The sequence below is a fragment of the Blennius ocellaris genome, assembly GCF_963422515.1.
Source record: "Blennius ocellaris genome assembly, contig: SUPER_5_unloc_1, whole genome shotgun sequence".
In the NCBI taxonomy this organism is placed as follows: Eukaryota; Metazoa; Chordata; class Actinopteri; order Blenniiformes; family Blenniidae; genus Blennius; species Blennius ocellaris.
The window spans coordinates 1,349,449-1,415,000 of NW_027662315.1; the positions used below are offsets into that span (position 1 = coordinate 1,349,449).

At 54.9% G+C, this 65,552-nt stretch overlaps 1 protein-coding gene across 1 annotated transcript; it reads left to right on the forward strand.

Moving 5' to 3' along the window:
• Positions 1–15,748: 15,748 nt before the first annotated feature.
• tbc1d25 (TBC1 domain family, member 25) lies at positions 15,749–59,522 on the forward strand. Its single transcript, XM_080521202.1, is given in 9 exon segments — positions 15,749–16,142; positions 30,567–30,676; positions 30,751–30,905; positions 32,152–32,279; positions 32,352–32,540; positions 32,622–32,897; positions 56,887–57,792; positions 57,794–57,805; positions 57,807–59,522. Coding segments are annotated over 9 exon segments (2,211 nt in total). The 5' UTR covers positions 15,749–16,097; the 3' UTR covers positions 58,197–59,522.
• The last annotated feature ends 6,030 nt before the right edge of the window (positions 59,523–65,552 follow it).

Consider the following 65,552-nt stretch of genomic DNA (forward strand, 5'->3'; position numbering starts at 1 on the left):
CTGACCACCAGTCACCTGTCCACCAGCCACCTGTCCACCAGTCACCTGTTCACCAGTCACCTGTCCACCAGCCACCTGCCCACCAGTCACCTGTCCACCAGTCACCTGTCCACCAGTCACCTGCCCACCAGTCACCTGTCCACCAGTCCACCAGTCACCTGCCCACCAGTCACCTGTCCACCAGTCACCTGTCCACCAGTCACCTGCCCACCAGTCACCTGTTCACCAGTCCACCAGTCACCTGCCCACCAGCCACCTGTCCACCAGTCACCTGACCACCAGTCACCTGTCCACCAGCCACCTGTCCACCAGTCACCTGTTCACCAGTCCACCAGTCACCTGTCCACCAGTCACCTGTCCACCAGTCACCTGCCCACCAGCCACCTGTCCACCAGTCACCTGTTCACCAGTCACCTGTCCACCAGCCACCTGTCCACCAGTCACCTGTCCACCAGTCACCTGTTCACCAGTCACCTGCCCACCAGTCACCTGTCCACCAGTCACCTGCCCACCAGCCACCTGTCCACCAGTCACCTGTTCACCAGTCCACCAGTCACCTGTCCACCAGTCACCTGACCACCAGTCACCTGACCACCAGTCACCTGACCACCAGTCACCTGCCCACCAGCCACCTGTCCACCAGTCACCTGACCACCAGTCACCTGTCCACCAGCCACCTGTCCACCAGTCACCTGTTCACCAGTCCACCAGTCACCTGCCCACCAGCCACCTGTCCACCAGTCACCTGACCACCAGTCACCTGTCCATCAGTCACCTGTTCACCAGTCCACCAGTCACCTGTCCACCAGTCACCTGTCCACCAGTCACCTGCCCACCAGTCACCTGTTCACCAGTCCACCAGTCACCTGTCCACCAGTCACCTGTCCACCAGTCACCTGACCACCAGTCACCTGTCCACCAGTCACCTGTTCACCAGTCACCTGTTCACCAGTCACCTGTCCACCAGTCACCTGTCCACCAGTCACCTGACCACCAGTCACCTGACCACCAGTCACCTGCCCACCAGTCACCTGTTCACCAGTCACCTGACCACCAGTCACCTGTCCACCAGCCACCTGTCCACCAGTCACCTGTTCACCAGTCCACCAGCCACCTGTCCACCAGTCACCTGTTCACCAGTCCACCTGTTCACCAGTCCACCAGTCACCTGTCCACCAGTCACCTGTCCACCAGTCACCTGTCCACCAGTCACCTGTTCACCAGTCACCTGTCCACCAGTCACCTGTCCACCAGTCACCTGTCCACCAGTCACCTGTTCACCAGCCACCTGTTCACCAGTCACCTGTCCACCAGTCACCTGCCCACCAGCCACCTGTCCACCAGTCACCTGCCCACCAGTCACCTGTCCACCAGTCACCTGCCCACCAGCCACCTGTCCACCAGTCACCTGCCCACCAGCCACCTGTCCACCAGTCACCTGTCCACCAGTCACCTGTTCACCAGTCACCTGTCCACCAGCCACCTGCCCACCAGTCACCTGTCCACCAGTCACCTGTCCACCAGTCACCTGCCCACCAGTCACCTGTCCACCAGTCACCTGTTCACCAGTCCACCAGTCACCTGTCCACCAGTCACCTGCCCACCAGCCACCTGTCCACCAGTCACCTGACCACCAGTCACCTGTCCACCAGTCACCTGTCCACCAGTCACCTGTTCACCAGTCCACCAGTCACCTGTCCACCAGTCACCTGTTCACCAGTCCACCAGTCACCTGTCCACCAGTCACCTGTCCACCAGTCACCTGACCACCAGTCACCTGTCCACCAGTCACCTGTTCACCAGTCACCTGTCCACCAGTCACCTGTCCACCAGTCACCTGACCACCAGTCACCTGACCACCAGTCACCTGTTCACCAGTCACCTGACCACCAGTCACCTGTCCACCAGCCACCTGTCCACCAGTCACCTGTCCACCAGCCACCTGTCCACCAGTCACCTGTTCACCAGTCCACCAGCCACCTGTCCACCAGTCACCTGTCCACCAGTCCACCAGTCACCTGTCCACCAGTCACCTGTCCACCAGTCACCTGTTCACCAGTCACCTGTCCACCAGTCACCTGTCCACCAGTCACCTGTCCACCAGTCACCTGTTCACCAGCCACCTGTTCACCAGTCACCTGTCCACCAGTCACCTGCCCACCAGCCACCTGTCCACCAGTCACCTGCCCACCAGTCACCTGTCCACCAGTCACCTGCCCACCAGCCACCTGTCCACCAGTCACCTGCCCACCAGCCACCTGTCCACCAGTCACCTGTCCACCAGTCACCTGTTCACCAGTCACCTGTCCACCAGCCACCTGCCCACCAGTCACCTGTCCACCAGTCACCTGTCCACCAGTCACCTGTTCACCAGTCCACCAGTCACCTGTCCACCAGTCACCTGCCCACCAGCCACCTGTCCACCAGTCACCTGACCACCAGTCACCTGTCCACCAGTCACCTGTCCACCAGTCACCTGTTCACCAGTCCACCAGTCACCTGTCCACCAGTCACCTGTCCACCAGTCACCTGTCCACCAGTCACCTGCCCACCAGTCACCTGTTCACCAGTCCACCAGTCACCTGTCCACCAGTCACCTGTCCACCAGTCACCTGACCACCAGTCACCTGTCCACCAGTCACCTGTTCACCAGTCACCTGTTCACCAGTCACCTGTCCACCAGTCACCTGTCCACCAGTCACCTGACCACCAGTCACCTGACCACCAGTCACCTGCCCACCAGTCACCTGTTCACCAGTCACCTGACCACCAGTCACCTGACCACCAGTCACCTGTCCACCAGCCACCTGTCCACCAGTCACCTGTTCACCAGTCCACCAGCCACCTGTCCACCAGTCACCTGTTCACCAGTCCACCAGTCACCTGTCCACCAGTCACCTGTCCACCAGTCACCTGTTCACCAGTCACCTGTCCACCAGTCACCTGTCCACCAGTCACCTGTTCACCAGTCACCTGTCCACCAGTCATCTGTCCACCAGTCACCTGTCCACCAGTCACCTGTTCACCAGCCACCTGTTCACCAGTCACCTGTCCACCAGTCACCTGCCCACCAGCCACCTGTCCACCAGTCACCTGCCCACCAGTCACCTGTCCACCAGTCACCTGCCCACCAGTCACCTGCCCACCAGCCACCTGTCCACCAGTCACCTGTCCACCAGTCACCTGTTCACCAGTCACCTGTCCACCAGCCACCTGCCCACCAGTCACCTGTCCACCAGTCACCTGCCCACCAGTCACCTGTCCACCAGTCACCTGTCCACCAGTCACCTGTCCACCAGTCACCTGTTCACCAGTCCACCAGTCACCTGTCCACCAGTCACCTGCCCACCAGCCACCTGTCCACCAGTCACCTGACCACCAGTCACCTGTCCACCAGTCACCTGTCCACCAGTCACCTGTTCACCAGTCCACCAGTCACCTGTCCACCAGTCACCTGTCCACCAGTCACCTGCCCACCAGTCCACCAGTCACCTGTCCACCAGTCACCTGTCCACCAGTCACCTGACCACCAGTCACCTGTCCACCAGTCACCTGTTCACCAGTCACCTGTTCACCAGTCACCTGTCCACCAGTCACCTGACCACCAGTCACCTGACCACCAGTCACCTGACCACCAGTCACCTGACCACCAGTCACCTGTCCACCAGCCACCTGTCCACCAGTCACCTGTTCACCAGTCCACCAGCCACCTGTCCACCAGTCACCTGTTCACCAGTCCACCAGTCACCTGTCCACCAGTCACCTGTCCACCAGTCACCTGTTCACCAGTCACCTGTCCACCAGTCACCTGTTCACCAGTCACCTGTCCACCAGTCACCTGTCCACCAGTCACCTGTCCACCAGTCACCTGTTCACCAGCCACCTGTTCACCAGTCACCTGTCCACCAGTCACCTGCCCACCAGCCACCTGTCCACCAGTCACCTGCCCACCAGTCACCTGTCCACCAGTCACCTGCCCACCAGCCACCTGTCCACCAGTCACCTGCCCACCAGCCACCTGTCCACCAGTCACCTGTCCACCAGTCACCTGTCCACCAGTCACCTGCCCACCAGTCACCTGTTCACCAGTCCACCAGTCACCTGTCCACCAGTCACCTGTCCACCAGTCACCTGACCACCAGTCACCTGTCCACCAGTCACCTGTTCACCAGTCACCTGTTCACCAGTCACCTGTCCACCAGTCACCTGACCACCAGTCACCTGACCACCAGTCACCTGACCACCAGTCACCTGCCCACCAGTCACCTGTTCACCAGTCACCTGACCACCAGTCACCTGACCACCAGTCACCTGTCCACCAGCCACCTGTCCACCAGTCACCTGTTCACCAGTCCACCAGCCACCTGTCCACCAGTCACCTGTTCACCAGTCCACCAGTCACCTGTCCACCAGTCACCTGTCCACCAGTCACCTGTTCACCAGTCACCTGTCCACCAGCCACCTGCCCACCAGTCACCTGTCCACCAGTCACCTGCCCACCAGTCACCTGTCCACCAGTCACCTGTCCACCAGTCACCTGTTCACCAGTCCACCAGTCACCTGTCCACCAGTCACCTGCCCACCAGCCACCTGTCCACCAGTCACCTGACCACCAGTCACCTGTCCACCAGTCACCTGTCCACCAGTCACCTGTTCACCAGTCCACCAGTCACCTGTCCACCAGTCACCTGTCCACCAGTCACCTGCCCACCAGTCACCTGTTCACCAGTCCACCAGTCACCTGTTCACCAGTCACCTGACCACCAGTCACCTGTCCACCAGTCACCTGTCCACCAGTCACCTGTTCACCAGTCACCTGTCCACCAGTCACCTGTCCACCAGTCACCTGACCACCAGTCACCTGACCACCAGTCACCTGCCCACCAGTCACCTGTTCACCAGTCACCTGACCACCAGTCACCTGACCACCAGTCACCTGTCCACCAGCCACCTGTCCACCAGTCACCTGTTCACCAGTCCACCAGCCACCTGTCCACCAGTCACCTGTTCACCAGTCCACCAGTCACCTGTCCACCAGTCACCTGTCCACCAGTCACCTGTCCACCAGTCACCTGTTCACCAGCCACCTGTTCACCAGTCACCTGTCCACCAGTCACCTGCCCACCAGCCACCTGTCCACCAGTCACCTGCCCACCAGTCACCTGTCCACCAGTCACCTGCCCACCAGCCACCTGTCCACCAGTCACCTGCCCACCAGCCACCTGTCCACCAGTCACCTGTCCACCAGTCACCTGTTCACCAGTCACCTGTCCACCAGCCACCTGCCCACCAGTCACCTGTCCACCAGTCACCTGTCCACCAGTCACCTGCCCACCAGTCACCTGTCCACCAGTCACCTGTCCACCAGTCACCTGCCCACCAGTCACCTGTCCACCAGTCACCTGTCCACCAGTCACCTGTCCACCAGTCACCTGTTCACCAGTCACCTGTCCACCAGCCACCTGTCCACCAGTCACCTGTCCACCAGTCACCTGTTCACCAGTCACCTGCCCACCAGTCACCTGTCCACCAGTCACCTGCCCACCAGCCACCTGTCCACCAGTCACCTGACCACCAGTCACCTGTCCACCAGCCACCTGACCACCAGTCACCTGTCCACCAGTCACCTGTTCACCAGTCCACCAGTCACCTGCCCACCAGTCACCTGTCCACCAGTCACCTGTCCACCAGTCACCTGTCCACCAGTCACCTGTCCACCAGTCCACCAGTCACCTGTCCACCAGTCACCTGCCCACCAGTCACCTGTCCACCAGTCACCTGTCCACCAGTCACCTGTCCACCAGCCACCTGTCCACCAGTCACCTGTTCACCAGTCACCTGCCCACCAGTCACCTGTCCACCAGTCACCTGTTCACCAGTCCACCAGTCACCTGCCCACCAGTCACCTGCCCACCAGTCACCTGTCCACCAGTCACCTGTCCACCAGTCACCTGTTCACCAGTCACCTGTCCACCAGCCACCTGTCCACCAGTCACCTGTCCACCAGTCACCTGTTCACCAGTCACCTGCCCACCAGTCACCTGTCCACCAGTCACCTGCCCACCAGCCACCTGTCCACCAGTCACCTGACCACCAGTCACCTGTCCACCAGCCACCTGTCCACCAGTCACCTGTTCACCAGTTCACCAGTCCACCAGTCACCTGTCCACCAGTCACCTGCCCACCAGTCACCTGTCCACCAGTCACCTGTCCACCAGTCACCTGCCCACCAGCCACCTGTCCACCAGTCACCTGACCACCAGTCACCTGTCCACCAGCCACCTGTCCACCAGTCACCTGTTCACCAGTCCACCAGTCACCTGCCCACCAGTCACCTGTTCACCAGTCCACCAGTCACCTGCCCACCAGCCACCTGTCCACCAGTCACCTGTTCACCAGTCCACCAGTCACCTGTCCACCAGTCACCTGTCCACCAGTCACCTGCCCACCAGCCACCTGTCCACCAGTCACCTGTTCACCAGTCACCTGTCCACCAGCCACCTGTCCACCAGTCACCTGTCCACCAGTCACCTGTTCACCAGTCACCTGCCCACCAGTCACCTGTCCACCAGTCACCTGCCCACCAGCCACCTGTCCACCAGTCACCTGTTCACCAGTCCACCAGTCACCTGTCCACCAGTCACCTGTCCACCAGTCACCTGACCACCAGTCACCTGACCACCAGTCACCTGCCCACCAGCCACCTGTCCACCAGTCACCTGACCACCAGTCACCTGTCCACCAGTCCACCAGTCACCTGTCCACCAGTCACCTGCCCACCAGCCACCTGTCCACCAGTCACCTGACCACCAGTCACCTGTCCACCAGTCACCTGTTCACCAGTCCACCAGTCACCTGTCCACCAGTCACCTGTCCACCAGTCACCTGCCCACCAGTCACCTGTTCACCAGTCCACCAGTCACCTGTCCACCAGTCACCTGACCACCAGTCACCTGTCCACCAGTCACCTGTTCACCAGTCACCTGTTCACCAGTCACCTGTCCACCAGTCACCTGACCACCAGTCACCTGACCACCAGTCACCTGCCCACCAGTCACCTGTTCACCAGTCACCTGACCACCAGTCACCTGTCCACCAGCCACCTGTCCACCAGTCACCTGTTCACCAGTCCACCAGTCACCTGTCCACCAGTCACCTGCCCACCAGCCACCTGTCCACCAGTCACCTGACCACCAGTCACCTGTCCACCAGTCACCTGTCCACCAGTCACCTGTTCACCAGTCCACCAGTCACCTGTCCACCAGTCACCTGCCCACCAGTCACCTGTTCACCAGTCCACCAGTCACCTGTCCACCAGTCACCTGTCCACCAGTCACCTGTTCACCAGTCACCTGTTCACCAGTCACCTGTCCACCAGTCACCTGTCCACCAGTCACCTGACCACCAGTCACCTGACCACCAGTCACCTGTCCACCAGTCACCTGTCCACCAGTCACCTGTTCACCAGTCACCTGTTCACCAGTCACCTGTTCACCAGTCACCTGTCCACCAGTCACCTGCCCACCAGTCACCTGTTCACCAGTCACCTGTTCACCAGTCACCTGTCCACCAGTCACCTGTTCACCAGTCACCTGTCCACCAGTCACCTGTCCACCAGTCACCTGACCACCAGTCACCTGCCCACCAGTCACCTGCCCACCAGTCACCTGTTCACCAGTCACCTGACCACCAGTCACCTGTCCACCAGTCACCTGTTCACCAGTCACCTGTCCACCAGTCACCTGTTCACCAGTCACCTGTCCACCAGTCACCTGCCCACCAGTCACCTGACCACCAGTCACCTGCCCACCAGTCACCTGTTCACCAGTCACCTGACCACCAGTCACCTGTCCACCAGTCACCTGTTCACCAGTCACCTGTTCACCAGTCACCTGTTCACCAGTCACCTGTTCACCAGTCACCTGTCCACCAGTCACCTGCCCACCAGTCACCTGTTCACCAGTCACCTGTTCACCAGTCACCTGTCCACCAGTCACCTGTTCACCAGTCACCTGTTCACCAGTCACCTGTCCACCAGTCACCTGTCCACCAGTCACCTGCCCACCAGTCACCTGTTCACCAGTCACCTGACCACCAGTCACCTGTCCACCAGTCACCTGTCCACCAGTCACCTGACCACCAGTCACCTGCCCACCAGTCACCTGCCCACCAGTCACCTGTCCACCAGCCACCTGTCCACCAGTCACCTGTTCACCAGTCACCTGCCCACCAGTCACCTGTCCACCAGTCACCTGTTCACCAGTCCACCAGTCACCTGCCCACCAGTCACCTGTTCACCAGTCCACCAGTCACCTGTCCACCAGTCACCTGTCCACCAGTCACCTGCCCACCAGTCACCTGTCCACCAGTCACCTGTCCACCAGTCACCTGTTCACCAGTCACCTGCCCACCAGTCACCTGTCCACCAGTCACCTGTTCACCAGTCACCTGCCCACCAGTCACCTGTCCACCAGTCACCTGTCCACCAGTCACCTGTCCACCAGTCACCTGTCCACCAGCCACCTGTCCACCAGTCACCTGTCCACCAGTCACCTGTTCACCAGTCACCTGCCCACCAGTCACCTGTCCACCAGTCACCTGCCCACCAGCCACCTGTCCACCAGTCACCTGACCACCAGTCACCTGTCCACCAGCCACCTGTCCACCAGTCACCTGTTCACCAGTCCACCAGTCACCTGTCCACCAGTCACCTGCCCACCAGTCACCTGTCCACCAGTCACCTGTCCACCAGCCACCTGTCCACCAGTCACCTGACCACCAGTCACCTGTCCACCAGCCACCTGTCCACCAGTCACCTGTTCACCAGTCCACCAGTCACCTGTCCACCAGTCACCTGCCCACCAGTCACCTGTTCACCAGTCCACCAGTCACCTGCCCACCAGCCACCTGTCCACCAGTCACCTGACCACCAGTCACCTGTCCACCAGCCACCTGTCCACCAGTCACCTGTTCACCAGTCCACCAGTCACCTGTCCACCAGTCACCTGCCCACCAGCCACCTGTCCACCAGTCACCTGTCCACCAGTCACCTGTTCACCAGTCACCTGCCCACCAGTCACCTGCCCACCAGCCACCTGTCCACCAGTCCACCAGTCACCTGTCCACCAGTCACCTGTCCACCAGTCACCTGTTCACCAGTCCACCAGTCACCTGTCCACCAGTCACCTGTCCACCAGTCACCTGACCACCAGTCACCTGTCCACCAGTCACCTGTTCACCAGTCACCTGTCCACCAGTCACCTGACCACCAGTCACCTGCCCACCAGTCACCTGTTCACCAGTCACCTGTTCACCAGTCACCTGACCACCAGTCACCTGACCACCAGCCACCTGTCCACCAGTCACCTGTTCACCAGTCACCTGTCCACCAGCCACCTGTCCACCAGTCACCTGTCCACCAGTCACCTGTTCACCAGTCACCTGTCCACCAGCCACCTGCCCACCAGTCACCTGTCCACCAGTCACCTGCCCACCAGTCACCTGTCCACCAGTCACCTGTCCACCAGTCACCTGTTCACCAGTCCACCAGTCACCTGTCCACCAGTCACCTGCCCACCAGCCACCTGTCCACCAGTCACCTGACCACCAGTCACCTGTCCACCAGTCACCTGTCCACCAGTCACCTGTTCACCAGTCCACCAGTCACCTGTCCACCAGTCACCTGTCCACCAGTCACCTGCCCACCAGTCACCTGTTCACCAGTCCACCAGTCACCTGTTCACCAGTCACCTGACCACCAGTCACCTGTCCACCAGTCACCTGTCCACCAGTCACCTGTTCACCAGTCACCTGTCCACCAGTCACCTGTCCACCAGTCACCTGACCACCAGTCACCTGACCACCAGTCACCTGCCCACCAGTCACCTGTTCACCAGTCACCTGACCACCAGTCACCTGACCACCAGTCACCTGTCCACCAGCCACCTGTCCACCAGTCACCTGTTCACCAGTCCACCAGCCACCTGTCCACCAGTCACCTGTTCACCAGTCCACCAGTCACCTGTCCACCAGTCACCTGTCCACCAGTCACCTGTCCACCAGTCACCTGTCCACCAGCCACCTGTTCACCAGCCACCTGTTCACCAGTCACCTGTCCACCAGTCACCTGCCCACCAGCCACCTGTCCACCAGTCACCTGCCCACCAGTCACCTGTCCACCAGTCACCTGCCCACCAGCCACCTGTCCACCAGTCACCTGCCCACCAGCCACCTGTCCACCAGTCACCTGTTCACCAGTCACCTGTCCACCAGCCACCTGCCCACCAGTCACCTGTCCACCAGTCACCTGTCCACCAGTCACCTGCCCACCAGTCACCTGTCCACCAGTCACCTGTCCACCAGTCCACCAGTCACCTGTCCACCAGTCACCTGCCCACCAGTCACCTGTCCACCAGTCACCTGTCCACCAGTCACCTGTCCACCAGTCACCTGTTCACCAGTCACCTGTCCACCAGCCACCTGTCCACCAGTCACCTGTCCACCAGTCACCTGTTCACCAGTCACCTGCCCACCAGTCACCTGTCCACCAGCCACCTGTCCACCAGTCACCTGACCACCAGTCACCTGTCCACCAGCCACCTGACCACCAGTCACCTGTCCACCAGTCACCTGTTCACCAGTCCACCAGTCACCTGCCCACCAGTCACCTGTCCACCAGTCACCTGTCCACCAGTCACCTGTCCACCAGTCACCTGTCCACCAGTCACCTGTCCACCAGTCACCTGCCCACCAGTCACCTGTCCACCAGTCACCTGTCCACCAGTCACCTGTCCACCAGCCACCTGTCCACCAGTCACCTGTTCACCAGTCACCTGCCCACCAGTCACCTGTCCACCAGTCACCTGTTCACCAGTCCACCAGTCACCTGCCCACCAGTCACCTGCCCACCAGTCACCTGTCCACCAGTCACCTGTCCACCAGTCACCTGTCCACCAGTCACCTGTCCACCAGTCACCTGTTCACCAGTCACCTGTCCACCAGCCACCTGTCCACCAGTCACCTGTCCACCAGTCACCTGTTCACCAGTCACCTGCCCACCAGTCACCTGTCCACCAGTCACCTGCCCACCAGCCACCTGTCCACCAGTCACCTGTTCACCAGTCCACCAGTCACCTGTCCACCAGTCACCTGTCCACCAGTCACCTGACCACCAGTCACCTGACCACCAGTCACCTGACCACCAGTCACCTGCCCACCAGCCACCTGTCCACCAGTCACCTGACCACCAGTCACCTGTCCACCAGTCACCTGTTCACCAGTCCACCAGTCACCTGTCCACCAGTCACCTGCCCACCAGCCACCTGTCCACCAGTCACCTGACCACCAGTCACCTGTCCACCAGTCACCTGTTCACCAGTCCACCAGTCACCTGTCCACCAGTCACCTGTCCACCAGTCACCTGCCCACCAGTCACCTGTTCACCAGTCCACCAGTCACCTGTCCACCAGTCACCTGACCACCAGTCACCTGTCCACCAGTCACCTGTTCACCAGTCACCTGTTCACCAGTCACCTGTCCACCAGTCACCTGACCACCAGTCACCTGACCACCAGTCACCTGCCCACCAGTCACCTGTTCACCAGTCACCTGACCACCAGTCACCTGTCCACCAGCCACCTGTCCACCAGTCACCTGTTCACCAGTCCACCAGTCACCTGTCCACCAGTCACCTGCCCACCAGCCACCTGTCCACCAGTCACCTGACCACCAGTCACCTGTCCACCAGTCACCTGTCCACCAGTCACCTGTTCACCAGTCCACCAGTCACCTGTCCACCAGTCACCTGCCCACCAGTCACCTGTTCACCAGTCCACCAGTCACCTGTCCACCAGTCACCTGTCCACCAGTCACCTGTTCACCAGTCACCTGTCCACCAGTCACCTGTCCACCAGTCACCTGACCACCAGTCACCTGCCCACCAGTCACCTGTTCACCAGTCACCTGACCACCAGTCACCTGTCCACCAGTCACCTGTCCACCAGTCACCTGTCCACCAGTCACCTGTTCACCAGTCACCTGTTCACCAGTCACCTGTTCACCAGTCACCTGTCCACCAGTCACCTGCCCACCAGTCACCTGTTCACCAGTCACCTGTTCACCAGTCACCTGTCCACCAGTCACCTGTTCACCAGTCACCTGTTCACCAGTCACCTGTCCACCAGTCACCTGTCCACCAGTCACCTGACCACCAGTCACCTGCCCACCAGTCACCTGCCCACCAGTCACCTGTTCACCAGTCACCTGACCACCAGTCACCTGTCCACCAGTCACCTGTTCACCAGTCACCTGTCCACCAGTCACCTGTTCACCAGTCACCTGTCCACCAGTCACCTGCCCACCAGTCACCTGACCACCAGTCACCTGCCCACCAGTCACCTGTTCACCAGTCACCTGACCACCAGTCACCTGTCCACCAGTCACCTGTTCACCAGTCACCTGTTCACCAGTCACCTGTTCACCAGTCACCTGTTCACCAGTCACCTGTCCACCAGTCACCTGCCCACCAGTCACCTGTTCACCAGTCACCTGTTCACCAGTCACCTGTCCACCAGTCACCTGTTCACCAGTCACCTGTTCACCAGTCACCTGTCCACCAGTCACCTGTCCACCAGTCACCTGCCCACCAGTCACCTGTTCACCAGTCACCTGACCACCAGTCACCTGTCCACCAGTCACCTGCCCACCAGTCACCTGCCCACCAGTCACCTGTCCACCAGCCACCTGTCCACCAGTCACCTGTTCACCAGTCACCTGCCCACCAGTCACCTGTCCACCAGTCACCTGTTCACCAGTCCACCAGTCACCTGCCCACCAGTCACCTGTTCACCAGTCCACCAGTCACCTGTCCACCAGTCACCTGTCCACCAGTCACCTGCCCACCAGTCACCTGTCCACCAGTCACCTGTCCACCAGTCACCTGTTCACCAGTCACCTGCCCACCAGTCACCTGTCCACCAGTCACCTGTTCACCAGTCACCTGCCCACCAGTCACCTGTCCACCAGTCACCTGTCCACCAGTCACCTGTCCACCAGTCACCTGTCCACCAGCCACCTGTCCACCAGTCACCTGTCCACCAGTCACCTGTTCACCAGTCACCTGCCCACCAGTCACCTGTCCACCAGTCACCTGCCCACCAGCCACCTGTCCACCAGTCACCTGTCCACCAGTCACCTGTTCACCAGTCACCTGCCCACCAGTCACCTGTCCACCAGTCACCTGTCCACCAGTCACCTGTCCACCAGTCACCTGACCACCAGTCACCTGTCCACCAGTCACCTGTCCACCAGTCACCTGTCCACCAGTCACCTGTCCACCAGCCACCTGTCCACCAGTCACCTGTCCACCAGTCACCTGCCCACCAGTCACCTGCCCACCAGTCACCTGTCCACCAGCCACCTGTCCACCAGTCACCTGTCCACCAGTCACCTGACCACCAGTCACCTGTCCACCAGCCACCTGTCCACCAGTCACCTGTTCACCAGTCCACCAGTCACCTGTCCACCAGTCACCTGCCCACCAGTCACCTGTCCACCAGTCACCTGTCCACCAGCCACCTGTCCACCAGTCACCTGACCACCAGTCACCTGTCCACCAGCCACCTGTCCACCAGTCACCTGTTCACCAGTCCACCAGTCACCTGTCCACCAGTCACCTGCCCACCAGTCACCTGTTCACCAGTCCACCAGTCACCTGCCCACCAGCCACCTGTCCACCAGTCACCTGACCACCAGTCACCTGTCCACCAGCCACCTGTTCACCAGTCCACCAGTCACCTGTCCACCAGTCACCTGTCCACCAGTCACCTGCCCACCAGCCACCTGTCCACCAGTCACCTGTCCACCAGTCACCTGTTCACCAGTCACCTGCCCACCAGTCACCTGCCCACCAGCCACCTGTCCACCAGTCCACCAGTCACCTGTCCACCAGTCACCTGTCCACCAGTCACCTGTTCACCAGTCCACCAGTCACCTGTCCACCAGTCACCTGTCCACCAGTCACCTGACCACCAGTCACCTGTCCACCAGTCACCTGTTCACCAGTCACCTGTCCACCAGTCACCTGACCACCAGTCACCTGCCCACCAGTCACCTGTTCACCAGTCACCTGTTCACCAGTCACCTGACCACCAGTCACCTGACCACCAGCCACCTGTCCACCAGTCACCTGTCCACCAGTCACCTGTTCACCAGTCACCTGTTCACCAGTCACCTGTTCACCAGTCACCTGTCCACCAGTCACCTGTCCACCAGTCACCTGACCACCAGTCACCTGCCCACCAGTCACCTGTTCACCAGTCACCTGTTCACCAGTCACCTGTCCACCAGTCACCTGTTCACCAGTCACCTGTTCACCAGTCACCTGTTCACCAGTCACCTGACCACCAGTCACCTGTCCACCAGTCACCTGACCACCAGTCACCTGTCCACCAGTCACCTGTCCACCAGTCGCAGCTTTTTTTGCCTTTTCTTTCGGCTCGTTCTCGTCCACACTTGAAATGTCCCCCTCCACTCCCTCTGCCATTGTCTCCTTCTGCACCGTCTGAGCTCCAGTCACACTGGAGTCAGTGGCTGCAGCACCCCGGGAACCCCACACACCTGTGGGGGCGGGGCCGGCCGGCCGCCCCTCCGCCCCGGAGACCCCCGGAGCCGCGGCGGCGGCCGATCCGCCGCCACCGCGGAAACACCCGGTGCCGCCGCCCCGGAACCACCCGGAGACGGGGAGCGGGCCGCCGCCCCGGCGCCGCCGGGAACGCCGCCCGCGCCAGCCGCCGGCGCGGCTACAGCGCTCGGCTCTCCGCCGTCAGTCCGGGGTCCCGCAGCGTTTTGCCGCCGGGGACACACGATCATTTTATGCCCCAGCTCTCCACACTCGAAGCATTTAAAGGTCCCCGAGGTCGCATACACCATATAAACTCCTTCCTCATGATTCACCCGGAAAGACACTTCCAGTGTCTGAGTCTCAGAGTCCAGAAACATGAACGCTTGTCTCCGCAGAGACTGGACATGTCTCAGTTTCGGGTCTTTGCAGCCCAGACCCACAGGACGGAAACCACTCGCGAACTTACCAAATCTCCGCAGTTCCCGCTCCAGAGCCTCGTTGGAGATGAACGGCGGGACTCCGGACACGGTGATCCGTGTGGACGGTACGGCCAGCGGGGACACTTGGATGAACTCGTCATTCATCACAAGTCCGCTCTCGATGAGATCAGCCACAAACTTTGCGTCTTTCAAAAAGACCACCACGGCTTTATTCATACGAGAAGCGTAGGTGATGTTCTCGTACCCCACCTTCTCTCCAACCACCTGCAGCACCTGCTCCACCGTGGAGCCGGGCTGCGACACCAAACGCACTCCATGTCTCAGAGACACGGGAGACGCCCCGGAGGACGCCATCCGGTCCACGGGACACGGAAAAACTCACAAAAAACAACAATAAACTAAGTTTAAACAACACTAACAAACCATAAAAAAGATCATACAAAACACACAGTTGGAAAAAAGAAAAAACACACAACAAACAACTATTTTCACTTAATTAATTCGCCCTCTTCGCTCCCTCCCAAACACACGTCCGCACGTGAAGACGAAGAAGACGAAGAAGAAGAAGAAGAAGAAGACGAAGACGAAGACGAAGAAGAAGACGAAGACGAAGAAGAAGAAGAAGAAGAAGAAGAAGAAGAAGAAGAAGAAGAAGAAGAAGAAGAAGAAGAAGAAGAAGAAGAAGAAGAAGAAGAAGAAGAAGAAGAAGAAGAAGAAGAAGAAGAAGAAGAAGAAGAAGAAGAAGAAGAAGAAGAAGAAGAAGAAGAAGAAGAAGAAGAAGAAGAAGAAGCAGCAGCAGCAGCAGCAGCAGAAGAAGAAGAAGAAGAGTCAGCCTGGAGCCCGAGGGTGTAATGTGGCCGTCCGGCCGCTAGGGGGCGATAGCAGAACTGTAACAGAAGAGACAGACAAGAGCAAGACGAAGAAGGGACTGAAGGATCCAGCTGGAGCTCCTCATCGTGTCCATCATGTCCCTGTAGGACCACCGAGGATCCGCCGACCCGCTCCGTCACGGCCCGGCCCGGCCCGGGGGCTCCAGCATGGCAGGCGAGGAGGAGAGGGGGGTGGTCCGGGTCAAAGTCAAGGTAGGAGCCGGATCCGGATCCGGAGAGCCGAGCTCCGGCTGCGAGACAGTGTGTGTGTGTGTGTGTGTGTGTGTGTGTGTGTGTGTGCTCTCTCTTCCGGTCACATATTCGTGACGGTGTCTCGCGCTGCTGTTACATCGTCTGACTTTAAATCGATTAAAATCCGTTGGAATCGCTGAGAATCATTCACAAAGAGCTCGAGCAGCTTCACCGACGAGGTGACGTCATCTGCAGCTCCAGGAAGTACGTAGCACCTGATGACGTCACGTGTTACCTAGAGTTCAGGCGCGTGCACATCAACAGGAAGCTGATGAACACGCACACACACACACACACACAGTTTAGATAATCAGAACACTTCCACCTGGTTTGGTTTGTTTACAAACAGTTCTGATTCAGGATGCTGTTGTTTGTCACGGTACTGGTTCTACTCCTAATAGTTGTACTCGTACTGGTTCTACTCCTAATAGTTGTACTCGTACTGGTTCTACTCGTAATAGTTGTACTCGTACTGGTTCTACTCGTGATAGTTGTACTCGTACTGGTTCTACTGGTAATAGTTGTACTCGTACTGGTTCTACTCGTAATAGTTGTACTCGTACTGGTTCTACTCCTAATAGTTGTACTCGTACTGGTTCTACTCGTAATAGTTGTACTCGTACTGGTTCTACTCGTGATAGTTGTACTCGTACTGGTTCTACTGGTAATAGTTGTACTCGTACTGGTTCTACTCGTAATAGTTGTACTCGTACTGGTTCTACTGGTAATAGTTGTACTCGTACTGGTTCTACTCCTAATAGTTGTACTCGTACTGGTTCTACTCCTAATAGTTGTACTCGTACTGGCTCTACTCCTAATAGTTGTACTCGTACTGGTTCTACTCGTAATAGTTGTACTCGTACTGGTTCTACTCGTAATAGTTGTACTCGTACTGGTTCTACTCCTAATAGTTGTACTCGTACTGGTTCTACTCGTAGTAGTTGTACTCGTACTGGTTCTACTCGTAATAGTTGTACTCGTGCTGGTTCTACTCGTAGTAGTTGTACTCGTACTGGTTATACTCGTAATAGTTGTACTCGTACTGGTTATACTCGTACTGGTTATACTTGTGATAGTTGTACTCGTACTGGTTGTACTCGTGATAGTTGTACTCGTACTGGTTCTACTGGTGATAGTTGTACTCGTACTGGTTCTACTGGTGATAGTTGTACTCGTACTGGTTCTACTGGTGATAGTTGTACTCGTACTGGTTCTACTCGTAATAGTTGTACTCGTACTGGTTCTACTCCTAGTAGTTGTACTCGTACTGGTTCTACTCGTAATAGTTGTACTCGTACTGGTTCTACTCGTGATAGTTGTACTCGTACTGGTTCTACTCCTAATAGTTGTACTCGTACTGGTTCTACTCGTAATAGTTGTACTCGTACTGGTTCTACTCGTAATAGTTGTACTCGTACTGGTTCTACTCCTAATAGTTGTACTCGTACTGGTTCTACTCCTAATAGTTGTACTCGTACTGGTTCTACTCGTAATAGTTGTACTCGTACTGGTTTTACTCGTAATAGTTGTACTCGTACTGGTTCTACTCGTAGTAGTTGTACTCGTACTGGTTATACTCGTAATAGTTGTACTCGTACTGGTTATACTTGTGATAGTTGTACTCGTACTGGTTGTACTCGTGATAGTTGTACTCGTACTGGTTCTACTGGTGATAGTTGTACTCGTACTGGTTCTACTGGTGATAGTTGTACTCGTACTGGTTCTACTCGTAATAGTTGTACTCGTACTGGTTCTACTCGTAGTAGTTGTACTCGTACTGGTTCTACTCGTAATAGTTGTACTCGTACTGGTTATACTCGTGATAGTTGTACTCGTACTGGTTCTACTCGTAATAGTTGTACTCGTACTGGTTCTACTCCTAGTAGTTGTACTCGTACTGGTTCTACTCGTAATAGTTGTACTCGTACTGGTTCTACTCGTGATAGTTGTACTCGTACTGGTTCTACTCCTAATAGTTGTACTCGTACTGGTTCTACTCGTAATAGTTGTACTCGTACTGGTTCTACTCGTAATAGTTGTACTCGTACTGGTTCTACTCCTAATAGTTGTACTCGTACTGGTTCTACTCCTAATAGTTGTACTCGTACTGGTTCTACTCGTAATAGTTGTACTCGTACTGGTTCTACTCGTAATAGTTGTACTCGTACTGGTTCTACTCGTAGTAGTTGTACTCGTACTGGTTATACTCGTAATAGTTGTACTCGTACTGGTTATACTTGTGATAGTTGTACTCGTACTGGTTGTACTCGTGATAGTTGTACTCGTACTGGTTCTACTGGTGATAGTTGTACTCGTACTGGTTCTACTGGTGATAGTTGTACTCGTACTGGTTCTACTCGTAATAGTTGTACTCGTACTGGTTCTACTCGTAGTAGTTGTACTCGTACTGGTTCTACTCGTAATAGTTGTACTCGTACTGGTTATACTCGTGATAGTTGTACTCGTACTGGTTCTACTGGTAATAGTTGTACTCGTACTGGTTCTACTGGTAATAGTTGTACTCGTACTGGTTCTACTCGTAATAGTTGTACTCGTACTGGTTCTACTCGTAATAGTTGTACTCGTACTGGTTCTACTGGTAATAGTTGTACTCGTACTGGTTATACTCGTAATAGTTGTACTCGTTGGAGGTGGACAAGGGGCTCCAGACGTCTCGTGTCAGGTGACGGAGTGGACAAGGGGCTCCAGACGTCTCGTGTCAGGTGACGGAGTGGACAAGGGGCTCCAGACGTCTCGTGTCATGTGACGGAGTGGACAAGGGGCTCCAGACGTCTCGTGTCACGTGACGGAGTGGACAAGGGGCTCCAGAGTCTCGTGTCACGTGACGGAGTGGACAAGGGGCTCCAGAGTCTCGTGTCAGGTGACGGAGTGGACAAGGGGCTCCAGACGTCTCGTGTCAGGTGACGGAGTGGACAAGGGGCTCCAGCGTCTCGTGTCACGTGACGGAGTTGACAAGGGGCTCCAGCGGTCTCGTGTCACGTGACGGGGTGGACAAGGGGCTCCAGACGTCTCGTGTCACGTGACGGAGTGGACAAGGGGCTCCAGAGTCTCGTGTCAGGTGACGGAGTGGACAAGGGGCTCCAGACGTCTCGTGTCAGGTGACGGAGTGGACAAGGGGCTCCAGCGTCTCGTGTCACGTGACGGAGTTGACAAGGGGCTCCAGCGGTCTCGTGTCACGTGACGGGGTGGACAAGGGGCTCCAGCGTCTCGTGTCACGTGACGGGGTGGACAAGGGGCTCCAGCGTCTCGTGTCACGTGACGGGGTGGACAAGGGGCTCCAGACGTCTCGTGTCAGGTGACGGAGTGGACAAGGGGCTCCAGACGTCTCGTGTCAGGTGACGGAGTGGACAAGGGGCTCCAGACGTCTCGTGTCAGGTGACGGAGTGGACAAGGGGCTCCAGACGTCTCGTGTCACGTGACGGAGTGGACAAGGGGCTCCAGACGTCTCGTGTCACGTGACGGGGTGGACAAGGGGCTCCAGACGTCTCGTGTCAGGTGACGGAGTGGACAAGGGGCTCCAGACGTCTCGTGTCACGTGACGGAGTGGACAAGGGGCTCCAGACGTCTCGTGTCACGTGACGGAGTGGACAAGGGGCTCCAGAGTCTCGTGTCAGGTGACGGAGTGGACAAGGGGCTCCAGACGTCTCGTGTCAGGTGACGGAGTGGACAAGGGGCTCCAGCGTCTCGTGTCACGTGACGGAGTTGACAAGGGGCTCCAGCGGTCTCGTGTCACGTGACGGGGTGGACAAGGGGCTCCAGACGTCTCGTGTCACGTGACGGAGTGGACAAGGGGCTCCAGAGTCTCGTGTCAGGTGACGGAGTGGACAAGGGGCTCCAGACGTCTCGTGTCAGGTGACGGAGTGGACAAGGGGCTCCAGCGTCTCGTGTCACGTGACGGAGTTGACAAGGGGCTCCAGCGGTCTCGTGTCACGTGACGGGGTGGACAAGGGGCTCCAGACGTCTCGTGTCAGGTGACGGAGTGGACAAGGGGCTCCAGAGTCTCGTGTCAGGTGACGGAGTGGACAAGGGGCTCCAGACGTCTCGTGTCAGGTGACGGAGTGGACAAGGGGCTCCAGCGTCTCGTGTCACGTGACGGAGTTGACAAGGGGCTCCAGCGGTCTCGTGTCACGTGACGGGGTGGACAAGGGGCTCCAGCGTCTCGTGTCACGTGACGGGGTAGACAAGGGGCTCCAGCGTCTCGTGTCACGTGACGGGGTGGACAAGGGGCTCCAGACGTCTCGTGTCAGGTGACGGAGTGGACAAGGGGCTCCAGACGTCTCGTGTCAGGTGACGGAGTGGACAAGGGGCTCCAGACGTCTCGTGTCATGTGACGGAGTGGACAAGGGGCTCCAGACGTCTCGTGTCACGTGACGGAGTGGACAAGGGGCTCCAGAGTCTCGTGTCACGTGACGGAGTGGACAAGGGGCTCCAGAGTCTCGTGTCAGGTGACGGAGTGGACAAGGGGCTCCAGACGTCTCGTGTCAGGTGACGGAGTGGACAAGGGGCTCCAGCGTCTCGTGTCACGTGACGGAGTTGACAAGGGGCTCCAGCGGTCTCGTGTCACGTGACGGGGTGGACAAGGGGCTCCAGACGTCTCGTGTCACGTGACGGAGTGGACAAGGGGCTCCAGATGTCTCGTGTCACGTGACGGAGTGGACAAGGGGCTCCAGACGTCTCGTGTCACGTGACGGAGTGGACAAGGGGCTCCAGACGTCTCGTGTCAGGTGACGGAGTGGACAAGGGGCTCCAGCGTCTCGTGTCACGTGACGGAGTTGACAAGGGGCTCCAGCGGTCTCGTGTCACGTGACGGGGTGGACAAGGGGCTCCAGACGTCTCGTGTCACGTGACGGAGTGGACAAGGGGCTCCAGATGTCTCGTGTCACGTGACGGAGTGGACAAGGGGCTCCAGCGGTCTCGTGTCACGTGACGGAGTGGACAAGGGGCTCCAGATGTCTCGTGTCACGTGACGGAGTGGACAAGGGGCTCCAGACGTCTCGTGTCACGTGACGGGGTGGACAAGGGGCTCCAGCGTCTCGTGTCACGTGACGGGGTGGACAAGGGGCTCCAGACGTCTCGTGTCACGTGACGGGGTGGACAAGGGGCTCCAGACGTCTCGTGTCACGTGACGGGGTGGACAAGGGGCTCCAGACGTCTCGTGTCACGTGACGGGGTGGACAAGGGGCTCCAGCGTCTCGTGTCACGTGACGGGGTGGACAAGGGGCTCCAGACGTCTCGTGTCAGGTGACGGAGTGGACAAGGGGCTCCAGACGTCTCGTGTCACGTGACGGAGTGGACAAGGGGCTCCAGACGTCTCGTGTCACGTGACGGAGTGGACAAGGGGCTCCAGAGTCTCGTGTCAGGTGACGGAGTGGACAAGGGGCTCCAGACGTCTCGTGTCAGGTGACGGAGTGGACAAGGGGCTCCAGACGTCTCGTGTCACGTGACGGAGTGGACAAGGGGCTCCAGAGTCTCGTGTCAGGTGACGGAGTGGACAAGGGGCTCCAGACGTCTCGTGTCAGGTGACGGAGTGGACAAGGGGCTCCAGCGTCTCGTGTCACGTGACGGAGTTGACAAGGGGCTCCAGCGGTCTCGTGTCACGTGACGGGGTGGACAAGGGGCTCCAGACGTCTCGTGTCACGTGACGGAGTGGACAAGGGGCTCCAGAGTCTCGTGTCAGGTGACGGAGTGGACAAGGGGCTCCAGACGTCTCGTGTCAGGTGACGGAGTGGACAAGGGGCTCCAGCGTCTCGTGTCACGTGACGGAGTTGACAAGGGGCTCCAGCGGTCTCGTGTCACGTGACGGGGTGGACAAGGGGCTCCAGACGTCTCGTGTCACGTGACGGAGTGGACAAGGGGCTCCAGATGTCTCGTGTCACGTGACGGAGTGGACAAGGGGCTCCAGACGTCTCGTGTCACGTGACGGGGTGGACAAGGGGCTCCAGCGTCTCGTGTCACGTGACGGGGTAGACAAGGGGCTCCAGCGTCTCGTGTCACGTGACGGGGTGGACAAGGGGCTCCAGACGTCTCGTGTCAGGTGACGGAGTGGACAAGGGGCTCCAGACGTCTCGTGTCAGGTGACGGAGTGGACAAGGGGCTCCAGACGTCTCGTGTCATGTGACGGAGTGGACAAGGGGCTCCAGACGTCTCGTGTCACGTGACGGAGTGGACAAGGGGCTCCAGAGTCTCGTGTCACGTGACGGAGTGGACAAGGGGCTCCAGAGTCTCGTGTCAGGTGACGGAGTGGACAAGGGGCTCCAGACGTCTCGTGTCAGGTGACGGAGTGGACAAGGGGCTCCAGCGTCTCGTGTCACGTGACGGAGTTGACAAGGGGCTCCAGCGGTCTCGTGTCACGTGACGGGGTGGACAAGGGGCTCCAGACGTCTCGTGTCACGTGACGGAGTGGACAAGGGGCTCCAGATGTCTCGTGTCACGTGACGGAGTGGACAAGGGGCTCCAGACGTCTCGTGTCACGTGACGGAGTGGACAAGGGGCTCCAGACGTCTCGTGTCAGGTGACGGAGTGGACAAGGGGCTCCAGCGTCTCGTGTCACGTGACGGAGTTGACAAGGGGCTCCAGCGGTCTCGTGTCACGTGACGGGGTGGACAAGGGGCTCCAGACGTCTCGTGTCACGTGACGGAGTGGACAAGGGGCTCCAGATGTCTCGTGTCACGTGACGGAGTGGACAAGGGGCTCCAGCGGTCTCGTGTCACGTGACGGAGTGGACAAGGGGCTCCAGATGTCTCGTGTCACGTGACGGAGTGGACAAGGGGCTCCAGACGTCTCGTGTCACGTGACGGGGTGGACAAGGGGCTCCAGCGTCTCGTGTCACGTGACGGGGTGGACAAGGGGCTCCAGACGTCTCGTGTCACGTGACGGGGTGGACAAGGGGCTCCAGACGTCTCGTGTCACGTGACGGGGTGGACAAGGGGCTCCAGACGTCTCGTGTCACGTGACGGGGTGGACAAGGGGCTCCAGCGTCTCGTGTCACGTGACGGGGTGGACAAGGGGCTCCAGACGTCTCGTGTCAGGTGACGGAGTGGACAAGGGGCTCCAGACGTCTCGTGTCACGTGACGGAGTGGACAAGGGGCTCCAGACGTCTCGTGTCACGTGACGGAGTGGACAAGGGGCTCCAGAGTCTCGTGTCAGGTGACGGAGTGGACAAGGGGCTCCAGACGTCTCGTGTCAGGTGACGGAGTGGACAAGGGGCTCCAGACGTCTCGTGTCACGTGACGGAGTGGACAAGGGGCTCCAGACGTCTCGTGTCACGTGACGGAGTGGACAAGGGGCTCCAGAGTCTCGTGTCAGTTGACGGAGTGGACAAGGGGCTCCAGACGTCTCGTGTCAGGTGACGGAGTGGACAAGGGGCTCCAGCGTCTCGTGTCACGTGACGGAGTTGACAAGGGGCTCCAGCGGTCTCGTGTCACGTGACGGGGTGGACAAGGGGCTCCAGCGTCTCGTGTCACGTGACGGGGTGGACAAGGGGCTCCAGCGTCTCGTGTCACGTGACGGGGTGGACAAGGGGCTCCAGACGTCTCGTGTCAGGTGACGGAGTGGACAAGGGGCTCCAGACGTCTCGTGTCAGGTGACGGAGTGGACAAGGGGCTCCAGACGTCTCGTGTCAGGTGACGGAGTGGACAAGGGGCTCCAGACGTCTCGTGTCACGTGACGGAGTGGACAAGGGGCTCCAGACGTCTCGTGTCACGTGACGGAGTGGACAAGGGGCTCCAGACGTCTCGTGTCAGGTGACGGAGTGGACAAGGGGCTCCAGACGTCTCGTGTCACGTGACGGAGTGGACAAGGGGCTCCAGACGTCTCGTGTCACGTGACGGAGTGGACAAGGGGCTCCAGACGTCTCGTGTCACGTGACGGAGTGGACAAGGGGCTCCAGACGTCTCGTGTCACGTGACGGAGTGGACAAGGGGCTCCAGACGTCTCGTGTCACGTGACGGAGTGGACAAGGGGCTCCAGACGTCTCGTGTCACGTGACGGAGTGGACAAGGGGCTCCAGACGTCTCGTGTCACGTGACGGAGTGGACAAGGGGCTCCAGACGTCTCGTGTCAGGTGACGGAGTGGACAAGGGGCTCCAGACGTCTCGTGTCACGTGACGGAGTGGACAAGGGGCTCCAGACGTCTCGTGTCAGGTGACGGAGTGGACAAGGGGCTCCAGACGTCTCGTGTCACGTGACGGAGTGGACAAGGGGCTCCAGCGGTCTCGTGTCACGTGACGGGGTGGACAAGGGGCTCCAGCGTCTCGTGTCACGTGACGGGGTGGACAAGGGGCTCCAGCGTCTCGTGTCACGTGACGGGGTGGACAAGGGGCTCCAGACGTCTCGTGTCAGGTGACGGAGTGGACAAGGGGCTCCAGACGTCTCGTGTCAGGTGACGGAGTGGACAAGGGGCTCCAGACGTCTCGTGTCAGGTGACGGAGTGGACAAGGGGCTCCAGACGTCTCGTGTCAGGTGACGGAGTGGACAAGGGGCTCCAGACGTCTCGTGTCAGGTGACGGAGTGGACAAGGGGCTCCAGACGTCTCGTGTCACGTGACGGAGTGGACAAGGGGCTCCAGACGTCTCGTGTCACGTGACGGAGTGGACAAGGGGCTCCAGACGTCTCGTGTCAGGTGACGGAGTGGACAAGGGGCTCCAGACGTCTCGTGTCACGTGACGGAGTGGACAAGGGGCTCCAGACGTCTCGTGTCACGTGACGGAGTGGACAAGGGGCTCCAGACGTCTCGTGTCACGTGACGGAGTGGACAAGGGGCTCCAGACGTCTCGTGTCACGTGACGGAGTGGACAAGGGGCTCCAGACGTCTCGTGTCAGGTGACGGAGTGGACAAGGGGCTCCAGACGTCTCGTGTCACGTGACGGAGTGGACAAGGGGCTCCAGCGGTCTCGTGTCACGTGACGGGGTGGACAAGGGGCTCCAGCGGTCTCGTGTCACGTGACGGGGTGGACAAGGGGCTCCAGCGTCTCGTGTCACGTGACGGGGTGGACAAGGGGCTCCAGACGTCTAGTGTCACGTGACGGAGTGGACAAGGGGCTCCAGCGTCTCTTGTCACGTGACGGGGTGGACAAGGGGCTCCAGACGTCTCGTGTCAGGTGACGGAGTGGACAAGGGGCTCCAGACGTCTCGTGTCAGGTGACGGAGTGGACAAGGGGCTCCAGCGTCTCGTGTCACGTGACGGGGTGGACAAGGGGCTCCAGACGTCTCGTGTCACGTGACGGAGTGGACGAGGGGCTCCAGACGTCTCGTGTCAGGTGACGGAGTGGACGAGGGGCTCCAGACGTCTCGTGTCACGTGACGGAGTGGACAAGGGGCTCCAGACGTCTCGTGTCACGTGACGGAGTGGACAAGGGGCTCCAGACGTCTGAAGAGACGCAGGTTTTCATCGAGACGATACACGGTGTAGCCAATGATGGTAATGTCTGATGTAAGCTCTGGCATGGGCTTCTGCACTGTATATAACTAGTGTACTTATTCTAACATTATTGTTTCGGTTACCTTAAGTGTTTTGTGTTGTGCAGCTTATTTTTTTTACTTTGAAGTATATATGTGTATGTGTATGTATCTATATTATAATTTTTTCTTTTATGGTTTCACTGTCAATGACAAATAGGCCTTGGATATTTTATAAACTAATGTTGTAGTTATGGTCACTTTGGATTGAACATCACCACTTTGTTTGATTTTTCCTTTTCACTTTATTATTATTATTATTATGATTATGATTATTATTTGTCTTTATTGATTGAACTGTAAATGACAAGCCTTGGATATCCTTTAGGCCTTGTACTGTCCTCAAGGACACTTTAAGTTAGACCTGCCCACTTGTTATTATTTTCTTCCTTTGGTGGTGGAACTCCTTTTAAAAGATAAATAAGCTTTGAATTTTTTCGAGGTTCTAACATTTTACTCAAGGACACTATCTTTAACTTGACCACTTCATTCCATCTTAGTTCCCCATATTTTTCATGTATGTGCACGTGTATACGTATATAATAATAAAAAAAAAAAATTATTCTTACTTCCTTAATGGTCGATATTTAAATGACAAACTTTGAGTTTTTTTGGATGTCTAATACTATACTTAACTTAACTTACTCAGTTAACGTGACCAGAACTTTTGTTTCCTTTTTTTTATTTACTATGTTTAGGAGTATGTGTGTATGTATATTTATATTGATATATTTTTTTATTTTTTTAATGGTTGAACTGTAAAGTATAAATAAGTTTTTAATCTATTTTTCGCAGTAGTCCCATGTAATCCTTACTGAAAGTAGTTTTATATAACGTGAGCTAGAATTGGGCTGTCTGTTTGCATAACAATTTAAATGAATCGTAAGCATTTCACTGTAATTACTCTTTACTTTAACTTTATACTGGACATATGTTGTTCTCAACTTAAGCTTTTTTTAAATATATCTAGACACAAGTAAATTTCCTTTATTGCGATCTGTGGGACTCCAGGAGCACCTTGGTCTTTTTGTGTGTGAGCGTCGTCCGCGGGTTACATCAGCAGCCCCCTGCTGAGTTAAAGGGGACACTTCTCTTTGGGATCGAAGCATTCGGGGTGGCTGGGTGACATGTCCAGGCTTTTGGAGAGGTTTGTGTGAATGTGCCTCCTTGTATGTAAACAGGATGAGGCTCGGGCCTCCCCACTCTGAAATCACCTCTTTTCACATACAATCAGATGGTAATACTTTTAAATGGCGGCTCACCAAAGCAAAGCTGGTACAGGTGCGTCAATTCGATTTTTGACTTGGAACATTAGAGGTATGGGTAACCCAATAAAGAGGTCAAAAGTGTTTGTACATTTAAGAAGGCTGTGTGCAGATATTATTTTCTTACAGGTGACACACTCGAAGAACAAAGATTCATCGTCCATGGATGGTCAGGTTTTCCTCTCAGAATTTAACTCTCATTCCAGAGGTGTTGCAGTTGTCATTAAAAACAAGATTCAGTTTCCCCCCCCGAAGTTATTTCTGACAAAACAGGTCGGTATATTATTGTAGTTGGCATCCTCTACTCCAGTGTTTTTCAACCTCTGAGCCGCGGCACACCGGTGTTCCGCCAGATCTCGTCAGGTGAGCCGTGGGAAATGATCCAATTCACAGCCGCTGTCAGCTGGTAGAGCAGTGTGCAGAGTAATCTAGTATTAATACTGTGGCGAGCGCCGCGGAAGAATTGCTCGGAGTCGAGATTCTTTTCTGCCAGCTGATCACCAGAGGCTTTTATTTTGACATGAACACACGCAACTGGAACTTGATAACAGGACGAGACTCCACACAACACATTTCTCACTCCTGGTTGATCACCAATATCCAACAAACCAAACTAGAGGAAATAATGAACGATCTGAACCGAGGAACAACAACACAACACAAGCACAAATCAACAACACAACAACCCCGACAACCTTCAATAACCTCCGGCAACACAAAACCTGAACTCCCATCATGCCCTGCAGCGACCACCTCCGTGATGCTACAATACTCTTCGCCACTAGAGGGCAGCACAGAACTTTGCCGGTGAAATGTAAAGTGACAGACGTCAGTGTGGTTCATCTCCACCTCCTGCTACCATCTTGTATCAAAGTACTGTGTCAGTGACAGTGATGGAGAAGTTTTTGAAAACCAGGATCTCAGCTCTTCATCCATCAGGTCCAGGTTTCACACTGAGGGAGTCACTATTAAAAAAGTCCTTGCTTTCTGGATTTACTGGATTCCTGTTGATAAAACGTTGATGAGAAAGACTTTATATTGTTAATAGAGGCTGCAGAGTTTAACTTTTTAACATTTTCGGGTGGTGTGACTCCAGATCTTTCCAAAGAAAAAAGTGTGTCTTGGCTCAAAAAAGGTTGAAAAACACTGGTCTACTCAACTCCAGTGTTGTTGGTTAACATATATACCCAAGATTTTGATGACGTAACTTTTGCCAACAGAGTATTTATTAAACTTCCATTTTTAAACACTGATTTACTAATATTTGGGGGAGATTTGAATTGTGTTGTCAATCCTACGGTCACACTGTTTTTCCTTCACGCGTGGAACTCGCCCTGGCTGTCCGTTCTCTCCCCTCCTATTTGCACTGGCAATGGGGTTAGGGTTCTTTCCATCAGGTGGAGGTCTTCTCCTCCGTTCAATGGGGTTAGAGTTCTTTCTATCAGGTGGAGGTCTTCTCCGTTCAATGGGGTTAGGGTTCTTTCCATCAGGTGGAGGTCTTCTCCTCCGTTCAATGGGGTTAGGGTTCTTTCCATCAGGTGGAGGTCTTCTCCTCCGTTCAATGGGGTTAGGGTTCTTTCTATCAGGTGGAGGTCTTCTCCGTTCAATGGGGTTAGGGTTCTTTCCATCAGGTGGAGGTCTTCTCCGTTCAATGGGGTTAGGGTTCTTTCCATCAGGTGGAGGTCTTCTCCTCCGTTTAATGGGGTTAGGGTTCTTTTCATCAGGTGGAGGTCTTCTCCTCCGTTCAATGGGGTTAGGGTTCTTTCCATCAGGTGGAGGTCTTCTCCTCCGTTCAATGGGGTTAGGGTTCTTTCCATCAGGTGGAGGTCTTCTCCGTTCAATGGGGTTAGGGTTCTTTCTATCAGGTGGAGGTCTTCTCCGTTCAATGGGGTTAGGGTTCTTTCCATCAGGTGGAGGTCTTCTCCTCCGTTCAATGGGGTTAGGGTTCTTTCCATCAGGTGGAGGTCTTCTCCTCCGTTCAATGGGGTTAGGGTTCTTTCTATCAGGTGGAGGTCTTCTCCTCTGTTCAATGGGGTTAGGGTTCTTTCCATCAGGTGGAGGTCTTCTCCTCCGTTCAATGGGGTTAGGGTTCTTTCCATCAGGTGGAGGTCTTCTCCTCCGTTTAATGGGGTTAGGGTTCTGTCTATCAGGTGGAGGTCTTCTCCTCCGTTTAATGGGGTTAGGGTTCTTTCCATCAGGTGGAGGTCTTCTCCTCCGTTTAATGGGGTTAGGGTTCTTTCCATCAGGTGGAGGTCTTCTCCTCCGTTTAATGGGGTTAGGGTTCTTTCCATCAGGTGGAGGTCTTCTCCTCCGTTTAATGGGGTTAGGGTTCTTTCCATCAGGTGGAGGTCTTCTCCTCCGTTTAATGGGGTTAGGGTTCTTTCCATCAGGTGGAGGTCTTCTCCTCCGTTTAATGGGGTTAGGGTTCTTTCCATCAGGTGGAGGTCTTCTCCTCCGTTTAATGGGGTTAGGGTTCTTTCCATCAGGTGGAGGTCTTCTCCTCCGTTTAATGGGGTTAGGGTTCTTTCCATCAGGTGGAGGTCTTCTCCTCCGTTTAATGGGGTTAGGGTTCTTTCCATCAGGTGGAGGTCTTCTCCTCTGTTCAATGGGGTTAGGGTTCTTTCCATCAGGTGGAGGTCTTCTCCGTTCAATGGGGTTAGGGTTCTTTCCATCAGGTGGAGGTCTTCTCCGTTCAATGGGGTTAGGGTTCTTTCCATCAGGTGGAGGTCTTCTCCGTTCAATGGGGTGATTCATAAAGGAGTTGAACAAAAGCTCAGTTTGTATGCGGATGACATGTTATTGTTTAGAACTGGTCCTGCATCCAGGATTCCAGCTATTCTATCCATTCTTGACAATTTTTTGGTCCTTTTCAAGCTACAAATCAAATTGTTAACAAAGTGTTTATTATCCCATTATAATGAACCTGCTGTTCATCTTCAACACACAGATCTGCCCTTTAAATTTGGTAAGACCGGATTAAAGCATCTCGGCGTCAGTGTTACCTGGACACTCCCCAGCCTTTTTGCAGCTATCTTGAGCCTCTTGTTTCCAAGATCAAGAACGACTTTGAAATATGGAGCTGTTTGCCACTTTCACTGATTGGCACAGTGAATGCAGTAAAAATGAACATTTTATCAAAACTTCTCTTCCTGGTTCAAAATATTCCACTCTTACTCTCAAAAAAGTTTGGAAATTGCTTGACCAACTCTTTTATATGGGGAGGTAAATCTCCAAGGATTTCTAAAACTGTACTTCAGAGGTGCAACATTAGTGGGGTGTAGGACTGATTCAGGCTTCTGCTACTGGGCTGCTCACGTTCACAAGACGCCTTCCTGGCTCAGATCCTCTGACGCTCCTCAGTGAGTGGTGTAGAAGAAACCAAACATCAAATGTGTTCTGATTGTTTAAAAGCACATAACTGAACCAAAACAAGACGTGTACGATTAAGATTGGCTTCATTTCAGTTTTCCAGGATGAAACGTACTGAAAATGACCTTCTGATGGCTTCCTGTGAAATGTAGCGCGCCACGTCTCCTACACGTCTCTGATCCTTAAGACGGGAGAGTGAGACGAGGTGAGTCCGGGGTGGGATGGCATGGCCACCCTTCATGTGTGTGTGTGTGTGTGTGTGTGTGGTTCCAGAAGTGTGACGGGCTGCTGCCGGTGGAGTTCCGCTCCTTTGCTGTGGATCCTCAGATCACGTCGCTGGAGGTCCTGCAGCACATCCTGATCAGAGCCTTCGACCTCACCGGGTACCACCACCTCTCCACCACATGCTGCCGCTCGCCGCCAACGCCGCGTCAGCACTTTCTGTGTCTGCCTGCAGGAAGAGGACCTTCGGCATCAGTTACCTGTCTGCAGACCGGAGCGGAGCCGAGACCTACCTGGCTCTGGGGTCGGACTGGGACCTGGACCTGGCCTTCCTGAGTTCAGCCAAACCATACCTGCAGCTCAAGATGGACATCAAGCCATCAGAAGACAGTAAGACCACCTGGGACACACCTGGGACACACCTGCCACACACCTGGGACACACCTGGGACACACCTGCCATACACCTGCCACACACCTGGGACACACCTGGGACACTCCTGGGACACACCTACAACACACCTGGGACACACCTGGGACACACCTGGGATATACCTGGGACACACCTGGGACACACCTGGGACACACTTGGGACACACTTGGGACACACCTGGGATATACCTGGGACACACCTGGGACACACCTGGGACACACTTGGGACACACTTGGGACACACCTGCGACACACCTGCAACACACCTGGGACACACCTGCAACACACCTGGGGGACACACACACACACACACACACACACACACACAGCCATCTGTGAACACCCCACAATGTGCTGCAGGTTTGAAGTGCTCTGATTCAGGCGTTGGTTCAAATCCTCACATGTTCATTTCTCTGCCTTCAGCACAGTGACTGAGGACAGATGTTCATTTCTCTGCCTTCAGCACAGTGACTGAGGACAGATGTTCATTTCTCTGCCTTCAGCACAGTGACTGAGGACAGATGTTCATTTCTCTGCCTTCAGCACAGTGACTGAGGACAGATGTTGTTGGTTGGTTGGGATATTTGTTGTGATTCATTCAGAAGTGAGATCAAACATGGCCCCCGAACCACAGTGAACACATGTTTAGATCAGTTCAAACTCCGTTAAAAGTTCCTCATAACACCTGCTGCTACAGAATAGAAGGCCTGAACATTCCAGAGCACAAGAGGAATTCAATTCAATTCAACTTTATTTATATAGCACCATGTACAACACAGTCATTCCTCTGTGCTTTTAACAGAGAAAAGAGAAAAACCCAACGGTTCCACATGAGCAGCAGGTTTGTTTGTGACTGTGGAAAGAAAAAGTCCCTCTAAGAGGAAGAACCCGAGGTGGAGGAATTCTAGGATAGAATAGAACAGAATAGAATGTATTTATTGTCATTGAAACACCGTACAACGAAATTGTAAGGTGCAGTCCTCTTTAAAGTGCCGTTTTATAAAAATAGAAAATCTAAAAGAATGTGCTGATAAAAGCAAAATAACAATCTAAATGAATAAATAGATCGACAAAAGAGGAAAAATGAGTTTGTCTCCATAGAGCTGGGTCCCTTCCTGCTCTGAGGTGGAGGTCTTCCTCCACATCCTGGGCGCTGGGGAGCTGATGGAGGCTCTGAAGCGTCTCTGTGGTCTTTGTGTCTGCAGGTCCCGTCATGGAGGACTGGGACATCATCAGCCCCAAGGACGTCCTGGGCTCCGAGCAGCTGTTCTCGGAGAGGACCAGGACTTTGGCCTCTGCTGCTCTTCCCTTCACTCAGTCTCTCCTGACCCAGGTAGAGACCTCGGCCAGCGCCCCCCCCCGGTGCCCCCCACACGCCTCAGTGTCTGCTTGCTCCCCTGCTCAGGTGGGCCGGACCCTGTCCAGGGTGCAGCAGGCCTTCGCCTGGTCCTATGGGGAGGAGATCAAGCCTTTCAAGCCTCCGCTGAGTGACGGCGAGTTCCACAGTTACCTGAACGGCCAGGGCCAGCTGACCCGGCCCGAGGAGCTCCGGCTGAGGATCTACCACGGAGGGGTGGAGCCTTCCCTACGCAAGGTGACGCAGCGCTCTGTCCCCCAGGCTCCGCCTCTTCCCGTCCAGCAGGTGGCCAGCTAGAGAGGTATGGTGTGTGTGCAGGTGGTGTGGCGCTACCTGCTCAACGTCTACCCCGACGGCCTGAGTGGGCAGGAGAGGATGGACTACATGAAGAGGAAGACCCGGGAGTACGAGCAGCTGAAGAGGGACTGGACGGCCCGGGTCAGCACCGAGGACCTGGACTTCATCCGGGGCAATGTCCTGAAGGACGTGCTGAGGACTGACCGGGCCCACCCCTACTACGCTGGGTCCGAGGACAGCCCACACCTGACGGCCCTCACAGACCTGCTCACCACCTTCGCCATCACACACCCACAGGTGAGCTCCGTCAGCTCCTTCAGCTCCTTCAGCTCCTTCAGTTCAGCTCCTTCAGCTCCTTCAGGTCAGCTCCTTCAGGTCAGCTCCTTTAGCTCCTTCAGGTCAGCTCCTTCAGCTCCTTCAGGTCAGCTCCTTCAGGTCAGCTCCTTTAGCTCCTTCAGGTCAGCTCCTTCAGGTCAGCTCCTTCAGGTCAGCTCCTTCAGGTCAGCTCCTTTAGCTCCTTCAGGTCAGCTCCTTCAGCTCCTTCAGGTTAGCTCCTTCAGGTCAGCTCCTTCAGCTCCTTCAGGTCAGCTCCTTTAGCTCCTTCAGGTCAGCTCCTTTAGCTCCTTCAGGTCAGCTCCTTCAGGTCAGCTCCTTCAGCTCCTTCAGGTCAGCTCCTTTAGGTCCTTCAGGTCAGCTCCTTCAGCTCCTTCAGGTCAGCTCCTTTAGCTCCTTCAGGTCAGCTCCTTCAGGTCAGCTCCTTCAGCTCCTTCAGGTCAGCTCCTTTAGCTCCTTCAGGTCAGCTCCTTTAGCTCCTTCAGGTCAGCTCCTTCAGGTCAGCTCCTTCAGCTCCTTCAGGTCAGCTCCTTCAGCTCCTTCAGGTCAGCTCCTTTAGCTCCTTCAGGTCAGCTCCTTCAGGTCAGCTCCTTCAGCTCCTTCAGGTCAGCTCCTTTAGCTCCTTCAGGTCAGCTCCTTTAGCTCCTTCAGGTCAGCTCCTTCAGCTCCTTCAGGTCAGCTCCTTCAGGTCAGCTCCTTTAGCTCCTTCAGGTCAGCTCCTTCAGCTCCTTCAGGTCAGCTCCTTTAGCTCCTTCAGGTCAGCTCCTTCAGGTCAGCTCCTTCAGCTCCTTCAGGTCAGCTCCTTTAGCTCCTTCAGGTCAGCTCCTTTAGCTCCTTCAGGTCAGCTCCTTTAGCTCCTTCAGGTCAGCTCCTTCAGGTCAGCTCCTTTAGCTCCTTCAGGTCAGCTCCTTCAGGTCAGCTCCTTCAGCTCCTTCAGCTCCTTCAGGTCAGCTCCTTTAGCTCCTTCAGGTCAGCTCCTTTAGCTCCTTCAGGTCAGCTCCTTCAGGTCAGCTCCTTCAGCTCCTTCAGCTGAGCTCCTTTAGCTCCTTCAGGTCAGCTCCTTCAGGTCAGCTCCTTCAGCTCCTTCAGCTGAGCTCCTTCAGGTCAGCTCCTTCAGGTCAGCTCCTTTAGCTCCTTCAGGTCAGCTCCTTCAGCTGAGCTCCTTCAGGTGAGCGCCTTTAGGTCCTTCAGGTCAGCTCCTTTAGCTCCTTCAGGTCAGCTCCTTCAGCTCCTTCAGGTCAGCTCCTTCAGGTCAGCTCCTTTAGCTCCTTCAGGTCAGCTCCTTTAGCTCCTTCAGGTCAGCTCCTTCAGGTCAGCTCCTTCAGCTCCTTCAGGTCAGCTCCTTTAGCTCCTTCAGGTCAGCTCCTTCAGCTCCTTCAGGTTAGCTCCTTCAGGTCAGCTCCTTCAGCTCCTTCAGGTCAGCTCCTTTAGCTCCTTCAGGTCAGCTCCTTTAGCTCTTTCAGGTCAGCTCCTTCAGGTCAGCTCCTTCAGCTCCTTCAGGTCAGCTCCTTTAGGTCCTTCAGGTCAGCTCCTTCAGCTCCTTCAGGTCAGCTCCTTTAGCTCCTTCAGGTCAGCTCCTTCAGGTCAGCTCCTTCAGCTCCTTCAGGTCAGCTCCTTCAGGTCAGCTCCTTTAGCTCCTTCAGGTCAGCTCCTTTAGCTCCTTCAGGTCAGCTCCTTCAGGTCAGCTCCTTCAGCTCCTTCAGGTCAGCTCCTTCAGGTCAGCTCCTTCAGCTCCTTCAGGTCAGCTCCTTTAGCTCCTTCAGGTCAGCTCCTTCAGGTCAGCTCCTTCAGCTCCTTCAGGTCAGCTCCTTTAGCTCCTTCAGGTCAGCTCCTTTAGCTCCTTCAGGTCAGCTCCTTCAGCTCCTTCAGGTCAGCTCCTTCAGGTCAGCTCCTTTAGCTCCTTCAGGTCAGCTCCTTCAGCTCCTTCAGGTCAGCTCCTTTAGCTCCTTCAGGTCAGCTCCTTCAGGTCAGCTCCTTCAGCTCCTTCAGGTCAGCTCCTTTAGCTCCTTCAGGTCAGCTCCTTTAGCTCCTTCAGGTCAGCTCCTTTAGCTCCTTCAGGTCAGCTCCTTCAGGTCAGCTCCTTTAGCTCCTTCAGGTCAGCTCCTTCAGGTCAGCTCCTTCAGCTCCTTCAGCTCCTTCAGGTCAGCTCCTTTAGCTCCTTCAGGTCAGCTCCTTTAGCTCCTTCAGGTCAGCTCCTTCAGGTCAGCTCCTTCAGCTCCTTCAGCTGAGCTCCTTTAGCTCCTTCAGGTCAGCTCCTTCAGGTCAGCTCCTTCAGCTCCTTCAGCTGAGCTCCTTCAGGTCAGCTCCTTCAGGTCAGCTCCTTTAGCTCCTTCAGGTCAGCTCCTTCAGCTGAGCTCCTTCAGGTGAGCGCCTTTAGGTCCTTCAGGTCAGCTCCTTTAGCTCCTTCAGGTCAGCTCCTTCAGCTCCTTCAGGTCAGCTCCTTCAGGTCAGCTCCTTTAGCTCCTTCAGGTCAGCTCCTTCAGCTCCTTCAGGTCAGCTCCTTTAGCTCCTTCAGGTCAGCTCCTTCAGGTCAGCTCCTTCAGGTCAGCTCCTTCAGCTCCTTCAGGTCAGCTCCTTTAGCTCCTTCAGGTCAGCTCCTTTAGCTCCTTCAGGTCAGCTCCTTTAGCTCCTTCAGGTCAGCTCCTTCAGGTCAGCTCCTTTAGCTCCTTCAGGTCAGCTCCTTCAGGTCAGCTCCTTCAGCTCCTTCAGCTCCTTCAGGTCAGCTCCTTTAGCTCCTTCAGGTCAGCTCCTTTAGCTCCTTCAGGTCAGCTCCTTCAGGTCAGCTCCTTCAGCTCCTTCAGCTGAGCTCCTTTAGCTCCTTCAGGTCAGCTCCTTCAGGTCAGCTCCTTCAGCTCCTTCAGCTGAGCTCCTTTAGCTCCTTCAGGTCAGCTCCTTCAGGTCAGCTCCTTTAGCTCCTTCAGGTCAGCTCCTTCAGCTGAGCTCCTTCAGGTGAGCGCCTTTAGCTCCTTCAGGTCAGCTCCTTTAGCTCCTTCAGGTCAGCTCCTTCAGCTCCTTCAGGTCAGCTCCTTTAGGTCCTTCAGGTCAGCTCCTTCAGCTCCTTCAGGTCAGCTCCTTTAGCTCCTTCAGGTCAGCTCCTTCAGGTCAGCTCCTTCAGCTCCTTCAGGTCAGCTCCTTCAGGTCAGCTCCTTCAGCTCCTTCAGCTGAGCTCCTTCAGGTCAGCTCCTTCAGGTCAGCTCCTTTAGCTCCTTCAGGTCAGCTCCTTCAGCTGAGCTCCTTCAGGTGAGCGCCTTTAGGTCCTTCAGGTCAGCTCCTTTAGCTCCTTCAGGTCAGCTCCTTCAGGTCAGCTCCTTTAGCTCCTTCAGGTCAGCTCCTTTAGCTCCTTCAGGTCAGCTCCTTCAGGTCAGCTCCTTCAGCTCCTTCAGGTCAGCTCCTTCAGGTCAGCTCCTTCAGCTCCTTCAGGTCAGCTCCTTTAGCTCCTTCAGGTCAGCTCCTTCAGGTCAGCTCCTTCAGCTCCTTCAGGTCAGCTCCTTTAGCTCCTTCAGGTCAGCTCCTTTAGCTCCTTCAGGTCAGCTCCTTCAGCTCCTTCAGGTCAGCTCCTTCAGGTCAGCTCCTTTAGCTCCTTCAGGTCAGCTCCTTCAGCTCCTTCAGGTCAGCTCCTTTAGCTCCTTCAGGTCAGCTCCTTCAGGTCAGCTCCTTCAGCTCCTTCAGGTCAGCTCCTTTAGCTCCTTCAGGTCAGCTCCTTTAGCTCCTTCAGGTCAGCTCCTTTAGCTCCTTCAGGTCAGCTCCTTCAGGTCAGCTCCTTTAGCTCCTTCAGGTCAGCTCCTTCAGGTCAGCTCCTTCAGCTCCTTCAGCTCCTTCAGGTCAGCTCCTTTAGCTCCTTCAGGTCAGCTCCTTTAGCTCCTTCAGGTCAGCTCCTTCAGGTCAGCTCCTTCAGCTCCTTCAGCTGAGCTCCTTTAGCTCCTTCAGGTCAGCTCCTTCAGGTCAGCTCCTTCAGCTCCTTCAGCTGAGCTCCTTCAGGTCAGCTCCTTCAGGTCAGCTCCTTTAGCTCCTTCAGGTCAGCTCCTTCAGCTGAGCTCCTTCAGGTGAGCGCCTTTAGGTCCTTCAGGTCAGCTCCTTTAGCTCCTTCAGGTCAGCTCCTTCAGCTCCTTCAGGTCAGCTCCTTCAGGTCAGCTCCTTTAGCTCCTTCAGGTCAGCTCCTTCAGCTCCTTCAGGTCAGCTCCTTTAGCTCCTTCAGGTCAGCTCCTTCAGGTCAGCTCCTTCAGGTCAGCTCCTTCAGCTCCTTCAGGTCAGCTCCTTTAGCTCCTTCAGGTCAGCTCCTTTAGCTCCTTCAGGTCAGCTCCTTTAGCTCCTTCAGGTCAGCTCCTTCAGGTCAGCTCCTTTAGCTCCTTCAGGTCAGCTCCTTCAGGTCAGCTCCTTCAGCTCCTTCAGCTCCTTCAGGTCAGCTCCTTTAGCTCCTTCAGGTCAGCTCCTTTAGCTCCTTCAGGTCAGCTCCTTCAGGTCAGCTCCTTCAGCTCCTTCAGCTGAGCTCCTTTAGCTCCTTCAGGTCAGCTCCTTCAGGTCAGCTCCTTCAGCTCCTTCAGCTGAGCTCCTTTAGCTCCTTCAGGTCAGCTCCTTCAGGTCAGCTCCTTTAGCTCCTTCAGGTCAGCTCCTTCAGCTGAGCTCCTTCAGGTGAGCGCCTTTAGCTCCTTCAGGTCAGCTCCTTTAGCTCCTTCAGGTCAGCTCCTTCAGCTCCTTCAGGTCAGCTCCTTTAGGTCCTTCAGGTCAGCTCCTTCAGCTCCTTCAGGTCAGCTCCTTTAGCTCCTTCAGGTCAGCTCCTTCAGGTCAGCTCCTTCAGCTCCTTCAGGTCAGCTCCTTCAGGTCAGCTCCTTCAGCTCCTTCAGCTGAGCTCCTTCAGGTCAGCTCCTTCAGGTCAGCTCCTTTAGCTCCTTCAGGTCAGCTCCTTCAGCTGAGCTCCTTCAGGTGAGCGCCTTTAGGTCCTTCAGGTCAGCTCCTTTAGCTCCTTCAGGTCAGCTCCTTCAGCTCCTTCAGGTCAGCTCCTTCAGGTCAGCTCCTTTAGCTCCTTCAGGTCAGCTCCTTCAGCTCCTTCAGGTCAGCTCCTTTAGCTCCTTCAGGTCAGCTCCTTCAGGTCAGCTCCTTCAGGTCAGCTCCTTCAGCTCCTTCAGGTCAGCTCCTTTAGCTCCTTCAGGTCAGCTCCTTTAGCTCCTTCAGGTCAGCTCCTTTAGCTCCTTCAGGTCAGCTCCTTCAGGTCAGCTCCTTTAGCTCCTTCAGGTCAGCTCCTTCAGGTCAGCTCCTTCAGCTCCTTCAGCTCCTTCAGGTCAGCTCCTTTAGCTCCTTCAGGTCAGCTCCTTTAGCTCCTTCAGGTCAGCTCCTTCAGGTCAGCTCCTTCAGCTCCTTCAGCTGAGCTCCTTTAGCTCCTTCAGGTCAGCTCCTTCAGGTCAGCTCCTTCAGCTCCTTCAGCTGAGCTCCTTTAGCTCCTTCAGGTCAGCTCCTTCAGGTCAGCTCCTTTAGCTCCTTCAGGTCAGCTCCTTCAGCTGAGCTCCTTCAGGTGAGCGCCTTTAGCTCCTTCAGGTCAGCTCCTTTAGCTCCTTCAGGTCAGCTCCTTCAGCTCCTTCAGGTCAGCTCCTTTAGGTCCTTCAGGTCAGCTCCTTCAGCTCCTTCAGGTCAGCTCCTTTAGCTCCTTCAGGTCAGCTCCTTCAGGTCAGCTCCTTCAGCTCCTTCAGGTCAGCTCCTTCAGGTCAGCTCCTTTAGCTCCTTCAGGTCAGCTCCTTCAGCTCCTTCAGGTCAGCTCCTTCAGGTCAGCTCCTTCAGCTCCTTCAGCTCCTTCAGGTCAGCTCCTTCAGGTCAGCTCCTTCAGCTCCTTCAGGTCAGCTCCTTTAGCTCCTTCAGGTCAGCTCCTTCAGGTCAGCTCCTTCAGCTCCTTCAGGTCAGCTCCTTTAGCTCCTTCAGGTTAGCTCCTTTAGCTCCTTCAGGTCAGCTCCTTCAGGTCAGCTCCTTTAGCTCCTTCAGGTCAGCTCCTTCAGGTCAGCTCCTTTAGCTCCTTCAGGTCAGCTCCTTCAGGTCAGCTCCTTCAGCTCCTTCAGCTCCTTCAGGTCAGCTCCTTTAGCTCCTTCAGGTCAGCTCCTTTAGCTCCTTCAGGTCAGCTCCTTCAGGTCAGCTCCTTCAGCTCCTTCAGCTCCTTCAGCTTAGCTCCTTTAGCTCCTTCAGGTCAGCTCCTTCAGGTCAGCTCCTTCAGCTCCTTCAGCTGAGCTCCTTTAGCTCCTTCAGGTCAGCTCCTTCAGGTCAGCTCCTTTAGCTCCTTCAGGTCAGCTCCTTCAGCTGAGCTCCTTCAGGTGAGCGCCTTTAGCTCCTTCAGGTCAGCTCCTTTAGCTCCTTCAGGTCAGCTCCTTCAGCTCCTTCAAGTCAGCTCCTTCAGGTCAGCTCCTTTAGCTCCTTCAGGTCAGCTCCTTCAGCTTCTTCAGGTCAGCTCCTTTAGCTCCTTCAGGTCAGCTCCTTCAGGTCAGCTCCTTCAGGTCAGCTCCTTCAGCTCCTTCAGGTCAGCTCCTTTAGCTCCTTCAGGTCAGCTCCTTCAGCTCCTTCAGGTCAGCTCCTTCAGGTCAGCTCCTTCAGCTCCTTCAGGTCAGCTCCTTTAGCTCCTTCGGGTCAGCTCCTTCAGCTCCTTCAGCTGAGCTCCTTTAGCTCCTTCAGGTCAGCTCCTTCAGGTCAGCTCCTTCAGCTCCTTCAGCTGAGCTCCTTTAGCTCCTTCAGGTCAGCTCCTTCAGGTCAGCTCCTTTAGCTCCTTCAGGTCAGCTCCTTCAGCTGAGCTCCTTCAGGTGAGCGCCTTTATCTCCTTCAGGTCAGCTCCTTTAGCTCCTTCAGGTCAGCTCCTTCAGCTCCTTCAGGTCAGCTCCTTCAGGTCAGCTCCTTTAGCTCCTTCAGGTCAGCTCCTTCAGGTCAGCTCCTTCAGCTCCTTCAGGTCAGCTCCTTTAGCTCCTTCAGGTCAGCTCCTTCAGCTCCTTCAGGTTAGCTCCTTCAGGTCAGCTCCTTCAGCTCCTTCAGGTCAGCTCCTTTAGCTCCTTCAGGTCAGCTCCTTCAGGTCAGCTCCTTCAGCTCCTTCAGGTCAGCTCCTTCAGGTCAGCTCCTTTAGGTCCTTCAGGTCAGCTCCTTTAGCTCCTTCAGGTCAGCTCCTTCAGGTCAGCTCCTTCAGCTCCTTCAGGTCAGCTCCTTCAGGTCAGCTCCTTTAGCTCCTTCAGGTCAGCTCCTTTAGCTCCTTCAAGTCAGCTCCTTCAGGTCAGCTCCTTCAGCTCCTTCAGGTCAGCTCCTTCAGGTCAGCTCCTTCAGCTCCTTCAGGTCAGCTCCTTTAGCTCCTTCAGGTCAGCTCCTTCAGGTCAGCTCCTTCAGCTCCTTCAGGTCAGCTCCTTTAGCTCCTTCAGGTCAGCTCCTTCAGGTCAGCTCCTTCAGCTCCTTCAGGTCAGCTCCTTTAGCTCCTTCAGGTTAGCTCCTTTAGCTCCTTCAGGTCAGCTCCTTCAGGTCAGCTCCTTTAGCTCCTTCAGGTCAGCTCCTTCAGGTCAGCTCCTTTAGCTCCTTCAGGTCAGCTCCTTCAGGTCAGCTCCTTCAGCTCCTTCAGCTCCTTCAGGTCAGCTCCTTTAGCTCCTTCAGGTCAGCTCCTTTAGCTCCTTCAGGTCAGCTCCTTCAGGTCAGCTCCTTCAGCTCCTTCAGCTGAGCTCCTTTAGCTCCTTCAGGTCAGCTCCTTCAGGTCAGCTCCTTCAGCTCCTTCAGCTGAGCTCCTTTAGCTCCTTCAGGTCAGCTCCTTCAGGTCAGCTCCTTTAGCTCCTTCAGCTGAGCTCCTTCAGGTGAGCGCCTTTAGCTCCTTCAGGTCAGCTCCTTTAGCTCCTTCAGGTCAGCTCCTTCAGCTCCTTCAAGTCAGCTCCTTCAGGTCAGCTCCTTTAGCTCCTTCAGGTCAGCTCCTTCAGCTTCTTCAGGTCAGCTCCTTTAGCTCCTTCAGGTCAGCTCCTTCAGGTCAGCTCCTTCAGGTCAGCTCCTTCAGCTCCTTCAGGTCAGCTCCTTTAGCTCCTTCAGGTCAGCTCCTTTAGCTCCTTCAGGTCAGCTCCTTCAGGTCAGCTCCTTCAGCTCCTTCAGGTCAGCTCCTTTAGCTCCTTCAGGTCAGCTCCTTCAGGTCAGCTCCTTCAGCTGAGCTCCTTTAGCTCCTTCAGGTCAGCTCCTTCAGGTCAGCTCCTTCAGCTCCTTCAGCTGAGCTCCTTTAGCTCCTTCAGGTCAGCTCCTTCAGGTCAGCTCCTTTAGCTCCTTCAGGTCAGCTCCTTCAGCTGAGCTCCTTCAGGTGAGCGCCTTTATCTCCTTCAGGTCAGCTCCTTTAGCTCCTTCAGGTCAGCTCCTTCAGGTCAGCCCCTTCAGCTCCTTCAGGTCAGCTCCTTTAGCTCCTTCAGGTCAGCTCCTTTAGCTCCTTCAGGTCAGCTCCTTTAGCTCCTTCAGGTCAGCTCCTTCAGGTCAGCTCCTTCAGCTCCTTCAGCTCCTTCAGGTCAGCTCCTTTAGCTCCTTCAGCTCCTTCAGGTCAGCTCCTTTAGCTCCTTCAGGTCAGCTCCTTTAGCTCCTTCAGGTCAGCTCCTTCAGGTCAGCTCCTTCAGCTCCTTCAGCTGAGCTCCTTTAGCTCCTTCAGGTCAGCTCCTTCAGGTCAGCTCCTTCAGCTCCTTCAGGTCAGCTCCTTTAGCTCCTTCAGGTCAGCTCCTTTAGCTCCTTCAGGTCAGCTCCTTTAGCTCCTTCAGGTCAGCTCCTTCAGGTCAGCTCCTTCAGCTCCTTCAGGTCAGCTCCTTTAGCTCCTTCAGGTCAGCTCCTTCAGGTCAGCTCCTTCAGCTCCTTCAGCTGAGCTCCTTTAGCTCCTTCAGGTCAGCTCCTTCAGGTCAGCTCCTTCAGCTCCTTCAGCTGAGCTCCTTTAGCTCCTTCAGGTCAGCTCCTTCAGGTCAGCTCCTTTAGCTCCTTCAGGTCAGCTCCTTCAGCTGAGCTCCTTCAGGTGAGCGCCTTTATCTCCTTCAGGTCAGCTCCTTTAGCTCCTTCAGGTCAGCTCCTTCAGCTCCTTCAGGTCAGCTCCTTCAGGTCAGCTCCTTTAGCTCCTTCAGGTCAGCTCCTTCAGCTCCTTCAGGTCAGCTCCTTTAGCTCCTTCAGGTCAGCTCCTTTAGCTCCTTCAGGTCAGCTCCTTCAGGTCAGCTCCTTCAGCTCCTTCAGGTCAGCTCCTTTAGCTCCTTCAGGTCAGCTCCTTCAGGTCAGCTCCTTCAGCTCCTTCAGCTGAGCTCCTTTAGCTCCTTCAGGTCAGCTCCTTCAGGTCAGCTCCTTCAGCTCCTTCAGCTGAGCTCCTTTAGCTCCTTCAGGTCAGCTCCTTCAGGTCAGCTCCTTTAGCTCCTTCAGGTCAGCTCCTTCAGCTGAGCTCCTTCAGGTGAGCGCCTTTATCTCCTTCAGGTCAGCTCCTTTAGCTCCTTCAGGTCAGCTCCTTCAGCTCCTTCAGGTCAGCTCCTTCAGGTCAGCTCCTTTAGCTCCTTCAGGTCAGCTCCTTCAGCTCCTTCAGGTCAGCTCCTTTAGCTCCTTCAGGTCAGCTCCTTCAGGTCAGCTCCTTCAGCTCCTTCAGGTCAGCTCCTTTAGCTCCTTCAGGTCAGCTCCTTTAGCTCCTTCAGGTCAGCTCCTTTAGCTCCTTCAGGTCAGCTCCTTCAGGTCAGCTCCTTTAGCTCCTTCAGGTCAGCTCCTTCAGCTGAGCTCCTTCAGGTGAGCGCCTTTATCTCCTTCAGGTCAGCTCCTTTAGCTCCTTCAGGTCAGCTCCTTCAGCTCCTTCAGGTCAGCTCCTTCAGGTCAGCTCCTTTAGCTCCTTCAGGTCAGCTCCTTCAGCTCCTTCAGGTCAGCTCCTTTAGCTCCTTCAGGTCAGCTCCTTCAGGTCAGCTCCTTCAGCTCCTTCAGGTCAGCTCCTTCAGCTCCTTCAGGTCAGCTCCTTTAGCTCCTTCAGGTCAGCTCCTTTAGCTCCTTCAGGTCAGCTCCTTCAGGTCAGCTCCTTTAGCTCCTTCAGGTCAGCTCCTTCAGGTCAGCTCCTTCAGCTCCTTCAGCTCCTTCAGGTCAGCTCCTTTAGCTCCTTCAGGTCAGCTCCTTTAGCTCCTTCAGGTCAGCTCCTTCAGGTCAGCTCCTTCAGCTCCTTCAGCTGAGCTCCTTTAGCTCCTTCAGGTCAGCTCCTTCAGGTCAGCTCCTTCAGCTCCTTCAGCTGAGCTCCTTTAGCTCCTTCAGGTCAGCTCCTTCAGGTCAGCTCCTTTAGCTCCTTCAGGTCAGCTCCTTCAGCTGAGCTCCTTCAGGTGAGCGCCTTTAGCTCCTTCAGGTCAGCTCCTTCAGCTCCTTCAGGTCAGCTCCTTCAGGTCAGCTCCTTTAGCTCCTTCAGGTCAGCTCCTTCAGCTCCTTCAGGTCAGCTCCTTTAGCTCCTTCAGGTCAGCTCCTTCAGGTCAGCTCCTTCAGCTCCTTCAGGTCAGCTCCTTTAGCTCCTTCAGGTCAGCTCCTTTAGCTCCTTCAGGTCAGCTCCTTTAGCTCCTTCAGGTCAGCTCCTTCAGGTCAGCTCCTTTAGCTCCTTCAGGTCAGCTCCTTCAGGTCAGCTCCTTCAGCTCCTTCAGCTCCTTCAGGTCAGCTCCTTTAGCTCCTTCAGGTCAGCTCCTTTAGCTCCTTCAGGTCAGCTCCTTCAGGTCAGCTCCTTCAGCTCCTTCAGCTGAGCTCCTTTAGCTCCTTCAGGTCAGCTCCTTCAGGTCAGCTCCTTCAGCTCCTTCAGCTGAGCTCCTTCAGGTCAGCTCCTTCAGGTCAGCTCCTTTAGCTCCTTCAGGTCAGCTCCTTCAGCTGAGCTCCTTCAGGTGAGCGCCTTTAGGTCCTTCAGGTCAGCTCCTTTAGCTCCTTCAGGTCAGCTCCTTCAGCTCCTTCAGGTCAGCTCCTTCAGGTCAGCTCCTTTAGCTCCTTCAGGTCAGCTCCTTCAGCTCCTTCAGGTCAGCTCCTTTAGCTCCTTCAGGTCAGCTCCTTCAGGTCAGCTCCTTCAGGTCAGCTCCTTCAGCTCCTTCAGGTCAGCTCCTTTAGCTCCTTCAGGTCAGCTCCTTTAGCTCCTTCAGGTCAGCTCCTTTAGCTCCTTCAGGTCAGCTCCTTCAGGTCAGCTCCTTTAGCTCCTTCAGGTCAGCTCCTTCAGGTCAGCTCCTTCAGCTCCTTCAGCTCCTTCAGGTCAGCTCCTTTAGCTCCTTCAGGTCAGCTCCTTTAGCTCCTTCAGGTCAGCTCCTTCAGGTCAGCTCCTTCAGCTCCTTCAGCTGAGCTCCTTTAGCTCCTTCAGGTCAGCTCCTTCAGGTCAGCTCCTTCAGCTCCTTCAGCTGAGCTCCTTTAGCTCCTTCAGGTCAGCTCCTTCAGGTCAGCTCCTTTAGCTCCTTCAGGTCAGCTCCTTCAGCTGAGCTCCTTCAGGTGAGCGCCTTTAGCTCCTTCAGGTCAGCTCCTTTAGCTCCTTCAGGTCAGCTCCTTCAGCTCCTTCAGGTCAGCTCCTTTAGGTCCTTCAGGTCAGCTCCTTCAGCTCCTTCAGGTCAGCTCCTTTAGCTCCTTCAGGTCAGCTCCTTCAGGTCAGCTCCTTCAGCTCCTTCAGGTCAGCTCCTTCAGGTCAGCTCCTTCAGCTCCTTCAGCTGAGCTCCTTCAGGTCAGCTCCTTCAGGTCAGCTCCTTTAGCTCCTTCAGGTCAGCTCCTTCAGCTGAGCTCCTTCAGGTGAGTGCCTTTAGGTCCTTCAGGTCAGCTCCTTTAGCTCCTTCAGGTCAGCTCCTTCAGCTCCTTCAGGTCAGCTCCTTCAGGTCAGCTCCTTTAGCTCCTTCAGGTCAGCTCCTTTAGCTCCTTCAGGTCAGCTCCTTCAGGTCAGCTCCTTCAGCTCCTTCAGCTGAGCTCCTTTAGCTCCTTCAGGTCAGCTCCTTCAGGTCAGCTCCTTCAGCTCCTTCAGCTGAGCTCCTTTAGCTCCTTCAGGTCAGCTCCTTCAGGTCAGCTCCTTTAGCTCCTTCAGGTCAGCTCCTTCAGCTGAGCTCCTTCAGGTGAGCGCCTTTAGCTCCTTCAGGTCAGCTCCTTCAGCTCCTTCAGGTCAGCTCCTTCAGGTCAGCTCCTTTAGCTCCTTCAGGTCAGCTCCTTCAGCTCCTTCAGGTCAGCTCCTTTAGCTCCTTCAGGTCAGCTCCTTCAGGTCAGCTCCTTCAGCTCCTTCAGGTCAGCTCCTTTAGCTCCTTCAGGTCAGCTCCTTTAGCTCCTTCAGGTCAGCTCCTTTAGCTCCTTCAGGTCAGCTCCTTCAGGTCAGCTCCTTTAGCTCCTTCAGGTCAGCTCCTTCAGGTCAGCTCCTTCAGCTCCTTCAGCTCCTTCAGGTCAGCTCCTTTAGCTCCTTCAGGTCAGCTCCTTTAGCTCCTTCAGGTCAGCTCCTTCAGGTCAGCTCCTTCAGCTCCTTCAGCTGAGCTCCTTTAGCTCCTTCAGGTCAGCTCCTTCAGGTCAGCTCCTTCAGCTCCTTCAGCTGAGCTCCTTCAGGTCAGCTCCTTCAGGTCAGCTCCTTTAGCTCCTTCAGGTCAGCTCCTTCAGCTGAGCTCCTTCAGGTGAGCGCCTTTAGGTCCTTCAGGTCAGCTCCTTTAGCTCCTTCAGGTCAGCTCCTTCAGCTCCTTCAGGTCAGCTCCTTCAGGTCAGCTCCTTTAGCTCCTTCAGGTCAGCTCCTTCAGCTCCTTCAGGTCAGCTCCTTTAGCTCCTTCAGGTCAGCTCCTTCAGGTCAGCTCCTTCAGGTCAGCTCCTTCAGCTCCTTCAGGTCAGCTCCTTTAGCTCCTTCAGGTCAGCTCCTTTAGCTCCTTCAGGTCAGCTCCTTTAGCTCCTTCAGGTCAGCTCCTTCAGGTCAGCTCCTTTAGCTCCTTCAGGTCAGCTCCTTCAGGTCAGCTCCTTCAGCTCCTTCAGCTCCTTCAGGTCAGCTCCTTTAGCTCCTTCAGGTCAGCTCCTTTAGCTCCTTCAGGTCAGCTCCTTCAGGTCAGCTCCTTCAGCTCCTTCAGCTGAGCTCCTTTAGCTCCTTCAGGTCAGCTCCTTCAGGTCAGCTCCTTCAGCTCCTTCAGCTGAGCTCCTTTAGCTCCTTCAGGTCAGCTCCTTCAGGTCAGCTCCTTTAGCTCCTTCAGGTCAGCTCCTTCAGCTGAGCTCCTTCAGGTGAGCGCCTTTAGCTCCTTCAGGTCAGCTCCTTTAGCTCCTTCAGGTCAGCTCCTTCAGCTCCTTCAGGTCAGCTCCTTTAGGTCCTTCAGGTCAGCTCCTTCAGCTCCTTCAGGTCAGCTCCTTTAGCTCCTTCAGGTCAGCTCCTTCAGGTCAGCTCCTTCAGCTCCTTCAGGTCAGCTCCTTCAGGTCAGCTCCTTCAGCTCCTTCAGCTGAGCTCCTTCAGGTCAGCTCCTTCAGGTCAGCTCCTTTAGCTCCTTCAGGTCAGCTCCTTCAGCTGAGCTCCTTCAGGTGAGTGCCTTTAGGTCCTTCAGGTCAGCTCCTTTAGCTCCTTCAGGTCAGCTCCTTCAGCTCCTTCAGGTCAGCTCCTTCAGGTCAGCTCCTTTAGCTCCTTCAGGTCAGCTCCTTCAGCTCCTTCAGGTCAGCTCCTTTAGCTCCTTCAGGTCAGCTCCTTCAGGTCAGCTCCTTCAGGTCAGCTCCTTCAGCTCCTTCAGGTCAGCTCCTTTAGCTCCTTCAGGTCAGCTCCTTTAGCTCCTTCAGGTCAGCTCCTTTAGCTCCTTCAGGTCAGCTCCTTCAGGTCAGCTCCTTTAGCTCCTTCAGGTCAGCTCCTTCAGGTCAGCTCCTTCAGCTCCTTCAGCTCCTTCAGGTCAGCTCCTTTAGCTCCTTCAGGTCAGCTCCTTTAGCTCCTTCAGGTCAGCTCCTTCAGGTCAGCTCCTTCAGCTCCTTCAGCTGAGCTCCTTTAGCTCCTTCAGGTCAGCTCCTTCAGGTCAGCTCCTTCAGCTCCTTCAGCTGAGCTCCTTTAGCTCCTTCAGGTCAGCTCCTTCAGGTCAGCTCCTTTAGCTCCTTCAGGTCAGCTCCTTCAGCTGAGCTCCTTCAGGTGAGCGCCTTTAGCTCCTTCAGGTCAGCTCCTTTAGCTCCTTCAGGTCAGCTCCTTCAGCTCCTTCAGGTCAGCTCCTTTAGGTCCTTCAGGTCAGCTCCTTCAGCTCCTTCAGGTCAGCTCCTTTAGCTCCTTCAGGTCAGCTCCTTCAGGTCAGCTCCTTCAGCTCCTTCAGGTCAGCTCCTTCAGGTCAGCTCCTTTAGCTCCTTCAGGTCAGCTCCTTCAGCTCCTTCAGGTCAGCTCCTTCAGGTCAGCTCCTTCAGCTCCTTCAGCTCCTTCAGGTCAGCTCCTTCAGGTCAGCTCCTTCAGCTCCTTCAGGTCAGCTCCTTTAGCTCCTTCAGGTCAGCTCCTTCAGCTGAGCTCCTTCAGGTGAGCGCCTTTATCTCCTTCAGGTCAGCTCCTTTAGCTCCTTCAGGTCAGCTCCTTCAGCTCCTTCAGGTCAGCTCCTTCAGGTCAGCTCCTTTAGCTCCTTCAGGTCAGCTCCTTCAGGTCAGCTCCTTCAGCTCCTTCAGGTCAGCTCCTTTAGCTCCTTCAGGTCAGCTCCTTCAGCTCCTTCAGGTTAGCTCCTTCAGGTCAGCTCCTTCAGCTCCTTCAGGTCAGCTCCTTTAGCTCCTTCAGGTCAGCTCCTTCAGGTCAGCTCCTTCAGCTCCTTCAGGTCAGCTCCTTCAGGTCAGCTCCTTTAGGTCCTTCAGGTCAGCTCCTTCAGCTCCTTCAGGTCAGCTCCTTTAGCTCCTTCAGGTCAGCTCCTTCAGGTCAGCTCCTTCAGCTCCTTCAGGTCAGCTCCTTCAGGTCAGCTCCTTTAGCTCCTTCAGGTCAGCTCCTTTAGCTCCTTCAAGTCAGCTCCTTCAGGTCAGCTCCTTCAGCTCCTTCAGGTCAGCTCCTTCAGGTCAGCTCCTTCAGCTCCTTCAGGTCAGCTCCTTTAGCTCCTTCAGGTCAGCTCCTTCAGGTCAGCTCCTTCAGCTCCTTCAGGTCAGCTCCTTTAGCTCCTTCAGGTCAGCTCCTTCAGGTCAGCTCCTTCAGCTCCTTCAGGTCAGCTCCTTTAGCTCCTTCAGGTTAGCTCCTTTAGCTCCTTCAGGTCAGCTCCTTCAGGTCAGCTCCTTTAGCTCCTTCATGTCAGCTCCTTCAGGTCAGCTCCTTTAGCTCCTTCAGGTCAGCTCCTTCAGGTCAGCTCCTTCAGCTCCTTCAGCTCCTTCAGGTCAGCTCCTTTAGCTCCTTCAGGTCAGCTCCTTTAGCTCCTTCAGGTCAGCTCCTTCAGGTCAGCTCCTTCAGCTCCTTCAGCTGAGCTCCTTTAGCTCCTTCAGGTCAGCTCCTTCAGGTCAGCTCCTTCAGCTCCTTCAGCTGAGCTCCTTTAGCTCCTTCAGGTCAGCTCCTTCAGGTCAGCTCCTTTAGCTCCTTCAGCTGAGCTCCTTCAGGTGAGCGCCTTTAGCTCCTTCAGGTCAGCTCCTTTAGCTCCTTCAGGTCAGCTCCTTCAGCTCCTTCAAGTCAGCTCCTTCAGGTCAGCTCCTTTAGCTCCTTCAGGTCAGCTCCTTCAGCTTCTTCAGGTCAGCTCCTTTAGCTCCTTCAGGTCAGCTCCTTCAGGTCAGCTCCTTCAGGTCAGCTCCTTCAGCTCCTTCAGGTCAGCTCCTTTAGCTCCTTCAGGTCAGCTCCTTTAGCTCCTTCAGGTCAGCTCCTTCAGGTCAGCTCCTTCAGCTCCTTCAGGTCAGCTCCTTTAGCTCCTTCAGGTCAGCTCCTTCAGGTCAGCTCCTTCAGCTGAGCTCCTTTAGCTCCTTCAGGTCAGCTCCTTCAGGTCAGCTCCTTCAGCTCCTTCAGCTGAGCTCCTTTAGCTCCTTCAGGTCAGCTCCTTCAGGTCAGCTCCTTTAGCTCCTTCAGGTCAGCTCCTTCAGCTGAGCTCCTTCAGGTGAGCGCCTTTATCTCCTTCAGGTCAGCTCCTTTAGCTCCTTCAGGTCAGCTCCTTCAGGTCAGCTCCTTCAGCTCCTTCAGGTCAGCTCCTTTAGCTCCTTCAGGTCAGCTCCTTTAGCTCCTTCAGGTCAGCTCCTTTAGCTCCTTCAGGTCAGCTCCTTCAGGTCAGCTCCTTCAGCTCCTTCAGCTCCTTCAGGTCAGCTCCTTTAGCTCCTTCAGCTCCTTCAGGTCAGCTCCTTTAGCTCCTTCAGGTCAGCTCCTTTAGCTCCTTCAGGTCAGCTCCTTCAGGTCAGCTCCTTCAGCTCCTTCAGCTGAGCTCCTTTAGCTCCTTCAGGTCAGCTCCTTCAGGTCAGCTCCTTCAGCTCCTTCAGGTCAGCTCCTTTAGCTCCTTCAGGTCAGCTCCTTTAGCTCCTTCAGGTCAGCTCCTTTAGCTCCTTCAGGTCAGCTCCTTCAGGTCAGCTCCTTCAGCTCCTTCAGGTCAGCTCCTTTAGCTCCTTCAGGTCAGCTCCTTCAGGTCAGCTCCTTCAGCTCCTTCAGCTGAGCTCCTTTAGCTCCTTCAGGTCAGCTCCTTCAGGTCAGCTCCTTCAGCTCCTTCAGCTGAGCTCCTTTAGCTCCTTCAGGTCAGCTCCTTCAGGTCAGCTCCTTTAGCTCCTTCAGGTCAGCTCCTTCAGCTGAGCTCCTTCAGGTGAGCGCCTTTATCTCCTTCAGGTCAGCTCCTTTAGCTCCTTCAGGTCAGCTCCTTCAGCTCCTTCAGGTCAGCTCCTTCAGGTCAGCTCCTTTAGCTCCTTCAGGTCAGCTCCTTCAGCTCCTTCAGGTCAGCTCCTTTAGCTCCTTCAGGTCAGCTCCTTTAGCTCCTTCAGGTCAGCTCCTTCAGGTCAGCTCCTTCAGCTCCTTCAGGTCAGCTCCTTTAGCTCCTTCAGGTCAGCTCCTTCAGGTCAGCTCCTTCAGCTCCTTCAGCTGAGCTCCTTTAGCTCCTTCAGGTCAGCTCCTTCAGGTCAGCTCCTTCAGCTCCTTCAGCTGAGCTCCTTTAGCTCCTTCAGGTCAGCTCCTTCAGGTCAGCTCCTTTAGCTCCTTCAGGTCAGCTCCTTCAGCTGAGCTCCTTCAGGTGAGCGCCTTTATCTCCTTCAGGTCAGCTCCTTTAGCTCCTTCAGGTCAGCTCCTTTAGCTCCTTCAGGTCAGCTCCTTCAGCTCCTTCAGGTCAGCTCCTTTAGCTCCTTCAGGTCAGCTCCTTCAGGTCAGCTCCTTCAGCTCCTTCAGGTCAGCTCCTTTAGCTCCTTCAGGTCAGCTCCTTTAGCTCCTTCAGGTCAGCTCCTTTAGCTCCTTCAGGTCAGCTCCTTTAGCTCCTTCAGGTCAGCTCCTTCAGCTGAGCTCCTTCAGGTGAGCGCCTTTATCTCCTTCAGGTCAGCTCCTTTAGCTCCTTCAGGTCAGCTCCTTCAGCTCCTTCAGGTCAGCTCCTTCAGGTCAGCTCCTTTAGCTCCTTCAGGTCAGCTCCTTCAGCTCCTTCAGGTCAGCTCCTTTAGCTCCTTCAGGTCAGCTCCTTCAGGTCAGCTCCTTCAGCTCCTTCAGGTCAGCTCCTTCAGCTCCTTCAGGTCAGCTCCTTTAGCTCCTTCAGGTCAGCTCCTTTAGCTCCTTCAGGTCAGCTCCTTCAGGTCAGCTCCTTTAGCTCCTTCAGGTCAGCTCCTTCAGGTCAGCTCCTTCAGCTCCTTCAGCTCCTTCAGGTCAGCTCCTTTAGCTCCTTCAGGTCAGCTCCTTTAGCTCCTTCAGGTCAGCTCCTTCAGGTCAGCTCCTTCAGCTCCTTCAGCTGAGCTCCTTTAGCTCCTTCAGGTCAGCTCCTTCAGGTCAGCTCCTTCAGCTCCTTCAGCTGAGCTCCTTTAGCTCCTTCAGGTCAGCTCCTTCAGGTCAGCTCCTTTAGCTCCTTCAGGTCAGCTCCTTCAGCTGAGCTCCTTCAGGTGAGCGCCTTTAGCTCCTTCAGGTCAGCTCCTTTAGCTCCTTCAGGTCAGCTCCTTCAGCTCCTTCAGGTCAGCTCCTTTAGCTCCTTCAGGTCAGCTCCTTCAGCTCCTTCAGGTCAGCTCCTTTAGCTCCTTCAGGTCAGCTCCTTCAGGTCAGCTCCTTCAGCTCCTTCAGGTCAGCTCCTTCAGCTCCTTCAGGTCAGCTCCTTTAGCTCCTTCAGGTCAGCTCCTTTAGCTCCTTCAGGTCAGCTCCTTTAGCTCCTTCAGGTCAGCTCCTTCAGGTCAGCTCCTTTAGCTCCTTCAGGTTAGCTCCTTCAGGTCAGCTCCTTCAGCTCCTTCAGCTCCTTCAGGTCAGCTCCTTTAGCTCCTTCAGGTCAGCTCCTTCAGGTCAGCTCCTTCAGCTCCTTCAGCTGAGCTCCTTTAGCTCCTTCAGGTCAGCTCCTTCAGGTCAGCTCCTTCAGCTCCTTCAGCTGAGCTCCTTTAGCTCCTTCAGGTCAGCTCCTTCAGGTCAGCTCCTTCAGCTCCTTCAGCTGAGCTCCTTTAGCTCCTTCAGGTCAGCTCCTTCAGGTCAGCTCCTTTAGCTCCTTCAGCTGAGCTCCTTCAGGTGAGCGCCTTTAGCTCCTTCAGGTCAGCTCCTTTAGCTCCTTCAGGTCAGCTCCTTCAGCTCCTTCAGGTCAGCTCCTTCAGGTCAGCTCCTTTAGCTCCTTCAGGTCAGCTCCTTCAGCTCCTTCAGGTCAGCTCCTTCAGGTCAGCTCCTTCAGGTCAGCTCCTTCAGGTCAGTTCCTTCAGCTCCTTCAGGTCAGCTCCTTCAGGTCAGCTCCTTCAGGTCAGCTCCTTTAGCTCCTTCAGGTCAGCTCCTTCAGGTCAGCTCCTTCAGCTCCTTCAGCTCCTTCAGGTCAGCTCCTTTAGCTCCTTCAGGTCAGCTCCTTTAGCTCCTTCAGGTCAGCTCCTTCAGGTCAGCTCCTTCAGCTCCTTCAGCTGAGCTCCTTTAGCTCCTTCAGGTCAGCTCCTTCAGCTGAGCTCCTTCAGGTGAGCGCCTTTAGCTCCTTCAGGTCAGCTCCTTTAGCTCCTTCAGGTCAGCTCCTTCAGCTCCTTCAAGTCAGCTCCTTCAGGTCAGCTCCTTTAGCTCCTTCAGGTCAGCTCCTTCAGCTTCTTCAGGTCAGCTCCTTTAGCTCCTTCAGGTCAGCTCCTTCAGGTCAGCTCCTTCAGGTCAGCTCCTTCAGCTCCTTCAGGTCAGCTCCTTTAGCTCCTTCAGGTCAGCTCCTTTAGCTCCTTCAGGTCAGCTCCTTCAGCTCCTTCAGGTCAGCTCCTTTAGCTCCTTCAGGTCAGCTCCTTCAGGTCAGCTCCTTCAGCTCCTTCAGCTGAGCTCCTTTAGCTCCTTCAGGTCAGCTCCTTCAGGTCAGCTCCTTCAGCTCCTTCAGCTGAGCTCCTTTAGCTCCTTCAGGTCAGCTCCTTCAGGTCAGCTCCTTTAGCTCCTTCAGGTCAGCTCCTTCAGCTGAGCTCCTTCAGGTGAGCGCCTTCAGGTGAGCGCCTTTATCTCCTTCAGGTCAGCTCCTTTAGCTCCTTCAGGTCAGCTCCTTCAGCTCCTTCAGGTCAGCTCCTTCAGGTCAGCTCCTTTAGCTCCTTCAGGTCAGCTCCTTCAGCTCCTTCAGGTCAGCTCCTTTAGCTCCTTCAGGTCAGCTCCTTCAGGTCAGCTCCTTTAGCTCCTTCAGGTCAGCTCCTTCAGGTCAGCTCCTTTAGCTCCTTCAGGTCAGCTCCTTCAGGTCAGCTCCTTCAGCTCCTTCAGCTCCTTCAGGTCAGCTCCTTTAGCTCCTTCAGGTCAGCTCCTTTAGCTCCTTCAGGTCAGCTCCTTCAGGTCAGCTCCTTCAGCTCCTTCAGCTGAGCTCCTTTAGCTCCTTCAGGTCAGCTCCTTCAGGTCAGCTCCTTCAGCTCCTTCAGCTGAGCTCCTTCAGGTCAGCTCCTTCAGGTCAGCTCCTTTAGCTCCTTCAGGTCAGCTCCTTCAGCTGAGCTCCTTCAGGTGAGCGCCTTTAGGTCCTTCAGGTCAGCTCCTTTAGCTCCTTCAGGTCAGCTCCTTCAGCTCCTTCAGGTCAGCTCCTTCAGGTCAGCTCCTTTAGCTCCTTCAGGTCAGCTCCTTCAGCTCCTTCAGGTCAGCTCCTTTAGCTCCTTCAGGTCAGCTCCTTCAGGTCAGCTCCTTCAGGTCAGCTCCTTCAGCTCCTTCAGGTCAGCTCCTTCAGCTCCTTCAGGTCAGCTCCTTTAGCTCCTTCAGGTCAGCTCCTTTAGCTCCTTCAGGTCAGCTCCTTCAGGTCAGCTCCTTTAGCTCCTTCAGGTCAGCTCCTTCAGGTCAGCTCCTTCAGCTCCTTCAGCTCCTTCAGGTCAGCTCCTTTAGCTCCTTCAGGTCAGCTCCTTTAGCTCCTTCAGGTCAGCTCCTTCAGGTCAGCTCCTTCAGCTCCTTCAGCTGAGCTCCTTTAGCTCCTTCAGGTCAGCTCCTTCAGGTCAGCTCCTTCAGCTCCTTCAGCTGAGCTCCTTTAGCTCCTTCAGGTCAGCTCCTTCAGGTCAGCTCCTTTAGCTCCTTCAGGTCAGCTCCTTCAGCTGAGCTCCTTCAGGTGAGCGCCTTTAGCTCCTTCAGGTCAGCTCCTTTAGCTCCTTCAGGTCAGCTCCTTCAGCTCCTTCAGGTCAGCTCCTTCAGGTCAGCTCCTTTAGCTCCTTCAGGTCAGCTCCTTCAGCTCCTTCAGGTCAGCTCCTTTAGCTCCTTCAGGTCAGCTCCTTCAGGTCAGCTCCTTCAGCTCCTTCAGGTCAGCTCCTTCAGCTCCTTCAGGTCAGCTCCTTTAGCTCCTTCAGGTCAGCTCCTTTAGCTCCTTCAGGTCAGCTCCTTTAGCTCCTTCAGGTCAGCTCCTTCAGGTCAGCTCCTTTAGCTCCTTCAGGTTAGCTCCTTCAGGTCAGCTCCTTCAGCTCCTTCAGCTCCTTCAGCTCCTTCAGGTCAGCTCCTTTAGCTCCTTCAGGTCAGCTCCTTCAGGTCAGCTCCTTCAGCTCCTTCAGCTGAGCTCCTTTAGCTCCTTCAGGTCAGCTCCTTCAGGTCAGCTCCTTCAGCTCCTTCACCTGAGCTCCTTTAGCTCCTTCAGGTCAGCTCCTTCAGGTCAGCTCCTTCAGCTCCTTCAGCTGAGCTCCTTTAGCTCCTTCAGGTCAGCTCCTTCAGGTCAGCTCCTTTAGCTCCTTCAGGTCAGCTCCTTCAGCTGAGCTCCTTCAGGTGAGCGCCTTTAGCTCCTTCAGGTCAGCTCCTTCAGGTCAGCTCCTTCAGCTCCTTCAGGTCAGCTCCTTCAGGTCAGCTCCTTTAGCTCCTTCAGGTCAGCTCCTTCAGCTCCTTCAGGTCAGCTCCTTCAGGTCAGCTCCTTCAGGTCAGCTCCTTCAGGTCAGCTCCTTCAGCTCCTTCAGGTCAGCTCCTTCAGGTCAGCTCCTTCACGTCAGCTCCTTCAGGTCAGCTCCTTCAGCTCCTTCAGGTCAGCTCCTTCAGGTCAGCTCCTTCAGGTCAGCTCCTTCAGGTCAGCTCCTTCAGCTCCTTCAGGTCAGCTCCTTCAGGTCAGCTCCTTCAGGTCAGCTCCTTTAGCTCCTTCAGGTCAGCTCCTTCAGCTGAGCTCTTCCTGCCTGCTTCCCGCCTGCTTCCCGCCTGCTTCCCGCCTCCTTCCTGACGTCTTCCTGCCTGCTTCCCGCCTGCTTCCCGCCTGCTTCCTGACAACTTCCCGATGTCTTCCTGCCTGCTTCCCGCCTGCTTCCTGACGTCTTCCCGACGTCTTCCTGCCTGCTTCCCGCCTGCTTCCCGCCTGCTTCCTGACGTCTTCCTGCCTGCTTCCTGACGTCTTCCCGCCTGCTTCCCGCCTGCTTCCTGACGTCTTCCTGACGTCTTCCCGCCTGCTTCCTGACGTCTTCCTGACGTCTTCCTGCCTGCTTCCCGCCTGCTTCCTGACGTCTTCCTGCCTGCTTCCTGACGTCTTCCCGCCTACTTCCTGACGTCTTCCTGCCTGCTTCCCGCCTGCTTCCTGACGTCTTCCTGACGTCTTCCTGCCTGCTTCCCGCCTGCTTCCTGACGTCTTCCTGCCTGCTTCCTGACGTCTTCCTGCCTGCTTCCCGCCTGCTTCCTGACGTTTTCCTGCCTGCTTCCCGCCTGTTTCCTGACGTCTTCCTGACGTCTTCCTGCCTGCTTCCTGACGTCTTCCCGCCTGCTTCCTGACGTCTTCCTGACATCTTCCTGCCTGCTTCCCGCCTGCTTCCTGACGTCTTCCCGCCTGCTTCCTGATGTCTTCCCGCCTGCTTCCTGACGTCTTCCTGCCTGCTTCCTGACGTCTTCCTGACGTCTTCCCGCCTCCTTCCCGACGTCTTCCTGCCTGCTTCCCGCCTGCTTCCTGACGTCTTCCCGACGTCTTCCTGCCTGCTTCCCGCCTGCTTCCTGACGTCTTCCTGCCTGCTTCCTGACGTCTTCCTGACGTCTTCCTGACGTCTTCCTGCCTGCTTCCTGACGTCTTCCTGCCTGCTTCCCGCCTGCTTCCTGACGTTTTCCTGCCTGCTTCCCGCCTGCTTCCTGACGTCTTCCCGACATCTTCCTGCCTGCTTCCTGACGTCTTCCCGCCTGCTTCCTGACGTCTTTCTGACGTCTTCCCGCCTGCTTCCTGACGTCTTCCTGCCTGCTTCCTGACGTCTTCCTGACGTCTTCCTGCCTGCTTCCCGCCTGCTTCCTGACGTCTTCCCGACGTCTTCCTGCCTGCTTCCCGCCTGCTTCCCGCCTGCTTCCTGACGTCTTCCTGCCTGCTTCCTGACGTCTTCCCGCCTGCTTCCCACCTGCTTCCTGACGTCTTCCTGACGTCTTCCCGCCTGCTTCCTGACGTCTTCCCGACGTCTTCCCGCCTCCTTCCCGACGTCTTCCTGCCTGCTTCCCGCCTGCTTCCTGACGTCTTCCCGACGTCGTCCTGCCTGCTTCCCGCCTGCTTCCTGACGTCTTCCTGCCTGCTTCCTGACGTCTTCCCGCCTGCTTCCTGACGTCTTCCTGCCTGCTTCCCGCCTGCTTCCTGACGTCTTCCTGACGTCTTCCTGCCTGCTTCCCGCCTGCTTCCTGACGTCTTCCTGACGTCTTCCTGCCTGCTTCCTGACGTCTTCCTGCCTGCTTCCCGCCTGCTTCCTGACGTTTTCCTGCCTGCTTCCCGCCTGCTTCCTGACGTCTTCCTGACGTCTTCCTGCCTGCTTCCTGACGTCTTCCCGCCTGCTTCCTGACGTCTTCCTGACGTCTTCCCGCCTGCTTCCTGACGTCTTCCCGACGTCTTCCCGCCTCCTTCCCGACGTCTTCCTGCCTGCTTCCCGCCTGCTTCCTGACGTCTTCCCGACGTCTTCCTGCCTGCTTCCCGCCTGCTTCCTGACGTCTTCCTGCCTGCTTCCTGACGTCTTCCTGACGTCTTCATGCCTGCTTCCCGCCTGCTTCCTGACGTCTTCCCGACGTCTTCCTGCCTGCTTCCTGACGTCTTCCTGCCTGCTTCCTGACGTCTTCCTGACGTCTTCCTGCCTGCTTCCCGCCTGCTTCCTGACGTCTTCCCGACGTCTTCCTGCCTGCTTCCCGCCTGCTTCCCGCCTGCTTCCTGACGTCTTCCCGACGTCTTCCTGCCTGCTTCCCGCCTGCTTCCTGACGTCTTCCTGCCTGCTTCCTGACGTCTTCCCGCCTGCTTCCTGACGTCTTCCTGCCTGCTTCCCGCCTGCTTCCCGCCTGCTTCCTGACGTCTTCCTGACGTCTTCCTGCCTGCTTCCCGCCTGCTTCCTGACGTCTTCCTGACGTCTTCCTGCCTGCTTCCTGACGTCTTCCTGCCTGCTTCCCGCCTGCTTCCTGACGTTTTCCTGCCTGCTTCCCGCCTGCTTCCTGACGTCTTCCTGACGTCTTCCTGCCTGCTTCCTGACGTCTTCCCGCCTGCTTCCTGACGTCTTCCTGACATCTTCCTGCCTGCTTCCCGCCTGCTTCCTGATGTCTTCCTGACGTCTTCCCGCCTGCTTCCTGATGTCTTCCCGCCTGCTTCCCGCCTGCTCCTGAGCCCTGCAGGTCCAGTGACATGCTGGTGTCTTCCAGATCTCGTACTGCCAGGGTATGAGTGACATCGCCTCGCCCATCCTGGCCGTGATGGACAACGAGGCTCACGCCTTCATCTGCTTCTGCGGCGTGATGAAGCGCCTGGAGGGGAACTTCCGTCCCGACGGCCAGCTCATGTCGGTGAAGTTCCAGCACCTGAAGCTGCTGCTGCAGTACTCGGACCCCGAGTTCTCGTCCTACCTGGTGACCCGGGGGGCGGACGACCTGTTCTTCTGCTACCGCTGGCTGCTGCTGGAGCTGAAGAGGGAGTTTGTGTTTGACGACGCCCTGAGGATGCTGGAGGTCACCTGGAGCTCTCTGCCCCCCGACCCCCCGGAGACCGAGGTGGAGCTGCTGGGGCCGGAGACGGACCACGTCCAGATGCCGGAACAGGAAGAGACGCGGCGGAGACGACACATGCTGCGACCGTCCAGACAACAGGCAGGAACAGAAAGAAGACACGGAGCGGAGGCGTCCCCTGAGAAGACACGGGGACACGGGACGCCGGAGCAGCAGGGGCGTCCCTTCCACAGGCAGACCAGCTTCGGGGAGTTTAAATATTACACGGCTCGTCATGAAGACAGCTTTGAGATGGAGACGGAGGCTGTCCTCCCGACACGCCAGTCCACGGTGGACAGTGAGGACGACACGGAGGAGAGCACTCCTCTCATCAAGGACGCCGATGGCTCGTCTCCTCTCGTCCCCACCTCGTCCTCGCCGTCGCCCTCCAGCTGGCCCGGCGCCTCCCCGGACTCTCCTCCCAAGGCCCCGGCGTCCTCCGGCCAGGTGCCGGTCAAGACCTCGCACGGCCAGACCCGCTCCCTGCTGTCCTCCCCCATCCCGGGCTTGGGACGAGGCGCCTCGCCGTCCCCTAACGACCCCCCCCTCGCCCTCGCCCGCCGCCAAGCCGTGCTCGCTGCCCGCCGCCCCAGGAGTTGGGGAAGGGGAACCCCTTCATGCTGTTCCTGTGTCTGTCCATCCTGCTGGAGCACCGGGACCACATCATGAAGAACGGCCTGGACTACAACGAGCTGGCCATGCACTTCGACCGCCTGGTGCGGCGCCACAACCTGGGCCGGGTGCTGCAGCGGGCCAAGGCCCTGTTCGCAGACTACCTGCAGAGCGAGGTGTGGGACTCTGAGGAGGGGGACGAGGTGAGCTCCGACTCCCCCACCGCCACGCTGCCTGTAGCCGTGGCCGCCAGGCCGCTCTACAGCCCGCTGGCCTCGCCCCAGGCCTCGTCCCCCAACTCCACCTACAACCTGGCCGCCACCGTCCCCTCCCCCACCACTCACATGGCCTCGTCCTGATCCCCCCCCCCCCCCCCCCCCCCCGACTGAACAGGTTCCTCTGTGATGCATGTCTGCTGAATCCCCCCCAGTTCTCCTCGGTGCATCAGGCCTGAATTCCTGATTTCCACTGTCCTCAGAAGTGTCTTCACTGAGACCCCGGGACATCTGAGGACATCTGAGGGTCCCAGGACCTTCTAGCCAAATGTTGAAGCTGTGTCTTTACATCCAAGTGCTTTGCTGGTGGACTGGAGTGAGTCGGAGCAGGATCACGTGTTCACCGGGTCCTTTCTTTGTGGAGCCATGAGGGCTGGCTCAGGTCCCAGAACCAGGTCTGAGCTGTCAGGTCCCCCTCCCTCACAGCAGAACCAGGTCTGGGCTGTCAGGTCCCCCTCCCTCAGCAGAACCAGGTCTGGCTCAGGTCCCCCTCCCTCAGCAGAACAACCACATGCTAATCAGAACTCTTCCAATTCCAAGTGAAGCTCTGCAACCAGTTGTCCAGAATGACTGGTTCTGAACGGTGAAGACTGTCATGTGACCTGAAGCCTTCTGATTGGACCTGAGAGGACCAGGAACACTGGTCATGGACCTCATGTCCTGTCACTGCTGGTGGAACCGTGTCCAGAGGCTGCAGTGGACTGTTTGTTCTTCAGGGAGGCGTAAAGGCTCATGTCAAGGTGTGTGACTGCAGGTATGAGAAGGTCCAGACGGGGCCTGCGTCACCTGCTGATCACATGACCAGGAGTTCCTCCATCGTCACCTGCTGGTCACATGACCAGGAGCTCCTCCATCGTCACCTGCTGGTCACATGACCAGGAGCTCCTCCACAAATCCACTGTGCAGTAACATCATGTCCATCGTGGCTTCAGCAGTCCTCTTCGCTGCTTCTGTCCAGGTGTGTCTCCACATCTGGGAAGTGTTTGCTCGGTTTCACTGCAGTGACAGTGAATCTGCTGGATTCTAACACTTCATTTCACTGCTTCATGTTGCACCTTGCTTCTTGACACCATCACAGTGTTTAATATTCAGTTTCCATCTGTTTCAGCCTGTTTCAGTCTGTTGTTTCAGCCTGTTTCAGTCTGTTTCAGCCTGTTTCAGTCTGTTGTTTCAGCCTGTTTCAGTCTGTTTCAGCCTGTTTCAGTCTGGTTCAGTCTGTTGTTTCAGCCTGTTTCAGTCTGTTTCAGCCTGTTTCAGCCTGTTTCAGTCTGTTGTTTCAGCCTGGTTCAGTCTGTTGTTTCAGCCTGTTTCAGCCTGGTTCAGTCTGTTGTTTCAGCCTGTTTCAGTCTGTTGTTTCAGCCTGTTTCAGTCTGTTTCAGCCTGTTTCAGCCTGTTGTTCAGCCTGTTGTTTCAGCCTGTTTCAGCCTGTTGTTCAGCCTGTTTCAGCCTGTTGTTTCAGCCTGTTTCAGCCTGTTGTTCAGCATGTTGTTTCAGCCTGTTGTTCAGCCTGTTTCAGCCTGTTGTTCAGCCTGTTTCAGTCTGTTTCAGCCTGTTTCAGCCTGTTGTTCAGCCTGTTGTTTCAGCCTGTTTCAGCCTGTTGTTCAGCCTGTTTCAGCCTGTTGTTTCAGCCTGTTTCAGCATGTTGTTCAGCATGTTGTTTCAGCCTGTTTCAGCCTGTTGTTTCAGCCTGTTGTTCAGCCTGTTTCAGCCTGTTGTTTCAGCCTGTTTCAGCCTGTTGTTCAGCCTGTTTCAGCATGTTGTTTCAGCCTGTTTCAGCCTGTTGTTCAGCCTGTTTCAGCCTGTTGTTTCAGCCTGTTTCAGCCTGTTGTTCAGCATGTTGTTTCAGCCTGTTGTTCAGCCTGTTGTTTCAGCCTGTTTCAGCCTGTTGTTCAGCATGTTGTTTCAGCCTGTTGTTCAGCCTGTTGTTTCAGCCTGTTTCAGCCTGTTGTTTCAGCCTGTTTCAGCCTGTTGTTCAGCATGTTGTTTCAGCCTGTTGTTCAGCCTGTTGTTTCAGCCTGTTTCAGACTGTTGTTCAGCATGTTGTTTCAGCCTGTTGTTCAGCCTGTTGTTTCAGCCTGTTTCAGCCTGTTGTTCAGCATGTTGTTTCAGCCTGTTTCAGCCTGTTGTTCAGCCTGTTTCAGCATGTTGTTTCAGCCTGTTTCAGCCTGTTGTTCAGCCTGTTTCAGCCTGTTGTTCAGCCTGTTGTTTCAGCCTGTTTCAGCCTGTTGTTCAGCATGTTGTTTCAGCCTGTTGTTCAGCCTGTTGTTTCAGCCTGTTTCAGCCTGTTGTTCAGCATGTTGTTTCAGCCTGTTGTTCAGCCTGTTGTTTCAGCCTGTTTCAGCCTGTTGTTCAGCATGTTGTTTCAGCCTGTTTCAGCCTGTTGTTCAGCCTGTTTCAGCATGTTGTTTCAGCCTGTTTCAGCCTGTTGTTCAGCCTGTTTCAGCCTGTTGTTTCAGCCTGTTGTTCAGCCTGTTGTTCAGCCTGTTTCAGCCTGTTGTTTCAGCCTGTTGTTCAGCCTGTTTCAGCCTGTTGTTTCAGCCTGTTTCAGCCTGTTGTTCAGCATGTTTCAGCCTGTTTCAGCCTGTTTCAGCATGTTGTTTCAGCCTGTTGTTCAGCCTGCTTCAGCATGTTGTTTCAGCCTGTTGTTCAGCCTGTTTCAGCGTCATCAGTGTTGCACAATAGGAAGTTTGTTGAAGTGCCTTGATTCACCACTTCATCCCTGCTGCACATAAAATGAGCTTCATTAAAACTCGTCCTGAAGGATCAAACCCAAGGTTGTCAAACATACAGAACCAGACCAGAACCAGGTCAGAACCAGGTCAGGGACCTGATCGGGGACCTGCCTGTGGACTCACCCAGCCCAGAGAGGATTTCACACCTTCAGTGTGAAGAGAAACATCTGGAGCGCCGTCATCGTAGACTTTTTGTGGACAAATGAGAAGGAGCTTTAAATCCAGGACGGGTCTGCTTCAGGACCTTGAAATCCAGGACGGGTCTGCTTCAGGACCTTGAAATCCAGGACGGGTCTGCTTCAGGACCTTGAAATCCAGGACGGGTCTGCTTCAGGCCGGGAACGTTCACCTGGTCACACTGAAACAAAGAAAAGCCTGAATCCTGGTGCGCTGAACACCTAACGGCAGTAGAACTGGACCTTACTGGGCCTGAACACCTAACGGCAGTAGAACTGGACCTTACTGGGCCTGAACACCTAACGGCAGTAGAACTGGACCTTACTGGGCCTGAACACCTAACGGCAGTAGAACTGGACCTTACTGGGCCTGAACACCTAACGGCAGTAGAACTGGACCTTACTGGGCCTGCACATGTTGCTTTTGGTGCCACGTGGCGTTTCCACAGCCGCTCAGTGTCGCCGCCTGGTGGCCGGACGTCACTGGACCCTGAAGTGATGACATGTACATTTGTAAAAACATTGTTAAATTATATACATAGTGAAAGTCAAACTTTTTAATCCTCTTATTGATTCAATATCACACACAAATAAAAGGTGGGTACTGACATCTGGCTGCTGCTGTGAACTTCCTGCTGGAACTGGACGTTTCTCCTCTTCACACACACACACACACACACACACACACACACACACACACACACACACACACACACACACACACACACACACACACACTAGGGAATAGATTCTGCTCAGGTTGTCTTGGATACAGCTCCTTTACTTCAAGACATTTAGACAAATGGAAATGGAGAAACGTCCGTCTTTGGGGGAAATCAATAATAAAGCATGAAGTCTATGATGATGGCAGTAGCATCTCTGACCACAAACAATATCATCGTATGATTACAGACTTTTTATGGAACAGGAAAAAGCCCAGAATTGTTTTGAGAAAACTCTGCCTTGAGATATTTGGGGAATGACTTTTCCAGGTATGGAATTCTATAACGGAGCATTTGAATTGAACACGCTAACAAATCACTGGCCAGGTCAGAGGTCAAGTCCCAGTTGAGGTAAGATTGAAAAGGAACTTTTGACTATGTTTCATATTGTGACTGAAGAAAAAAAGCCGTGGGCAAGAGAAAAGACAGGATTCTTGTTCTGTATGGAGGAACCCGTTCTATGGTTGGTGTGGTCCAGAACCTCTACAAGGACCAGTCATTTCTATCTTTTCACCACTGTAAAGAAGCAGACATTCAACATGAGTATTTACAGTTGACTTCTGTGATTTCTACTTTTGAATGTCCAGAGGAGGAAATGAGGTCAGAGTGAACTGTGCCTCACTGCTTTAGAGACAAATGTCACTTCCTGAACAAGAAGGTGAGGAGGTGGAGAAGAAGTCTGGCAGGATTTGAACCCATGTAGGCGGGGCTACAAGGGACGCAAGGCGTGAGGTCCTCCACTGTAGGGTCCTCCACAGTAGGGTCTTCCACTGTAAGGTCCTCCACTGTAGGGTCTTCCACTGTGAGGTCCTCCACTGTGAGGTCCTCCACTGTGAGGTCCTCCACTGTAGGGTCTTCCACTGTAGGGTCCTCCACTGTGAGGTCCTCCACTGTAGGGTCTTCCACTGTAAGGTCCTCCACTGTAGGGTCCTCCACTGTAAGGTCCTCCACTGTAAGGTCTTCCACTGTAGGGTCTTCCACTGTGAGGTCTTCCACTGTAAGGTCCTCCACTGTAAGGTCTTCCACTGTAGGGTCCTCCACTGTGAGGTCCTCCACTGTAGGGTCTTCCACTGTGAGGTCCTCCACTGTGAGGTCCTCCACTGTAGGGTCTTCCACTGTAAGGTCCTCCACTGTAGGGTCCTCCACTGTAAGGTCCTCCACTGTAAGGTCTTCCACTGTAGGGTCTTCCACTGTAAGGTCTTCCACTGTAGGGTCCTCCACTGTGAGGTCCTCCACTGTAGGGTCTTCCACTGTGAGGTCCTCCACTGTGAGGTCCTCCACTGTAGGGTCTTCCACTGTAAGGTCCTCCACTGTAAGGTCCTCCACTGTAAGGTCTTCCACTGTAGGGTCTTCCACTGTGAGGTCTTCCACTGTAAGGTCCTCCACTGTAAGGTCTTCCACTGTAGGGTCCTCCACTGTGAGGTCCTCCACTGTAGGGTCTTCCACTGTGAGGTCCTCCACTGTGAGGTCCTCCACTGTAGGGTCTTCCACTGTAAGGTTCTCCACTGTAGGGTCCTCCACTGTGAGGTACTCCACTGTAGGGTCCTCCACTGTAAGGTCCTCCACTGTAAGGTCTTCCACTGTGAGGTCTTCCACTGTGAGGTCTTCCACTGTAAGGTCCTCCACTGTAGGGTCCTCCACAGTAGGGTCTTCCACTGTAAGGTCTTCCACTGTGAGGTCCTACTACTACTACTATTACTGCTACTACTACTTCATGTTCTCTATCTGCTACTACTACTACTACTACTTCATGTTGTCAAACAATCTGCTGCTACTACTACTACTACTACTACTACTACTACTACTACTACTACTTCATGTTGTCTAACTATCTGCTACTACTACTACTACTACTTCATGTTGTCTAACTATCTGCTACTACTACTACTACTACTACTTCATGTTGTCTAACTATCTGCTACTACTACTACTACTACTTCATGTTATCTAACTATCTGCTACTACTACTACTTCATGTTGTCTAACTATCTGCTACTACTACTACTTCATGTTGTCTAACTATCTGCTACTACTACTACTACTACTTCATGTTGTCTAACTATCTGCTACTACTACTACTACTTCATGTTGTCTAACTATCTGCTACTACTACTACTACTTCATGTTGTCTAACTATCTGCTACTACTACTACTTCATGTTGTCTAACTATCTGCTACTACTACTACTTCATGTTGTCTAACTATCTGCTACTACTACTACTTCATGTTGTCTAACTATCTGCTACTACTACTACTTCATGTTGTCTAACTATCTGCTACTACTACTACTTCATGTTGTCTAACTATCTGCTACTACTAATACTACTACTTCATGTTCTCTAACTATCTGCTACTACTACTACTACTACTTCATGTTGTCAAACAATCTGCTACTATTACTACTACTACTACTACTACTACTACTACTACTACTTCATGTTGTCTAACTATCTGCTACTACTACTACTTCATGTTGTCTAACTATCTGCTACTACCACTACTACTACTTCATGTTGTCTAACTATCTGCTACTACTACTACTTCATGTTGTCTAACTATCTGCTACTACTACTACTTCATGTTGTCTAACTATCTGCTACTACTACTACTACTTCATGTCTAACTATCTGCTACTACTACTACTACTTCATGTTGTCTAACAATCTGCTACTACTACTACTACTACTACTTCATGTTGTCTAACTATCTGCTACTACTACTATTTCATGTTGTCTAACTATCTGCTACTACTACTACTTCATGTTGTCTAACTATCTGCTACTACTACTATTTCATGTTGTCTAACTATCTGCTACTACTACTACTTCATGTTGTCTAACTATCTGCTACTACTACTACTTCATGTTGTCTAACTATCTGCTACTACTACTACTACTTCATGTCTAACTATCTGCTACTACTACTACTACTTCATGTTGTCTAACAATCTGCTACTACTACTACTACTACTACTTCATGTTGTCTAACTATCTGCTACTACTACTATTTCATGTTGTCTCACAATCTGCTACTACTACTACTACTACTTCATGTTGTCTAACTATCTGCTACTACTACTATTTCATGTTGTCTAACTATCTGCTACTACTACTACTACTACTTCATGTTGTCTAACTATCTGCTACTACTACTACTACTACTACTACTTCATGTTGTCTAACTATCTGCTACTACTACTACTACTACTTCATGTTGTCTAACTATCTGCTACTACTACTACTACTACTACTTCATGTTGTCTAACTATCTGCTACTACTACTATTTCATGTTGTCTAACTATCTGCTACTACTACTACTACTACTACTACTTCATGTTGTCTAACTATCTGCTACTACTACTATTTCATGTTGTCTAACTATCTGCTACTACTGCTACTACTACTTCATGTTGTCTAACTATCTGCTACTACTACTACTACTACTACTTCATGTTGTCTATCTGCTACTACTACTACTACTACTTCATGTTGTCTAACTATCTGCTACTACTACTACTACTACTTCATGTTGTCTAACTATCTGCTACTACTACTACTACTACTACTTCATGTTGTCTATCTGCTACTACTAATACTACTACTTCATGTTGTCTAACTATCTGCTACTACTACTACTACTACTACTTCATGTTGTCTATCTGCTACTACTACTACTACTACTTCATGTTGTCTAACTATCTGCTACTACTACTACTACTTCATGTTGTCTAACTATCTGCTACTACTACTACTACTACTTCATGTTGTCTAACAATCTGCTACTACTACTACATGTTGTCTAACTATCTG